The 60,948-nt window shown below is 51.3% G+C and overlaps 2 protein-coding genes across 13 annotated transcripts; one reads left to right on the top strand and one right to left on the bottom strand.

The window, feature by feature from the left end:
* The first annotated feature begins 2,229 nt into the window (after positions 1–2,229).
* Positions 2,230–52,534, top strand: Fgd3 (FYVE, RhoGEF and PH domain containing 3). 12 transcript variants are annotated; one of them, XM_048800504.1, is made up of 19 exons: positions 2,230–2,250; positions 14,658–14,799; positions 17,020–17,152; positions 17,566–18,166; positions 25,182–25,271; positions 25,978–26,114; positions 27,632–27,788; positions 32,020–32,158; positions 32,782–32,840; positions 34,525–34,671; positions 36,015–36,107; positions 37,663–37,742; positions 38,739–38,769; positions 39,243–39,350; positions 40,356–40,418; positions 46,605–46,727; positions 49,369–49,509; positions 50,811–50,951; positions 51,578–52,534. In XM_048800504.1, exons 4-19 carry the CDS (start codon positions 17,729–17,731, stop codon positions 51,830–51,832), a joined length of 2,202 nt encoding a protein of 733 aa, XP_048656461.1. In that variant the 5' UTR covers positions 2,230–2,250; positions 14,658–14,799; positions 17,020–17,152; positions 17,566–17,728; the 3' UTR covers positions 51,833–52,534. The 12 variants fall into 12 exon arrangements, with proteins under 12 accessions (XP_048656461.1, XP_048656465.1, XP_015361776.1 ...); XM_015506290.2 differs by lacking the exon at positions 2,230–2,250 and adding an exon at positions 8,973–9,318 and having other exon boundaries at positions 51,581–52,534; XM_015506288.2 differs by lacking the exon at positions 2,230–2,250 and adding an exon at positions 8,974–9,318.
* On the bottom strand, positions 22,112–23,254 carry LOC107159651 (10 kDa heat shock protein, mitochondrial-like). The gene is made up of 2 exons (XM_048800497.1): positions 23,250–23,254; positions 22,112–22,530 (listed from the first exon to the last, which is right to left on the bottom strand). The coding sequence occupies exons 1-2, from the start codon at positions 23,252–23,254 to the stop codon at positions 22,230–22,232; spliced, it is 306 nt and encodes a 101-aa protein (XP_048656454.1). The 3' UTR covers positions 22,112–22,229.
* Positions 52,535–60,948: the final 8,414 nt, after the last annotated feature.

Below are 60,948 nucleotides of genomic sequence, written 5' to 3'. Positions count from 1 at the left end.
TTTTTGGCAGCCACATAATACTTGGCACCCCAGCTCTTCAGGAGCAGAAGGCTTTTGAGGAGACAAAGGCATTTATCCTGGACCACAAGCCAATGCTTTTATTTGCAGGGATTTCCCGGGTACAGCAAAGGCCAGATGGGGACATCTAAAGCTAGCCAGAGCTGTCTCTAGGGGAAGGGATGAGAAGAAAGCATTTTCAGGGTGCCAAGCCCCTCCCCTAGGCGTGGCCTCCTCTCCTAACACTGTGTGTGGAGTTGCCTACTGTGTGAGCCCTTTAGTGACTGAGACAACAGCCTGGGTGGGGTTGGCACTATAATATCAACGTGCAGGCCACCTGGCCCCACTGCCTGTCCTTCCCCAACACAAAACTCAAGAACAAGTCAGAAATGTGGACCTGCGGCAGGGACCCCAACTCGACAGACCCATGTTCTGGGTGTGTAAAGAACATGGGATCCAGAGGGGCGGAGGTCCCCACGCCGTGGGCGGTGTATGATATCCCGGGCTTGCAGAAAATGTTCCATCTTTAAAATAGCTGTGTGTGTGTGTGTAAAAGTGAGTCATTTTTCAAAGTCATTATCCAGAACAGCAGCTAGGGCTGTACCCATTGGAGAAGGGAGAAAGCACTTAATCACTAGTTTTCACCCTCCTCGCTCCCTTTAGGGGCTGAAGGGGTGGAGGGTGGGGAAACCCCACAAGAGAACCAACCAGGAGCCTAAGAGGACTGGGTGGGAAGTCTTCCTGGCCATAGGAGTAGTTATTAATAGGGAAAGTTTGTAATAGGCTGCAGGGTGAAAAAAATACGTAAAACAACATGCAGGTTAGATTCTAGTTAAAAAACAAAAAGCACATGTGAATGATGGTCGTAAGCTGGGCTCTGCCTCAGAACCATGGGCATTAGCATCCCGTGGAATCCTCCAGTAGTTGTAGGAGGCCCCACCAGAAGACCTCCACTCCACAGTGGAGGATAAGAACGTTGCTTGCTCAGGCTGGGCGCTGAGGCTTGGACCTGGTTTCTCCTGCTTTTAGGGACATCCTTTTCCTTTAAAATGTTTTCTCTTCATTGAATTTATTTTTAATTGCATAAGTACTTTTGCAAGGTCTCTCTCTCTCTCTCTCTCTCTCTCTCTCTCTCTCTCTCTCTCTCACACACACACACACACACACACACACACATACACTTTGTAGAAGTAAAGACTTCTGAATTGCTGATGTCCTCCATGCCCTATCAGCAATCCTGTGGAGGGTACCACAGTAGATCTTTGGACATTTCTCTGATGACTTCTGAATGTTCAGTGAGGTGGTGGTGCGAGGATGAAGGGATCACACCTGGGAAGTTCTGGGATTGGAGACAGACAGCCAGACTGCTCTGGTCACCTAGAGCTGCCACTTTATGACCTCTTTTGATCAGCTGGCAAGCACTGTGGGGGTGGCTTCCTACAAGGACAACTTGCCTTCTCCACTTAAAACAAGTGCACGCCATGGCGGGGACCATCAGGGCTCCTCACACACACTCCACACCCTCCACACGCATCACACACACATACGCACTCGTATACAGCTTCCATACAAAAATCTTCTAGACAGAAGCGCATTTCCCACGACAGCCAACCTGGCCCGGGGTAAAGTGTCCACACTCTATGAAAGGGCTTCCCTGCAAAGCAGGAGTATTTACAGATACCTGCAGCCCCAGGACCCTCTGAAGAGTCTGCCAGAGGTGGAGGTAGTGGTGGGGCGGTGGTGTCAAGATAAATAAGTAGCCTTCCCTCCAGGATCCTCCCTGAGCCCAAAAGCCACGAGGACCCTCCCTGTTCCTCCAGACCCCTGGCGCCTGCTCACCGCCAGGCCAGCGCCTGCCTGCTGGTTACCATGGGGACCAGTCTGTGGCATCCCAGGCTTAGTGCCCGCCCCTTCTCACTAACTCTCCACGTGCAGGCTTTGTCAGGGCGCAGTGTGTGTCTGCAGCTGTGGCCAGCAGAAGACAAGGGGGCTGCCAGGGAGGCAGGACCACCCCGCAAGCCTCCAGCCGGCTTCAGTTCTGGGCTGATCAGCACCTGGAAGCTCCCTTCAACCCTTGGCGTCCCTGAAAGACGCCCCTGCATCCTACCCCCTGGTGACCCACTCAGGACTCCTCCGGAAGCTGTCCCTGGGCAGGAGCTCTGGCCAGCCTCCAAGGTTCCCCTGCTCAGGCCCGTGGGGAGCCACCCGCTCTGCTTGTTTTTTAAAAAAGATTTTCATCCCCAAGGGAAGGTGGTGAGTCTGTTAGATTTCGGGTGGCTTTGGGATACTGTGGGGGTCATTTTGTCTGCTGCTGATTTTCCAGTGGGTGGAACTGGTGGGACCCTTCCTCAGGACAGGGACAGCTGCTTGGTGTGTGATTTGAAGAGGGGGTTTTAAGCAGCCTGTTGCCTTCTGAGCACGCTCGAGTGAGGCTGGGCTGTTAGGAGACCACCATGACTGTCTTTGCTGTGGTCTGGGGTCCCTGGCTCCGGGACAGAATTATCTGTGCATTTATTGAATGATATGTACTAGGTGGGCTGCTGCGATGCGATTTGATTTATTTCTGGATTTCCCCACCCTCACTCCACTCTTCCTATTTTTTTTCCCCCCAAATGAATGGGAAGGGAAATTAGTGTGCTTAAAAAATATATACCATTGTCTGTGAGGTTTCCATGGCAACAGTACCCCAGGTCAGATGCCAGGCTTATCTTTTCTTTTTGTTAGTATTACTATTGCTTCTTGACATCTCCCTAAGTGTCACTTCTTATAAGGGAGAATATAAACCAGGGTGAAAAGGGCTCTTTTATATTGCCGTGTGAAAGTTCAAGGTTCATTAAGGAAACTGGCTCTTGGGAAGATCGGGTTGAGAACTTTATAGAAAGGCTGTGTGGCAGTGGCCTGTTTATAGTTTTGTGCCTCAATTTCTGGGCTCTTTTGCTGTAGTTTTCTATGTCATTTTCCAGAATGATCGGGCATAGAGGCATCATCACCTAAAATCAGTTCAAAGCAAAAAGAATGATGTGTGTGCTTTTCTGTGTCCAAGTGTATATAAACGGATAGGATTGAATTTTGTGAAGTGTGACGATGACAGCGAGCCCCAGTCCAGTGTGGTTGTCACAGACTTTATCTTGTGCAGAAAAGTTAGGTGTTTCTCAACAGCAGTGAATCCTGAATGCTCCCTAGCCTGTGGCTTTTCCCTCTCTGGCTCCTGTGCTGGGGCAAGGGGCATCCTCTGAAGGCCAGCTGGCTTTGGGGCCTGAGGGACAGGATTCCCACCTTGCTCACCCAGGGCTGGCAGCTTGCTCCCACTCCATCTGCTCTGGGATCATGCTGTGTCCCAAGGGCACCTCCTCATCCTCAGGCCTCATGACTCACAGAGACACTGGTCCATAGGTAAGGTCTGAACTGGGATCAAAGGCCTGTTTCCTTATGTACAAAAATAAGGGCTCCTCCTTCCGGGACCTTCATGAGGCTTGTGGATGACCGTAGGCTCCTTTGAGGCTGTTGGGAGCCTGGATCTGTCTAGGTGCTGCTCAGGAAACTGGATCTCGCATGATCTAGGGGGCCAGAGTAGAACGTGTCCACCTGACACTGTGGGGCACATGCCACTGGGGGGCTGGTGCCTGGACAATGGGTGGAAATCTGTCCCACCCTGCTGTACAACTATAGACAAGTGCCTCAGGTTTTCCAGCTGTGAGTGGGGTCATGTGTTACCCACCGGCAGCTTTCTATGGGGTAGAGGAACCAAGAGTGTATTTGTGCCAGGTGTGGCTTGCAGCAGAAGCCTGTCATCTACAGCTGTGTCTGACAAGCATTCCCCCCACACGGGAGGGAGACCATGCACGTCTGTTTGTGAGCATAGGGCCATCTCAGTCCTGCAGCTTCAGGTCAGCGCTGGTATTCATGGTTCTCCAGGACATTCTGGGGGGGGGCACCAAGGGAGGTGTTTGGGGATGCTCAGGGATGGGATGGGTTTGAGTGGGGGCTTGGCTCAGTGTTCCCGTTTACCTGGGCCTCAAGGGGTGCATCTGAGGCCCAACATATGGCTGCATGGCCCATGGTCCCATGAGAGAGAAGGTACTTATGTGCAGAGATATGCCTAGGAAGATCAAAAGGGCTAACACTACCCTAGCCTTACCAGCTCCCATCCCTGGGGTACCTGTTACTATCCCGTGTGTGCCATGGAGAATGTAGTCACTTGTTTTACCGTGGCCTTTTGAGTAGTCGAGTAGTTCCCACTGTCCCTGTGCTGGAAGAATCCCGTGTCTCCTGCAGGGTCTCAGTCAACCAACTAGCCAACTGCTGATCAGTGAACCAACTAACAAACCAACTCCCTCCCTCCCTTCCTCCCTCAAGACAGTGCTGCTATAGGAATCCTGAGGTGTCCCTCGTTCTGTCCTTTTTAGTTATCGTCTCCCCTCAAATCAAACCTCCTGGGTCAAAAGAAAACCCTCTACACACACACACGTGCTATTGAATTCTGAATAGGCTTTGATTAGTCAGGAGCTGAGACTGAGGATTGAATAGTAGAGGGAGGATCCAAGTGATAGTGAAAATACCACTTGGCAGAATTTGATGCCTCAATTGGACAACAAGAGCATAGGAAGGGCCCCTGCATCTCTCTGGGCTCTGGAACATTCCTGGTTGATGCCATGCAGCTGTCCCATAACAATGCCGGAATTATCCTCTATTCAGGGCCTTGATTGAGTGGGGGTGTGGCCACCCCTTTAATGCCTTAGTTTTTATGTATCACTCTCTATTTACGCATGGATCATTTTTTCTTACGGCGTTAAAAAAAAAAAAGTACCAGGCACAGCTTTTGCATAAGGGTAGACACATCAGAGCTTTTTGTTAAAGATAAGAAAAAATTGCTTCCACTTCAAGCTCAAATATTACAGCTGACTGCCAGAGCCGCCCTGTGATTACGCCCCCTGTCTGGGGAGTTCTCAAAATGTCACTTTGTCTCAGCGTTGAAGATGGATTACCTCTTGGGTTCAATGCTAAAGGATCCTTTGGCTAAGAGGATTAAACTGTCAAATATTTTTTAATGCTCTTCCCTCTCCCACTCCTCCTCTTCCTCTTTTTCTCCTTCTTCTTTTCCTCCATCTTCTTTTTTTAGAAAAAGAGGAGAAATGAGTTACTCCTTTCTCTCTGCATTTTACAAGCGTTTCTCCAGAGAGCCCCTTAGTGGCCTGGTGTTGAAAGATACTTGCTCTGTGTTGGGGCAAAAGGATCCATCCAACGCCACTGAGCTTGACTGAATTTGCACACAGGTCTCAGGGGTCCAAGATCTGGGCTTGTCCTCCCCTCAACTGCCTGATCAGGGAAGGCCCATGAAGGTAAAGGTGATGTAAAGTTTCAGGAAATATTGTCTCTCTTTGAGTCAAATGAAATTTCAGTTTAATGCAATCCCGAAAACTTTTTGCAAAAAAAAATCTCTTTTTGGAAAGCAAAATTACACTCAGCATCCTTTCTTTTTTGGTTTCTTGACCGCATTTTTCCTTAGAGAGATTTAGGACAGCTAAGTAGAAATTAAAATTTCCGTACATAAACAGACATGGAGACAGCTGGCTTTCATTGTGTGAAGAGCTCTGGGCTGGGAGTCTTGGATGAGCCATGAGAGTTTTCATTCTCTTATTTTTCAACAGATTGGCATTTCTCTTGATGACAAATATCATAAATGTTCTTTGTTGAAATTTATGTGTTATATGAAAATATAACCTCCCCAGAGGCTCACCACCCAAAGACAGCCACATAAGCGGTCCACACTGTCTCTGGAAGATTCTGCTTCCCTTGGTCTATATAAGTCCAGTGTTCAGTAGGGTTTGTCTTGGGGTGCCGACCAAGGTGTCTCCCTATCCAGATGGGTTGGAAGTAACCACTGTGCTTCTCACTCTACTCCTGCCCTGCTAATCTGATATTTCTTTTGTCTTTTTGAAAAAATGAGAATAACTTGGACACTTTGTCCAACTCTTGGAGTCTGAAGGTGTCCAGGAAGGATGTGGGATCTGTGGCTCTCAGTTCCCCAAAATAGGAGGGTGATTGGAAAAGCAGTCAGACTCTGAGCACCATGCCCCTGTTGCTGGAGTGACCGTGACCCTAACAAATAAGAAAAAGGACCTTGCTCAGGAGGAGTGGCAGACTCAAGGGCCTCTAAAAGCCTCCTTCTATGGAACTGTCTTTGGAGCCTGCGGTATGTTCTTCTGTATCTAGTAGCTGCTCCCAAAGGGTTGTTGACTGACTGAGTGAAGGCATCTGACTTGCCTTCACAGCAGCTGCAGACTGCCTCCTGACGAGTGGACACTCCCAGGGAACATTCCCTAGGAGAGAGGATCCTGCTCCTCCTCGCAGTCTCTGCCCTCCTGCTCTCACTAACCTGACCTGTAGTTCCATCCAGGTCCCTCAGGGTCCCCACCTTTACAGCTGCTTGACCTTCACAGATGGGTGTTGGCCAGGACCCCGTCTGTCCCCAAGTCATTGCTGGCTTTCCTGGTAGGGAGGGTTTAGGGGGTCCTTGGAAAGAACAGGGCCTAGGAGAGCCCCCTTCCTCACTGGAGCTGTCTCCCCCATGCAGTGAACTGTTTGGGGGAGGATGAGTGCGTCTCTGAGGTTGAGGGAGCACATGACACTCCTCTGAAGAGTCTCCACCTCCACAGAGTTATTCAGGGTTCTGGAAACTGCACAGCATGAACAGATCTTCACTGTGGCCCTCGGGAGTTTTCCATGGTCACTAGGATCCATTCAGGGTTAAGGACTCAGTTGAACCATTGGGACATGAATGAGAATGATGAGAGAAATCAGAATATGTGCGCTGTTCTTCTTGGTGGGTGCTTCTCTTCTATGAGCTGGATCTTCCCTCTTCCAACCCCAGGTCACCCACCCTTTGCTCTTCCTGATGAAAATATTGTGTAGCTTAACTACTGCTGTCTTACAAATTACTCAAAATATATTGGTTTAAAACAGTAGTAATTGATTATTAACTCTCTTTAGTTTGGTGGGCCAGAAATTTGAGTGCAGCTTGGTTCTGGCTCTGGGTCTCATGAGGCTGCCGTCCAGTGGTAGCTGGGGCTGTGGTCTCATCTGAAGGCCTGACTGGGGTTGAAGGTCCATGTCCAAAGTGATTCACTCATTCATGGCAAGTTGGTGCTGGCTCTTGGCTGGGGCCTCAGCTCTTCCCATGTGAGCCTCTCCTCGGGGCTGCTTGGGATCCTCTTGGCATGGTAGCTGGCCTCCATCCCATCCCCACCCCGACAGAAGCTGCAGTGTTATGTATTACCTGGTCTTGGAAGTCACCTTTGTTACTTCTGCAGGTCCTATTGGACACTAGTGTCCATGAGTCAGTCCTGTTCACAGTGGAAAGGGCTACACAGGGTGTAGCTATCAGGATGTGGCAACTGCTGGTCCATCCACAATGATTTTTTTTTAAGATGATGCCACCCCCAGATAGAGGCTCCATTTCCTCCCCTTACCCCTATTTAGGAACAAGAGGACACTTGGCCTCAGTTCTGCTTTTAAGCCATGGATTCCCCAACACCCCATATTCCCTTTTTTGTCCTTCACCTTGTGGGTTTTCACACATGGCCTGCCACTCTGTTACAGTGTTCATCCTGACTTCCTTAAGTCACTTCTGTACTCTTGGTGAGCCCTGACATTGGTCTCTGGTCCTGATAAGATCCCACCACCAGCCTCCTGGCTTGGGATATATCAGCAGAGGGCAGCTGTACTGAGCAGTGGTGGCAGACTCTATCCTTCCTGTCTTGGTTGGAAGTGTCTGGATGGTCCAGGGCTGCATCCTGGTGTGTGGGGGTTGTCCCCTTGAGGCATGGAAGCTAAGACTTCAGGGCCTGGACACTGGGAAATTCAGCAATGGTGACTCAGATGACAACTGCTGAGATTCCTTGAGCACCTGTCAAAGAATGCCGTGGGCCAGGTTGTCATTCCTCACAACAGTTCCGACACATATGTCCTGTGTTTTGCCCATATTATGAAGAAAGAAATGAGGCTCTGATGTACAAAAGGCCATACCACCTGTGAGCCAGGGCTTGAGCCTTTGAGATTCTCCAGCCACCTGTGCCTATTGCTGCTGGTCACAGCAGCTCTGTATCCTCAGATGGGGGCCCAGAAGAGTCAGACAAAACCTGGGGACAAGCTCTGCATTACCTCCATCTCCAGGGTGGACACACAAGACCATCACTGCAGATTTGTGGAGGGGAATGAATGCATGCTCCATCATGCGTCTCTAGAGCATTCTTCCAATTCTTTGGGGTTAAGAGGAAGATGACCTGAGAGAGTGAAATGGGTGGCATCTCCCAGCATCCTCATCCCAACAAAAATACTGGTGAACATTTGGAGGAGTTGAGTTGTGAGTATGAGACCCCATTTCCAGCCACAGTGGACATCATTGGGGAACTCACGAAGCACCCCTCTATTTCACACTCTGTTGAAATGTTCCAGGAAGTCACTATGGATTGCAGACATCACCCCTTTCACAGGTCCCTTTATGCCTTCTGTGGTTGTAGCTTGGTTTTATTTGTCACAACCCACATGACATTTCCCTGGTACAAGGCGCTGCCACAGGTGCACTGAGGATGGTTGCTCATGTGACGCCCCTCCCAATACCCCTGCAAGGGCCTATGTGATCACCCCCATCTGACAATAAGGAGACTAAGACCCAGGGAAATTGCTTAAAAAAAAAAGAATTTAGAGCTGCATGAATAGGGCATTAGTAGAACCGAGTCAGACTTTGCAGTCTAAGCCTTTCAGCACCCCTGTTTTATTTTCGATTGACTTTCTCCCTAAGACAACAAGGGAGCCTCTTGGGGTCTAGTTAGGGGCTCTGTCTAGGTCCCCTGGTAGCACCTTGAAACAAGCTGTCTGAAGCAGGGCTTCCCTATTTTCCAATCTTCTGTGGCCATTTCATTTTTTCCACCCATAAAGCTCTGGAAGGCTCTGCCAGGGCTTCTGGGCCAACCCTGCTGGGCTCCTCCTCCCCAGAGACGTCTGTGGCTGCAAAGGCAGAGGCAGGAGAGTGGTGGTGGTCCTTACCCAGAACACTTAGGGCCCCTCACAGCAGCCTGTTACATTTTAACCAGTGGGTGGGTGCAGCTGTGGCTGAGGATTGCGCCCCCACCACCCAGCAAAGAGGGCTCTCCAGAACCACCAAGCCCAGCTCTTCTCATGCTGCGTAATGATACGGAAATGCAAATACGCCATCATTTTGTGACCCTGTGTTGTGAAAATTAGAAAGAGGAAGTCGTGCTTTGCTACTGCATGAAGTTCAGCCCGAGAGGAAGAGACGCTTGCCTGGGAGAATAGCGAGTGGTGAGTGGGGATTGGCTCCGGGGATCTTTGCTGAGCCCTAAGACTGTCTGGTTTTGTGAGGCAGACTTTGGGGTGGTGGAGGCATTTGGAGCAAAGCAAGAGCCATTCGAGGGAGGCGGATGTTTTCAAGGCAGGAAGCTACTCAGTGTTGCTGAGTGGTGCCTCAGGCAGTGGGACCACAGCCTAGGTGCCTCTTGTGTCACCCCAGGCCTGGGGGCAAAGCCCGGGAAGGCAGCCCCAGAAGCAGGCCTTCCTATTCAATGTGGCTCCAGAAGCTTCCTCTGAAGTTCATAGTTTAGACATTAACAGACATGGCTCTTCTAGGAGGCTCTACCAGGAAGGAGGACTGAGTCCACCAAGGCCTCCTTGGGACCCCTAGCTGGGCCTGGGCAGCCTGGGGCAGTGGGGATGCCACCTTAGAGGCAGGCAGCTCAAGGGCAGGGCCATAGCAGCAGCAGCAGCAGCAGCAGCAGCAGCAGCAGCAGTAGCCCAACTTGCTGGCACAGTAGTTGTTCACATTGTGCAGAGACGACAACAATGCCTAAGGAAGGGTCCGGGGCAACTTCCGGGATCGGGATCACTGGCCTCTGGGATCTATGGAGCTTGCAGAGCGGGGTCCTTATTATTGGAGAGACCATATCATTTCCATTTTTCTTGAGGTTGGTAAGTGCTGTGGGGGAATGAGCGTCTGGGAGCCAGGCCCAGGGCAATGTCAGGGATAAGAAACTCCCTATCGCACTGTGACTTGGGGCAAATCCCACTCTGCTTCGATTTCCTTGTCTCTTAAATGGAATCTGAATTCCACTGGTTCATTGAGGTTCAAGATGGGAGCATTCAGATTGGCCCTTCCCAGCGCCCAGAGGGGCTGTGGGAAGCCTTTTTAACAAAAGAGGAAATGGAGACCCAGCACTCTGACGGCTTGCCCCCAGGCCCCCTAGTCTCTGAGTTGACTGTCTGGGTCCCCACACAAATTTTCAGAGAGGACAACACATTCAGCAGCCTGGGGGCTGGGTGGGGCTGGCCGCAGTGTGGAGGGGAGGAAGTGGTTTGTCCCAGATGGGCTGTTACTAGGGCTGAGGCCCAGGTTCCGGTCTTCAAGGGGACTGTCGCCTCTGCACAGAGACCAGCACCTCTCAAGGTGAAGGGCCTCTCAGAGCCACACTGGACTGTGACCTTTGCACACAGAGGCCTGGAGCATGTTGTTCTTTGAGGTTAGAGCCGAAGTAGCCTTGTTCTGAGAAGCCTCCTCGCAGTGGGAGGGTGTAAGGTTGTGTCTGGCTTTTCTGCCCTGTGCTCTAAAGAATGGCTCATGGGCTAGAATAATAACCTCAGGAATCTCTGAACCTGTGCTTGGAGCTCCCATAGCACCCTCCCCACCTGCCCCAGGTGGGCCTATCACGATCCCCATTTACAGAAGGGGAAACTGAGGCTCCATAGTAAAAGGAGCGGCCGAAGGAGTCCAGGACAGCACTGGGCAGATGTGAAACCCAGAGGAGACAGGGTTTGTGGAGTGTTCTGCAGCTACAAGGAGGCTCAGGGATGAGTGTGTGTCAAAAACAACGAACAAGGACAAAAGAAAGCACAGAGCCGGCCACTGCAGAGACAGCCTGTCCCTGCCTGTCCCTGCACAGGGTGACTGGCAGTGAGCAGGGGCCATGCCAGCCCAGGAAGGAGACAAGAGATGAGGGGCCCTTCATTCACTGCCATCAACTTCCTCGGGACACTGGATCCTCCGTTCTGCAGATATTTATGGGTCCTGGTAGGTGACGAGGGAGTCAGTGTCCAGTGGAGGAAATGGGCCACTGCCAGCCAGGGATGTGTCTTTGCTGGTAGCGAAGAATAGGGTGGGGAAAGACCCTGTGTGAAATAGGGACAGCCACATGACAGTCTGGGGACAAGCCTACTGCAGTCTGGTGACATGACCCTGTGCACACGGCACCTCCAGCTCTGCAGAGGAGGATGCTTGGCCTAACTGTGCCCTGCTCTTCCTTGGGTTCCCTGACTCAGGTGCTAGGACAGTATCCTCTATAACCATCAACCAACTGTCTGTGTGGCTTCCAGGCCCCCACAAATGGATCCTCCTTGCATCCTACAATCTTTAAAAAAAAAATCAGAATGGAGCTCATCTTACCAACTGGGTCGCCTCGTGGCTGGCTGTCAAGAGCCGTCCTGGCCCCACCAGTCTCTGCCCCTCCCCCTCCCTCTTTGCCCCCCTCCAACACCTCAACTACAGCCTCACATCCCCTGGCTTGATCTTCCTGCCTTCCCTGCTGTCTGCAATGCTCTTCCCCCCGCCTGTCCAGTGAGGGACAACTGGACTCTCAGATCTGTGAAGGGGGATAACCTGATCACTTACATCCTGTGAAGTTGGGGGGGTCTGGTCAATTAGACCCCATATTCTGTCTGATGATGGACCTTTTAAATCTATGCAGGTTCTGTTGTGGAGGGTGGGGGGTTCCACATTTAGTTCTTACAAGTCAAACCTGGGACTTGGTGAGGGGAATTGGCCATCTGGACCTCCCTGTCTCAGCTGTGGCCTGACTGGTCACTGTGTGTTTAGACAAGATGATGTGATGGCTGGCCTAGCCAGGACTGCTCTGAGGTGGAATGGGGCCTTTTGTGATCTCAACTTGGATTTTGTTATTTTGAAATGTGGACTCAGTCAAAACATATTTTTGTTTAAGGGAAAGAACATTTTAGAGGGGATATAAAAACTCCTTGCTCTGCCAGTTCAAATTAATGCATGTATTTATTCCCCCCAAATATGGAGTCCTGTGTACCAGGCCTAGGGCTGCATGAAGGAGATAAGGCTCTTCCTACGTCACTTACATCCCGAGAGGGAGGAGGATGACGAGGGGGAATCGGTGGGGGAAAGAGATGCTCTGAGGGAGAGCAGGACAGGTAGGGTGGGGGGGTGTCATCTCTAGGGAGGGCCTGTCGGGGCAGAGAGCTGGATAAAACAGGGCGTGAGGGGTGCTGGTCCTTGACGTGGTACGATGCATGGGATGGGGCTTCTGGAAGAAAGCTGGTTCCAGGGAGGTGGGTGGAAGGAGAGGTCAAACGGGACACATATGTTGAGAATTTTGGTTTAGCTTGGAGGCTGCCAAGAAGTTCTTGTTTTTTTGTCTTGTTTCATTTACTTTTTTTTTTTTAGATAACAAGGATTAAACCCAGGGATGCTTTACCAGGGATGCTTTACCACTGAGCTACATCCCCAGCCCTTTTTATTTTTTTATTTTGAAACAGGGTCTCATAAGTTGCTTAGGGCCTCTCTAAGTTGCTGAGGCTGGTTTTGAACTTAAGATCCTCATGCCTCAGCCTCCTGAGTTGCTGGGATTATTCATTTACTTTTTTAAAATGGGAATTATCAAGCATTATCACAAGTAGAATGATGTCAGGAGCCCAGGGTGCTCATTGGGAGAAGCTGCCTGAATGTATGGAAAGAATGGAATTCAGAATTTCTCCTCCCTCACGAGGGGGACTAAAGATCTTGGGGGCTGCAGGGTAAATTGTTTGTTCCAATATTTATTATGAAAATTTTCAAATATATAGCCAAATATATTCCCTCAAATAATTTTTCAGGGAACAGCTGTGTGTCCATCCTGAGATTCTACTTGCTTTACCATATATCTAGCTACTCGCACAGGGAAGGAATCTTATTCTATTTTAAAGGTTGAATCTTAATTTTTCTCATTTTTTTTAATGTATGACAATGAACAGTAATATTTCATTCATGGCTGTAATGTTGGTATTTATGTTCCTTCTCAATGAAAGAAATCAAAATAGAGACTAAATATAGGAAATAAATATAAAGTATAAATAAATAAAGTAGAAAATTTAAAGAGAAAATAAAAATAGAAAGCAAACAAAAAGTACTAGGTAAACATATAAGTAAAAATGGTACTGCTTTTGGTTTCCTGGACACAGCAACCCTGTGGTATGCTAGAACTGTTTGCTACATTTCCATGTGTCGACCTCCATGCATTCCTGGGCTTACTATCCCTGAGTTTCTGCTCTTCCAACCTCAGACTAAAATCATTATTTCTGGGCCAGTGGCATGATTTTACCAAGTTCTGCTGCAGTTGAGTAGAACTTTCGGCCTCTGCTTGTGACAGAGGCCTGGAGATGCTTTAGGAGACTAAGGCTGGGGGACACTGAGTTTGAACCTGGTTGTCTGGGCAGTAAAGGGTAGAAACAGGGTCATGCTAGATGCAAAGTCTTGGGGCCAATAATGGTTATGTTGCCTTCAAGATGAAACAATGTATTGAGGTTGGCCATGCCACATTCAGCGTGGGGGGATGAGGGGCTGTCATGTCCCCAGGGAGAGCCCAGAAGATGGGCCTGGGGTCAGAGCAGGGTAAAGTCCAGGCAGGACCATCTATGAGGCTGGGGTTGCCTGGAGCCTTTGGTGAGCTTGACTGACCCTCCTGAATGGGCAGGGCTCTCTATTCCTCCCCTTTCTTCTCCCTCTGGGTTTGTCACCCAATGAGGTGTCCTTGGTCCCAGGAACACGAACTCCCCCCAAAATCAGAAAGCACAGCACACAGCCCAGTGTGGGGCCAGCTCCAGCGGTGTCCCCTGTGGCTATAGGAGCCAATGGGTACCCGCAGAGCTCCTCCCTTCCCACATAAGCTCAGATTAGTCGAATAATACTAATAATAATTATACTACTACTACTACTAATAATAATAATAATAATAATAATAATTTGTCCTTTGTGTCTGGCTTATTTCAGTCAGAATAATGACCTCAAGACTCATCCATGTTGTCGCATATGTCCCAGCCTCCTTCCTTAAGTCTGAATACCATACCATTGTATGGATAGTCTGCATTTTGCTTATCCATTTGTGTTAGTCAGCTTTTCATTGCTGTAACAAATACCTGAGATAAATCAACTTACAAGGAGGAAAGGTTTTTGGGGGCTCACGGTTTCCAAGGTTTCAGTCCATGGTCACTTGGCCTTATTGCTTTGGGTCAATGGTGGCACAGTACATTAGTGGAGGAGGCCTATTCATTTCAAGGCAGCCAGAAATTAAAAAGAGAGACTAGAAAAGGCTGGGATCCCAATATCCCCTTCCAGGACAGAATCCCAGTGAGCCAACTCCTACCCTGCCTCCAGAAGCTTCTACCACCTCCCAGTAGCACCACAGTCTGATGACCAAGCCTTTAGCACATGGACACTTGAGAGAGATTTAAAATCCAAACTAGAGCAGACTCACCCAGTTTTAAACAGTACAAGTCACTTTTAGAGGTGGAAATGTGACCTGGATTTGTGAGTATCTGACCGAGGCATCTGAACAGAGGCAGATACACCTTTGTCTCCTTTTCTCTCCATCCAGCTTGCCCTGGTACCTCTTTCCTGTTCTGACTCCCACCCCAATTCCAAGGCATGAGGCACCCCGCTGTGTTCTCAGCAGTGAAGACAGAGAACCCCAGTTTCATCAGTGACTACCCAAGCACTTCCCAGGCTGAGACCCCGAGGTGAGTACTCAGTGCTTCTGGGCACCTCCAGGCCTTGAGGTGGTGTTGATTTGGCTGGCCCTCAGTCATCTTACCTGGTGTGGTCAGGGCACCCTGTGCCTTGCTCACTGCTGATATGGTCTTGCTGGGGTTTAGATGTAAAGCCACCAAACCAAGTCAGCAAAAGCTGAGCAGGATCACAGTGACTTGCAGTGACCACTCTGTCACCATCATTCGAATACAGACATAACCCATGTCTTTATGTTCCTGTCTGCCGTCTCCAACATCTGTGTCTGCTATGGTCAGTTCCAATTGATGGAGTTTTGTTTTGTTTGTTTTTTCCCTTATTATGGGTTGTATAGTCTCTTTGTGTGTCTAGTAATGATTGATTGGATTCTAGACATTGTGACTTCTTTTGCTGGGAGCTGGGTTTTGTTTTGTTTTTAAATTATTTGAGTATTTTTGAGCTCTCTTCAGGGATGCAGCTAACTTGTTAACAGTTTGGCCTTCCTGTTAAGATTTGTTAGGTGGGATCAGAGCAATGGTCACCGTAGGGTTAACCCCCACTCTTAGGGCATGTCCCTCCTGAGTTCTGGCCCTAATGCCCTGGAAGAAGAATATCTGAGTGTGAGTGTATGTGAGTCTGTGTGTCAACCTTGGCCTTTCAAGACTGGCTGGTAGGAAGAGGGATTGCTTTGCCCTGTGGGAGCTTCAGGGAATGTTCCCTCTGATCTTCTCAGGCCATTCTTTCTCTAGCCTCTCTTGTTTCCTCACATCGACATGTGAACAGTCCTTGAAGGACCCCCTTCACATCTCCAGGTTCTTTCTCTGTGTGGCTCTCTCCTCTCTAGGGCTCTGTTCTGTAAGCCCCAGTCATCTTGGTCTCCCAGACTCCCAGCTCTGTCTTCTCAACTTGGAGAATTCCCGTCCCCACTCCTCGGCCCAGCATGGTCTGCAGACAGTGAGTGGGAGCAGCAGGGAGGCTTGTCCCATTTGATCCCTCCTCTCAGGGTTCACGGGGCTTTGCTGACTGGCTTACAGAGTCTTGTTCATATCCTGCTGTTTCAGGTGAGAATAAATCTGGTTTCTGTTGTTCCACCTTGACCAGAAGCATAATTCCTCTGAGTTGGGGTTGAACCAGACTCTGCCCTGCCAGACAGCTGCCTCTTGGACACCAGGGCTGAGCACAGCCCACATTCCATCTGTGTACTTTTATCTCAGTGTCATGTCTGACTTCTGGAAACTTGAGTTTATCTCCCATGCTATGAGAAGAATGCAGCAAAACACGTATTTTCTGTTGGGAAATCTTAATATTTCTGTCCATTAAGCTAGCTAAGAATGTGGCAGTAGCCAATGATAAATGTCCACCTGAAGTCACTTAAAGAAAGGTCCACTCAGCGGTAGTCTTACCACAGGAAAGTAAATTTTCAGGAGCTTGTGTGGGTGGGGAGGAGCTTTGCAGGCACTCATTGGCTCCTAAAGTCACAGGGGACGCCCGCAGGAGCTGGTCCCACAGTGGGCTGTGTGCTGTGCTCTCTGGGTGGTGAGGCCACCAGGTGCCAGCTCAGGGAAGACAGCCTGTACTCGGAGGAACCAGTTTCTGCACTGATCACCATTTATTGTGCTTACCAGTGAGGGAGGAAGCACATAAAGAAGCTTCTGGAAGAAGAATATCTGAGTGTGAGTGTATATGAGTCTGTGTGTCAATGTGGGCATGTGAGAGAGCTAACGTGTGTGCGCCTTACTGTGTGAATGTGTTTGTGATCCAGGTAGCTACGGTGTGCGTGTCAATGGGAGTATAGGAGCTACTTTGTGAGTGTGTGTGTGTGTGTGTGTGTGTGAGTGTACAGGGGAATGTCCCGGAGGGTGTCCAGGTAAGGTAGGGGTGTGGGCTGGGGAGGGGCCAGGTGGTGCCCTTGGCTCTCCTCATTCTGGGCACTTCCTGCATATTTAAGGTGATCTGTCCTTCCTGGTTGCAGGGCACTGCCCACGCATGGGGTGTGGCCGCTGGTGCCACCCTGTCCTTCTCTGCAATGCATGTGGCCATAGAGGTCAAGGATGGGCTTTGCCATGTCCTGCGTCCATCTCGAAGACACTTGTGCCCTGCCTGGGGGTCTGCTGCTCTGGGAGGGGCCTGAGCTGCCCTTCTCCACCCCCTGCTGGTAGAACTGGGTCTTGGGGCTGCTCCACGTGCCAGCTGGAGGAGACGGTTTCCATTCTCCTCTGCTGCTTTTCCAATAGGTCCCAAATGGCTCCAGTTCAAACCTGCTAGGCAGGAGATTTCCATCAAATCGTCCAGCCTCTGCCGGCCAACCCCAGAACCCAACAGGAAGCAGACACCCGCCTGTCAAACCTCAGTGGCATTAGCTAAGAGGTAAGTGACCATCACCCGAGGCAAAGGCCTGAGCCCATATCCTGGGGCAAGACCCACCTTCCCACCTCTCACCTGGCCCTCCCCCTGGGAGGCAGTGGGAGGTCAGGGCTGGGCAGGTTGCTCCTCACTGTGCAGCAGGTGATGGTAATGGCCAGGGAGAGGAGGTGAAGGTGCTGGGGACCCCAGCCTCATCTCCTGGGAGTATCATCAGCTCCCAAAATACTATGGACACAAAAGTGCGTTATGAATGGAAGCCGCTGTGCTTGTGCTCTGGCCGTGGTTGTTTTGAACTTACTGAGCATTGGATGGCCTCATCCCACAGGAACTCCACAGCTACACTGGAGAATGACTTTGTTTTTTAATGTAGAAGAACATGATTTTAAAATAACATATTTTCCCTGTGCCGTTCTCAGACAGCTTATCCAGACAGGACCCCGCTGAAGTCCACCAGGGTGTCGACATTGCGAATGCAGCCCTACCTGACTTTGTCTTGGGGCTGCTTTCAGGGGCTCCCCTGAGCTGGGTTCATTTCTCCCTGGCAGCTTCCCACAGAGCCCACTGAGTTCTGCTTCAAGGATGGAATCAGGTGAGGGATCCTCAATGTCCCCAGAAGCTGTCACCAATGCTGGGCCTGGCAGCTCCTCCCTGGGGAAGCTTCGGGAGCTTCCTATTGGAATTGGCACCCACCAAGGGGATCCTGACAGCCCGGCTGCAGCAGGAGACGGCACTCCAGACACCTGCCCCCTGGGGGAGCCCAGAAGCATCATGAAGATCCCCAACCGGGACAGTGGGATTGACAGCCCGTCCTCCAGTATAACCTGTGAGAGCTTCCCCTGTGAGGAGGGCACTGAGGTCCCCCCAGGTCCTACGATGCTGGGGCTGCACTCTGAGACTGGTGTGGACAGCCAGGCGTTGCAGGACAGCCCCCAGGAGGAGGCTGACAGTGACGTGGGTGAGGAGCCTGACCCCGAGAAGAGCCCTGCTAGAGCTGAGGAGGACACCGGCCTGGCCCAGGTAGGCCTCTCTTCCTCCATCTCAGGTACGGTCTGTTGGGGCCCTCCTTGGGGAGGGTTTGAGATCTGTGGTCTATGACATCTGTGCCTTGTTTTCAAATAAGAAGCACACGTGCCAGGGGAGGTTCCTGGGGTGGGGTCTGCTGGGAAAAGCCAGGCCAGCCCCACCTGAAACCTTGGGCAGCGACCTTACGCTTGAGCCTCTACTCCCATGCTGCATGGTGGGGCATCCCCCACCCTAGGAAGGGGTGATGGTCAGTCTTACTGGTGGTGCCACTCACAGATGCGAGCCTCAAGGAAGGCAGGAGGAGCGCCACCCATTTTCTAAAAGGGGAAACCGAGGCACGGGGAGCATAGTGTTTCCCCAGGGTCACCCACAGGGCATGGCTGAGGCTGAGTGCCCTGTGCTCCTAGAGATGCGGGCAAGCTGCCAAATGACCAGGTCCAGGAGGCATTTGGCCGGGTGGGGCCTGCTGGCTCTGGTAGCAGTTTTGCTGCTAACTGTGTGGGCTTGGCAGGTGAAAGGCAGCTAGCTGGCCTAGGCCACTGTGAGCCAGCTCTGCAGAGGGAAGGCCGGGCCCTGTGTTCATACGGGTGTTACTATTCAGGTGGGGATGTGGCTCAGTGGTTGAGTGCCCCTGAGTTCAATCCCAAGATCAGGAGACAGCTGCCAGTGAAAACATAGTTTGGTGACCATAGTTTCCAGCAGAAAGGGGCACAGTGTGCCACAGGGGCCACATGGGCAGCCTGAGGGCCAGTTAGAGACAGAGCGCGAGGAAGAACTGTGGGCAGCAGCCTTGCCGTGGTGAGCAGGTGCAGGATTCCTAGCTTGGAGAACTTCAGCAGGCTTTGGGGCAGAAGGCTCTCCCTGGTTCTCTGGTCTCTGGCCCTGGAGTGATGAGCACCGGTGGGTAGTAGCCCAGAGTGAGATCCTCCCAAAGGAGGTGATGGTGTGGACTGGAGTTGGTTGGTTTGCATTTGTAAGGTGTGGTAGAAGGTGAGTTCTTTAGCATCTCTAGGAATTGACCAGTGTAGGAGTGGGGACAGGGGTCAGTCCCTGCAGGATCAGAAAGACTTAGAATACAGAAAAGAAGGGGTGCAGCTAATACAGGTCATACCACCTAAGACTCTCAAAGTGTGCTCCAGCCCAGCCTGGGCCAATTGACTCAGCCTCCTGGGGGCTGGGAAAACTGCAGACCCCCAGGCCTGCCCACTGGGTCTGGGGAAGGCCCAGGTCTCAGTATTCATAATAGAAAGACTCCAGGTGGCTTGGGAGCTGAGGCAGGAGGATCACAAGTTGGAGGCTAGCCTCAGCAACTTAGTGAGGCCCTAAGTAACTTAGTGAGAATCTGTCTCAACATAAGAATAAATAATAAAAAGGGCTAGGGGTGTGGCGCAGTGGTTATTCACCCCTGGTTTCAATCCCCAGTACCAGAAAAAAAGGAAAGTCTCCAGTGCTTCCATTACCCATAAGAATAACTGTTCACTGGGCACGGTGGCACATACCTGTACTTCCAGTGGCTTAGGAGGCTGAGGCAAGAGGATCAGGAGTTCAAAGCCAGCCTCAGCAACAGCGAGGCGCTAAGCAACTCAGTGAGACCCTGTCTCTAAATAAAATATAATATAGGACTGGGGGTGTGGCTCAGTGGTTGAGTGCCCCTGAGTTCAATCTCCAGTACTAAAAAAAAAAAAAAAAGAATAACCATTCACCATGCACCAGGTCCTTGGGGCTAGTATTGGTCCAGGAGCCCAGGATCCTGGGCCTTGTCCCTTGTTTTAGTCAACGTTCATCACTACAAATACCTGAGAAAATCAACTTACAAGGAGAAAAGCTTTATTTTGGCTGCTCATAATTTTAGAGGCTTCAGTCCATGATGGTTGTCCTGTTGGTGGCCCATCTTGGCAAGATCACACCGTGAAGCAAAGCCATGCAACTCATATTTATATTTTTAGGGAGTGAGAGAGACCAAGAGGACGGGACTGGGGTCCCCCAATCCCTTTGCAGGCCATTTCCCCACTGAGCTAAAGACTTCCCATTCCCCAAAGTTTCTACCTCCTCCCAGTAGCACCAGGCCAGGGACCAAATATTTAACACACCAGCCTTTGAGGGACATTCCAGCTCCCAACTGCAGCACTGCCCCACTTAACTTGGGTCCAGTTAGGAGACCTGGTGTGGGACAGGGGGTGACACAGGGGGTGACACATCAAGCTAGTGTACCAGGCTGTGCACTATGAGGAGTTAGCTAGAACCCGAGAGTCACAAGGGAAAGGCATTAGGAAAAGTTTAGGAACACATGCAACAACACTCTTCTTGGCCCCGAGGTTGCTCAGATCTCAGTGGACATGTGAGGTTGCCTGGTCAGGTGTGAAGCTGCCATTCCCACAGGGACTGGAGGAGGGCTGGGGACCACTAGGGGATCAGAGTGGCTGGGCTGGCACTCCTGGATTCATGGAGGTTGAGCCAATTCCCAGACAGGAATTTCTCCGGGGCAGAATCTCCACCCATTTACTAAAAGGGGATGTTCTTCTAGGGTTAGCAAAATACTTGAGGCTCAATTAGACTTAAGCCTTTAACACTTTGAGTTTCGGTGCTCCCTAAGTGTAGGGTGAGGCGTTGAGAATGATAATTTTTTAAACATTTTGTAGAATTCACCAGTAACGCCACCTGGCCTTGGACTTTACTTTTTTGGGAAATTTTTGATTTAATGTCCTTACTCATTATTGATCTCAGATTTTCTATTTCTTCATGATTCAGTCTTTATAAGTTATGTGTTTCTAAACATTTATTTCTTCTAGATGGTGCAATTTGGGAGTGTATGATTGTTATGGTATTCTCAGGATCTTTTTACTACCGTGGTATCAATTATAGGGTTCCCTCTTTCACTTCTGATTTTAGTTATCTCTCTATAAAAAGTTAATCTTTAGTTCAAGTTTTCTTAATTTTGCTAACCTTTTAAAAAAAACAACTCGGTTTTGTCTATTTTTTTCTATTGTTTTTCCATTCTGTTTCATTTATCACTGTTCTGATCTATACTATTTCCTTCCTTTAGCTAGCTTTGAGTTTAGCTTGCTATTCTTTTTCTAGTTTCTTGAAGTGTAAAGTTAGGTGGCTGCTTCAGGATCTTTTTTTTTAATATTTATATTTTTAGGTGTCGTTGGACACAATGCCTTTATTTTATTTATTTAATTTTATGTGGTGCTGAGGATCAAACCCAGGGCCTCACATGTGTCAAATGAGTTCCCTACCCCTGAGCCACAACCCAGCCCTGCTTCAGGATCTTTCTTGAACATTTGTACCTATTTACAGCTAAAATAGTTCCCTCTCAACGGTCAGTTCATAGGTATGTTGGCATTTCATTTAATTTCAGTGCATTTTTAAAATTTATCTTGTGACTTCTTCTTTTAACTATTGGTTGTTTAAAAGTGTTAGTTAATTTGTACATATCTGTGGATTTTCACTATGCTATTGTTTTCTAGTTCTACATTATTATATTCATCCATGTATTTGCCTGTATTAGAGAACCTTGTATCATCGTGTGCTGTTTATCATCCTTTCATTTCAACTTGAAGGAATCCTTTCATCACTTTTTGTAGAGCAGGTTGAGTGCTAAAGAACTCCCTTAGCTTTTGTTTTTCTTTACCTGAGAAAGTCTTAATTTCTTTTCTATTTTTTAAAGGCAGTTTTGCCTGATGCTATATTCTTTTCTTTTTTCTGCTACTGGGGATTGAACCCAGGGGGCACTTAACCACTGAGCCACATCCCCAGCCCTTTTTTGTATTATTATTTATTATTTTTTTTTTAAGAGGCAAGGTTGCTTAGTGCCTCAATAAGTGGCTGAGGCTGGCTTTGATCTCGCAATCCTCCTGATTTAGCCTCTAAAGCCACTGGGTCACAGGCGTGCACCACCATGCCCTGCTCTGATACTATATATTTTTTTAAATTATTATTAGATTATCATTAGTTTATTATAAAAGAGACACGGAAATTATTTATATGATGAAAGATTTCAGAACTTCAGTGGACAGGGCAGCTTCATAGGATGCCATTTCAACAGTGATTTGTTTCAGTCTACATACTTTCCAAGAATGTCACCATCTCTAAATAAGAAGTAATCCTTGTCATCTAGAACTACTCTGGTGCCTCTGTACTCTGGGAGAAGAACTTTATCTCCAACTTTCACGCCAACTGGCTGAATCTCTCTACCCTTTCCTTTAGAGCCTGATCCCACAGCTACTACTGTTGCTTGCAATACTTTTCCTTGAGATTTTTCTGGAAGCATAATGCCTCCTTTGGTTACAGTTTCGGCTGCACCCCTTTCGACCAATACTCTGTCAAAAAGTGGAAGAAACTTTCTTGTGCCGCTGCTGCAGAGACCCTGATGCTATATTCTTAATTGACAGGTTTTTGTACTTTTAGCACTTTTTTTTTTTTTTGGTATTGAGGATTGAACCCAGGGGTGCTTAACCACTGAGCAACACCCCCCAGCTCTTTTTATTTTTTTTATTTTGAGACAGGATCTCACCAAGTTGCTTAGGCCTTGCTAAATTGCTGAGGCTGGCTTTGGACTTTTGATCCTTCTGCCTCCACCTCCCAAGTCGCTGGGATTGCAGGTGTGCACCAACATGTTTGGCTCTTTCAATGTTTTTTTTTTTTTTTAATATTTATTTAGTTGTAGTTGAACATAGAATATCTTTATTTATTTTTATGTGGTGCTGAGTATAAACCCAGTGCCTCACACATTTGAGGCAAGCACTTTACTACTGAGCTACAGCCCCAGCCCTCTGTCAATGTTTTGAATTTATCATCCCACTCCCTTCTGGCCTGCGAATTTTCCTGGGGAATCCTCTGATAATCTCATGAAAGCCCCTATATATGAAATAATTGCTTTTTTCCTTGCTGTCTTTGATTTTGAATGTTTTGATTATAACATGTTTCTTTTTAAATTTTTTGAGGGGGGGCTGTTGTAGATGGACACAATACCTTCATTTGATATTTATTTGTACGTGGTGCTGAGGATTAAACCCAGTGTCTCACACGTGCCAGGCAAGCACTCTACCACTGAGCTACAACCCCAGCCCCTTACAACATGGTTCCATGAGGTTCTCTCTTGATTTATTTTAGTTGAAGTTCTTTGAGCTTCTTGAATTTTTTTTTTTTCCAAATTTGGGGACTTTCAGCCATTATTTCTTCAAAATATTCTCTGCTCTTTTCTCTTTCTTATCCTTTGTAGTTCCCACATGGATATGTTGGTCCATCTGATGGACATTAAGTCCTTTCTTTTTTCTTCTACAGTTTTTAATCCCTTTGTTATATTTTCATTTTGCTCATGCATCACTTCCTGGTTTTATTTAGTTACTTCTGTGTCCTTTTAGTTCATTAAGAACTTTTATAAAAATATATATATCGATTTGTTTTTCTCAAGAAGCTCATAAATTTGTGGTTTTTAAGGGTTGGTTTGAGGTTTTTATTTTATTCCTCTGATTAGGCCATATTTCCCTGTTTCTTTGTATGCTTGTAATTTGGAGGGGTGTGTGTGTGTGTGTGCTGAAATCTGGGCATTTAAAAAAACAATTACCTCTCCCAATCTTTATGAAGGAGAAGTCCTTCACTAATCAGTCCAGTTAGAGGTCCTAGAACCTCTCAGACCGTCTCCAACCTCTTGTTGCCTTAGCATCTGCCTGCAGAACTGAGGCTCTCACAAACTGTTAGGCTTAGTTTTCAGTGACTTTCAAAGTCTTGTGCTGAACTCATTAGTTCTTCACTCAGATAAGACAGAGTCCAGTCCCTGGGGCGGCCGTCAGACACACCAGAACCATGGGCACATGTTTAATTCTTTGGTTCTTGTCCTGCAGAAGGCCCTCTGGTATGGTAGGTTGCCTCCCAGTTGTTCCCTGCTGTGCCACATAGGGAGAGGAGCACTAAAGGGCACTGCTGTGGACTGAATGTGCCCCCCAAATCTACATGTTAAAACTTCATCACTACAGTGATAGAACCAAGAAGTGGGGCCTTCGGGAAGTGAATAAATCACGAGGACAGAGCTTTTGTGGATAGAATCAAGGCTCTTACAAAAGGGAGGGAGGAAGGCAGGGGCTGTAGCTCAGTGCAGAGCGCTTGCCGAGCACACCTGAGGCCCTGGGTCCAATTTTCAGCACGGTAAAAATTAAGAAGTAATAAAATAAAAGGAAGTTTGTGGGTCCATTCTCTTCTGCTCTTCTGATATTTGAGGACACAGCATTCACCCCCCTTTTGACCTTTCATCCCTCTGTCACGTGGGGGCAAGCCTTCAAAGTCATCATTTTGGAAACAGAGACTGTGACCTCATCTGACACCAAACCTCATTATTGATCGTGATCTTGGACTTCTAGCCTGCATAACTGTGAGAAATAGATTTCTGTTTTTTATAAGTTACCGTTCTCAGATATTTTGCTATTGCAGTACAAATAGACGAAGACAGGCATGCCAAATGCCACCAATTTTCCTACACTTTCCCCTGGAATCCCTTCTTGATTTTACAATTGTGAGTGCTATGGCTTTTCAACTGGCCTTTGTATTTCTCCTAGAGGTTTGGTAGTCTTTTACATTATTGTCAAGTCTGTGTTTCTGTGGAGGAAGGAGGGTCTGCAACTTCTCAGACTGCCATCTGATATTGCTCTGCAATTACTTTTTATTTTTTTTTTTAACTTTACAGTGCTGGGGATTGAACCTAGGGCCTCACACATGCTGGGTAGACACTATACCATGGAGCTACATCCCCAACGCGGCAATATAGATTTTTCTGTGGCCACTACAGCTTTTTTGTAGTCAAAGCTCCAGGCATGGAGAGTCATCTCTGGAGTACAGTTGTTTGGGGGGGACTGGTTTGGGGAGGATTGTGCTTTTCTGGAAGCCCTCCCTGGAAATAGCATCTATGAGAACTGACGCCGCATCCCAGTCCTAGAGGCCTCCTTTGGTCCTCTTGTCCCCTGGTCATCCTGGCACACTGCAGGTAACCCAGCTGCTTTCCTTCCCCTTGCAGTGTTCTGACCCACAGAAGCTGTTCAACATCGCCCAGGAGCTCCTGCACACTGAAGAGACCTACGTTAGGCGGCTGCACCTGCTGGACCAGGTAGCCCACAACTGAGGGGCCCGGCTTTGTCCACTTGCAGAATTCCTATGGGCAGTTTCAGAGACAAACTCTTCATCCTTACATTGATTGAACATTGCATTTGGAGTAAAAAATGCTAAAACTTTGAAAAATTTAAGTCCGGTCTAGAAACCAACATTTTTCTTTCCATGCCTGTGGCTGTGGGGTAAAGGTTCTGCCCAACCACCTTTGGAACTCTTCTTGGTGGTTGCATGATCTGAGTATGTAAATGGCTGCTGGGCATTTTTCTGCATAAATAAGTTGGGGTGGGAGTGCCACACATCAGAGTTCACGAGGTAACATGGGGCCCCTGAACACAGGAAATAAAGTGCCCGTGGAAACCAAGATTTGACAGGGTGCATTGCTTCTGCTTGAATCTCAGAAGCCAGAGAAGGAAATCTTGACTTTTCATTTCTTGTGAGAAGGGGAACAGGAAGATGTCTTGCTCCTTCCCCAGGGACTGCCCACTGCCTCGCTCACAACTCTCAGCTATAAATAAGCTTGTGTCAAGACCATGAGTATTTATTGAACCAGTTTAATGACAAAAAGAAGACAACAACTCTGGCATTCATTAAGAAAAACAGGGTGGGGACACTGCCCAGGGCCCCCCGCTGTGACAGATGCCTCTCACGGTAACTGCCCACCATGGTCCGTGCTCCCTGGTTGATATGGGCTTCTTCATGCCCAGGTTTTCTGCACCGCGCTGACGAAAGTGGGGATCCCTTCGGAAGTCACTACTGGCATCTTCTCTAACATCTCCTCCATCTACCGCTTCCATGGCCAGTTCCTGCTGCCCGAGCTGCAGCGGCGGATCACAGAGGAGTGGTGAGTACCAGCCATGGCCCCCTGGCTCCTTGTGCAAGAACCAGGCAGCACCTGGGGGGGCCTGTCTCGCAGTGGCCTCGGTGCCTCCCTTCTTGGCCTGGTCCTAGGTCCGAATCCCAGCCCCACTCTTCCTTGCTGGTGACCTTGATGGGCCACATAGGGTCTCCAAGCCTTAAATTTTGAGGAAACTGATGATACAAAAATGAGGGGATTTTAATAGTCACAGGGATCCATGGAATTGAAATGAGACTCGATATCCAGAAACACAAGATGGTGAACAAATAGTGCTAGTTGGTTTTATTTTCCTTTCTAGCATGCACTGCACCTTGGCTTTAAAAAGGAATGAGATTTCCTCCCCATCAACAGTAGATTATGGATCTTCCTCCTCTGCTGATCCTGCCCCTCTATTGCTTTTGCCCGTTCTTAGCCAAGGGACAGCTTGGTTACAAGACACGATTAGTGACACATCACAGACGAGGCCCCCCAACCCATCATTTCTCCTTGTTATGTGCACCCCCACCCCAAATTCTGGGAAACCTAAAGCTTGGCTTAGGGCCCCTGCTGTCCACCTCCTTCACAAGCCTGGCTTCCTCTTGGTGTCCCCAGAGCCCAGGACCAGGGGACTTGGCTGGGGATTCTTTCACCTGTAGCCCAGGGGGGCGCTGAGTTACTTTGTGAATATTCAGGACAGAGTCCAGCTGCAGAGCAGGTTACACTGTGTCCCCAAGGTCAGGATTGGGTGGGGCCTTGATGACAAAGTCCTTGTGTGTTAGAGACAGATTCTCCTTTCATGCCACAGAGATTCAACCATAAGGGCCTAACAGGCGCCTCCTCAGCTCCCTTTCTGGTGCAAGGGACCCACCACTTCCCCACCCTCCCCTCCCTGAATTGCTGAGCCTTTCAATCAAACCCACATGCATCCTTTCAAAGGAGCACCACAGCTAGGCCTTTGTGCCTAAGGCTTCTTTCTTTCTTTGTAAGTATTTACTTAGAATAAATCCCCAACAGAGAGCTCCAAAATCAAAGGCTATTAATATACTTTTTTACTTCTTATGACTTATTCGCAAAGCCCCATCCAGAAGAGAAGGAAGTTCGTATGATGGTGAAGTGCTGCTCCCTGGTGACTTTGTCAGCATTGGACAGACCCATCGTTTCTAACCTTTGCTCACTTAAAAGGTGTAAAGTTGATCCTCTTATAAACTGTGACCTGTCACCCAAGGGTGCTCCTGTGTTTGGGCTCTGATTCTCAGCCTGAGCTGTCGAAGTGCTTTATAGACATCTTCCCCTCAAATATCCAGTAACATGTTATATTCTACCCTCCAAATAGTGGAGGGGAGGAAGCAGGCTCAGAGCAGGTGACCAATGTGCCCACCGTCACACAACACAGGGACTCAGGTTGTTGCCCTTGCCTGCCCCGTATCCCTCTGTGCAGTTCATGGGTGAAGTTCATGTCCATTAACCTCGGGAGGCCCCTCCCACCCAGGCTGCTTCTCTGATGACCCTACTCCTCTACCAAGGGACACAAACCCTCGGCTTGGGGACATCCTGCAGAAGCTAGCCCCGTTCCTGAAGATGTATGGCGAGTATGTCAAGAACTTTGACCGGGCGGTGGGGCTGGTGAGCACATGGACCCAGCGCTCGCTGCCGTTTAAGGACGTTATCCACAGCATCCAGGTAGGTGGCCGCAGGGTGTGGGCACAGATGTCCTCAAGGCTCGTGCTTCTGGGTGCATTTGGAGCAAAGAGAAAATCAGTAAAATTATGGGATGGGTCCTGGTGCTCTACAGACGCTTCGCTCTGACTCCCAGGGACAAATCATCATTCCCATTTCACAGATGGATAAATCATGGCTTAGCAGCACAGATTATTATTTGATAAAACCTGGATTCAGAGATCTGTCTCTGACTCCAAGTGTCCCTCGATGTGTAGGGCAGGCATTTAGCAGGTGTCCTATTATCTTTTTCTTTGTCAGCAGTAGCCTGTTTATAGCACCCTTGTCTCCTGCAGTGTTGGTCTTTTTCTTACTGATTCACAAGGTTTTTGTATATTAAGAACTTCAACTTTTATCTGTCACCTTGACATGATTTACTTTTGCCCATGGATCTTTGATTTATTAGCTTTACAGTGAGGATGGCCATACAGAATTTTTGGTTTTTAAGTACCTATATTCACCACAGGTACAAAAGGTAGCTTTTTAAAAAGATAGACCAATATAGTGTCCAGATGGATTGTGGTGTGTGGGAAGAACCCAGGTTCATAGCCAGCTGCTCATCTCAACACCACTAGTGACCCTGAGTGTGCATGCGCACACACATACACGCACACCACACGCCTCACTGTAGCTTGAAGGGTTCCTGGGCCCTGAATGCTCACCACTGGGTATTTGGAGTGGCCCCTAATACCTTTTCCCTAGGCCATCTGTCATGAGGTCACCATGGTCTCCTAGTGCCCCTGACTCAGTAGCAGAGTCAGGCCCCAGAAAAGACCACCATGTCCTCTCCCTGAGCCCCTCCCCTTTGACCCCTCTCCTTGTACTTCTTGGATGGCTCCTCCCTGGCTCTCACCCTGGCCATCCCCACAAAATTGCCATATCCAGCCTCAAACAGCTGCATTTTTGCTGACACAGCAGCTCCCTCAGGACACTCTCATCACTGCCCAGCTCACATTGTCCACAGGTGCAGCCAGGCCTCTGGGGCAGACAGGGCCCATCCTGAGTGGGGTTTCTCAGAGGGTAGAGTATTCAGCTGGTGGAGGAGATCAGGACAAAAGTCCACTTTCCAGGACACAAGTTGCAACATGCTTTTGTTCCCAGGAAGCATGTTCCCCTTAAAGTCAATGTATCATCAATTATTCAAGGGGTGAAGGAACCCTGGGGTCTCCTCCGCTCCTCCCTGGCCCAAGCTGCACATGGCCTGCATGTCCTTCCTTGTCCTCATGCTTAAGTTTGCCATTTTCTTTTTTTCTCTTTCCCCTCCTCCGCCTCCTTCCCTTCTTTCTACATTGTCATCATCATCATCTTAACACCATAATTGAGAAAGCTGACCTCCATCTAAATTTGCATTGGCCCGTCGATATCTGACTTTGTTATTTTGAGGAAGAACAGAAAAAAATATCGGGGTTCGTTTGGTTTGTTCCCCAGGTTGTCTGTCAGCTGTGTCTCCCCTCTGGGTCTCAGAATGCAGAGAGGGGAGGGATACTCTGGGAGCGTGCTTTCTTTTTTTTTAAAGTTTTGTAGTTGGACACAATACCTTTATTTATTTATTTTTATGTGGTGCTAAGGATTGAACCCAGGGCCCCGCTCGTGCTAGGCAAGCGCTCTACCACTGAGCCACAATCTCAGCCCTGGAAGCGTGCTTTCTTCCTGGGAGATGTGACACTACTCATGCAGCCATGTACCTTGACATGTGTGTGCTACAGAGTTCAATAAGCAGCTCCTTCCTGAGATGAAGACAGACACTCAGCCTGGCATAGGCTGCTGTCCCCCATCTACGTTAGGCAGACATCGTCCCAAGCAACATCTGCCTGGGGACACTTGCTAGCTGTCATGGCCCACAGTCACATGTTCCCACACCTGGGCAGATCTCTGGTGCTGAACCAGGCAGGCTGTGGGAAGGCTCCACCCCTTGGAATCAGCAGGGTCCAGCAATTCTCTACAGATGACATTGCCCCCACCCCCCACCCCCCGCCTCAGGGACCTAAACCATGTAGACATTGTTGTTCCTGGCATCTGGTGGGTGGAAGCCGGGGATGCTCTGACGTGCACAGGACAGCCCACAAAGTCTCCCACCCAAATGCCCAGAGGCCAAGGCTGAGAAGCCCTGGAGTGCTCAAAACAGGACAGCATCACAGTCAAGTTTCCTATGGCCTCTGGAGATTTCCCTCTGTGCAATCCAAGGCATATTTAAAATAAAACATTTGTTTTTAAATAATTTTAAATATTTACAAAAAAGTTGCAAAAATGACAAGCTGTTACAAACTGGTAGCATTTTGTCCTGTCCATCATCCTCTCTTTTTTTTGAGTCTTTGAAGACAGAGTTATAGACACTGTTAGCCTTTTCCCTTAAATGTGAATGAGAAAATGTTCTCTTGCATGACCCCAGCACAATGATTAAACCAGGAATTTTGCACTGGTGTCACACTGCTCTGTAAGCCACACTCAGATGTCACAGTTGACCCAGTGAGGTTCTTTTACCCACCCACCCTCCCTCCATCCCTTCCTTCCTTCCTTCCTTTCTTCCTTCCTTCCTTCCTTCTACAGAGTGTTCATTATCAGATTTCTCTGCTTTCTTCAAGAACAGGCCTCTGTCCTCATCTTCTTGAGGAGACCAGGCCAGGTATTTGCAGAATGTCTCTGAGTTTGGGTTTGTGAGCTGTTTGCCCAGGATTTGACCCATGCTGTTCCTTTTTGAATTTCACTGGAGCAAGGCTGTCTCACTGTGTCCTTCCTGGCCACACACCATTCCCATTTGTCCCACTTCTAGGGATGCTCATTTGATTAAGGTTCATGTCTCTCCATCATGAAGTTAGATTTTTTCCCTCCCTATTATTAAGTTTCTCCTAGGAAGACACTTTGATGTTACGCAAGTACTTTATTCAGCATCCTTTGGTGATTCTGTCTCACACAATTGTTTTTATGAAGGTTGTTAAACCAGGGTGTTCCTAGCCCTGTTGTATCCAAGGCATTTTTTAGCTTATCTGAGCTGAAAATTGTGTCATTCTGGGCCCTGAGGCAGGTGAGGGTCTTGAGTTGCTGGCAAGGGGATGGGGAAGCAGGTGGACAGTGTGACAGAGGCAGCAGGTCCTCTTAGCCAAGGTGCACAGCCCCGTGAGCACGGTTGGGAGAGGAGCAAATGAGATGGCTTGGGCAGGAATCCCCAAGTGGGGCAGAGATGATGGGGACAGCATTGAGCCCTTCGTGTCTGGGGCTTCTGTGCTGCATAGGTGTCCAGATCTCCCAGGTGGCGGTAGTGAGGAGGTGCTGGGGGGCTGGAGGAGGGGGAGTGTGGTTCATATGCAGGGCCAGGGAGGTATGCAGGGAGCATGAGCCCTGCTGGGCAGGGGCCGGGCCACCAGGGACTTAGCACTCCACCTACCCACCAGGTGGTTTGCTCACTCCTGTGGGGCTTTTTGTTGTTGTTATTGTTGTTGTTTTAGGGTACCAGGGATTGAACCCAAGGTTACTTAACCACTGAGCCACATCCCCACTCCTTTTATTTTTTGAGACTGGGTCTCACTAACTTGCTTACAGCCTTACTAAGTTGCTGAGGCTGCAATCCTCCTGTCTCAGCCTCCCGAGTCTCTGGGATTACAGGTGTGCACCACTGTGCCTGGCCACTCTTGTGTTTGTAATGAAAAAGTCTGTAGCACTCTGAGCAGCTCTAGGTGTGAGGAGAGATGCTGGCCTGATTCCCTGTAGGGAGAGTAAGGAACAGCTTTCTCCATCTTCCAGCAATGGGGAGAGGAGGTCAGCTCAGACCCACGCATAAACATGGTGTGGAAAAATCACTCTAGCCAGCAGGGGGCAGTCTTGTCCTGATGTCCATTTTTCCATTAAGGGTGTGAGCTCTGGGCCTGCAGCCATCCCAGTCAGGGTTCTGGTCCTCTCTGAGCCTTAGCTTCCCCAATATAAAGCGTGGTCGGTGGGGCTGGGGTTGTAGCTCAGTGGTTGAGCATGTGTGAGGCACTGGGTTCGATCCTTAGCACTACATTAAAAAATAAAAATAAAAAAAATAAAGATATTGTGTCCATCTACAACTAAAAAAAAAAATGTGGTCTGTGCCAGTCGTGTCTTCAAGGGCAGACCGCTCCAGGCAGCCTCCTGGGTCTGTGGTGGCCAGCAGCAGGAGCAGGGCCAGTGTGGACGTGCATGTCCTCAGGGTGCCCCGCACTGCCCTGTGTCCCCACAGAAGCAGGATGTGTGTGGGAACCTGACGCTGCAGCACCACATGCTGGAGCCCGTGCAGAGGGTCCCCCGCTACGAGCTGCTGCTCAAGGACTACCTGAAGAGGCTCCCCAGGGATGCCCCGGACTGGAAGGATGCGGAGAGTGAGTGGAGGCGGGCCTGGGATGGGACAGGGACAGCTGCAGAAACCCCTGGGGTGGGGGAGAGGGAGAGAGGCAGAGAGACAGAGACAGAGGGGGAGGGAGGGAGAGACAGAGATAGAAACAGGATGGGGAGAGAGACACACAGAGAAGGGGAGATAGGGGAGAGAGACAGAATCACAGAGACACACAGAGAGAATCCCTCGAGGAAGTGACTTAGTAAATCTCCTCCACCAGACTTATGAGGGGGACTTATCTATTATGTGCTGCCAAACACTGGCGCCATCCAGAGTGTAGGCCCCCACAGGACCTGGTGGGACTGGTGAGGGCCGCTCCTGGTCCCCTAGCAGTGACCGTTGTGGCTGGTGGCAGACAGGACAGGAGTCCATGCAGGAGAGTGGGGTCCCACTTGATGTGGCCCCAGCAGGCTGCCAGCAAATGAGGTGTATTTGCAGGGCCATGGCCCCACCCTGTGCCTGGGCCGGGTGTCTGGAGCAGCCTGGGCACTTCAGAAGGGCTGTGGGAACCTCCCCATGGAGCAGCCGCCCACGGCCCCAGAGTCAGCCTGTCCTGAAAGTGTGCAGAGCCACTCTGTGCCCAGGATGACTTGGTTCCTCCTCCTGCAGGGTCCCTGGAGCTCATCTCCACAGCCGCCAACCACTCCAATGCTGCCATTCGGAAGATGGTGAGTGAGGGTCTGGCGGGGGGGGGGGCAGTAAATGGCAGAGCAGTGCAGGAGCCAGGGCCCGGGGGGCTGTTTTAGAGAGCACATTTACCCTGTCCCCAGGTGCCTCCCCACAGGGCACCTCATCCCTGCTCCAGGTTGGCCTCTTCAGGGAGCACCTTTGACCCTAGGTGGTCAGGGGCCCTGTCTCGTGCTGGACAGGCCTGTTCCTTACTAGATCTGTGATCTTCAGTCAGTTATTTAGTGCTTGCCCCTTACCTTCCCCATCTGTGAAATGGGGACACTGATGGCACTTTTCTCACTGGCCACAGGAGGATTGGGAGAGTCACTGCTCATTCTGTGTTTAAAACACGACTTGGCCAAATAAGTGTCAGCTGTCATCATTGTCATCATTAAATTACTCGTTCATTTCCTGATAGTGTATTTTAGTCTCTTTCACAGGCTGTCTCTGTACATGCCCAGCTCTCCAGTGGTACCAGATATATACCCAGCCCCCCAAATATGCACCAAGTGTGTGCCCAACCCCCAGCACCTACCAGGTACATACAAAGCTTCCCTAAGACACACCAAGTGCACACCTAGTTTCCCTAGTACACACTATATGCACATCCAGCCCACTCTATTACATGCCAACTGTATACCCCAGCCTCCCTAATACACATCAGGTGCACACCCAGTTTCCAAAATACATGCCAGGTGTATGTCTTGCCTCTGTAGTACATACCAGGTAGGTGCTTAGCCCCCACTTAGAACAAGCCAGGTAGGTATGCCCAGCCAGCTCTAGTACAGGCCCCAGGCATGCCATGCCCAACTTCCCTTGAATTTGCTATGTATAAGATTTGCCTCCAATACATGCCAGGTGTAAGCTCATCCCTCCTGGTACATGCCAGGTATAAGCCCTGCCCTCTACTAAGGGTACACACCCAACTTCTCGGTATATATACCAGGTACCTGCGCATCCCTATTTCCTGCAAGGTCCTCAGCCCTGCCCTGCTGTTCCTTTAGAATCCCCCACATCCTTCCTATGTTGTTTGGTCCACTTGCATTTACCTGCATCCATGCCAGAGACAGAAGGGTGAGCCAAACCCACCTGAGCCTAGGTGTGCAGGCCAAGATCATTCAAGTCCAACAACAGGAGCGGCTGAGGCATGGCAGCCCCAGACCCAGACCGTGTTGCTACTGTCAAGTGCCGTCAAGCTCAGCCCTACCTTCTGCTGCACTGACCTCCAGCTCAGAGCTGAGACCATGAGCTACTGACCCTGTCCCATCACACCTCAGGGTTCTGCCTGGCCATGTACCACCCAACCAGTGCTTAGGAAAGGTGATATGTGGATTGCGGCCACTAAACTGACCTCTTCATGTAATTGTCTGTAAACTGAAGATAATCATGGTGCCCACTTCACACAGTTAATGTCAGAATTAAATGAGTTAAACACATAGCAAAGGAGGTAGCTGTTATTTATTATTATTATTATTATTTATTATTATTATTGCTTGCGTGATGAACATCTATTCGTCCTTTAATACCCAACTCAAATGTCCCCATGTCTCCCTCCCATGCCATTGTCAGCAGGCCCATTACCCTATTGGGTTCTGGGTTGAAGTTGCAGTGAAGACTCTGTTCCTCTGGGTCCCCAGCAGCCCCTGTAGGCTTATGCCTGCCTGAATTCTGTGTCTCTTGCAGGAGAAAATGCACAAACTCCTGGAGGTGTACGAGCAACTGGGTGGAGAGGAAGACATCGTCAACCCGGCCAACGAGCTGATCAAGGAGGGCCACATTCAGAAGCTGTCGGCCAAGAATGGCACGGCCCAGGACCGCCACCTCTTCTTGGTGAGTCCAGCTGCCACCCCAGCCATAGAGCCCTTCACCTGCCCCTTCAAGTCCTGAAAAGAACTGACAGGGCTCAAGGACATGGCTCTCCTGTGTCCTCTCCTGTCAGGACTGAGGACATCATCTTTTGCCAGTGGCTCTTCCCTGTTTGCTGCAAAGATCTCCTATTTTTATCTCTTGTATCCATCCCTGTCCTCTGTGGGGATTGGGCCGTCTCCAGCAACCAGGAGAACGCAAACTGGAGCCTCACGTTGTGATTCCAACTATCCCAGAACCAAACTCTGATTTAGAGGGAAGGGGAAAGACAGGAAGGAATTACAGCGAGAGATCCACTCCAGGCCCCTGATAATTTCCTCTAGCTTCTATTCTTCTTGAATAAGCAGTTAGATCTTTGCAAGTTCCTTTCTCTAAGTAAGTTTTAGAAATTCACATTCAGCAAAACTCAACTTTGCTGTGCAGTTCTGACTTTGCACAAATTCAGTTGATGTAACCATAATCAAGTTACCGAAGAATAGGAGCACTGTCCCCCAATTCCCTTGTCCTGCCCCTGTGGAGTTTAGTGTTCCTGCAGCCCCTGGCTGCCATCAACCTGTTCTTGGTTTCTATAGCTTCACTTTTCCAGAACAGCACATAAGTGCTCTGAGACAAATCTGGTTTCATTCATTCAACAAGCGCATTGCTGGGTTTCATTCATGTTTGTGTATCAGTGGCTTATTCAAAAGTTTTGCTTTCTTATTACACAATTAGCTCATGTGCCTGGTGGACAAATGAAAACTAGGAATGGGACAATAATAAATCTATTGTCCACAATCATCTCCTTGCTCAAAGATAGATGTAACCATAGCTAAAATGATTGCACACATCTTTTTTTTTTTTTTAATAGGGTTTTACTAAGTTGCCCAGGCTGGCCTCAAAATCACGCTTCTCTCACCTCAGCCTCTTGAATAACTGGGATTACCACCTTGCCTGTCTCAATTTATTAACTTTTTATTTATTTAATCTCCTTTGTGGTACTGAGAATCAAACCCAGGGCTTCACACATTAGGCAAGTCCTCTGCCACTGAGCTACACCCCAGCCCCTCTCTGCATCTTTTAAAAAATATGCTTTACTTTTTGACCTTAAAGAAAAGGGCTGGAGTTGTGGCTCAGCGGTAGAGCGCTCACCTAGCATGTGAGAGGCCCTGGGTTCGATCCTCAGCACCACATTAAAAACAAATAAACAAAATAAAGGTATTGTGTCCAACTACAACTAAAAAAAAAAATATTAAAAAAAAGAAAGAAAAAGGAAAAACTTAGAAGGACAAAGTGTCCTGTGGCCACTCACCGTGTTGTCCCTCTTTCAGTTCAACAGCATGGTCCTCTACTGTGTGCCCAAACTGCGACTCATGGGCCAGAAGTTCAGTGTCAGGGAAAAAATGGACATCTCTGGTCTCCAGGTGGGTGAGCCCTTGTCTCTCAAGCCTGCCCTCCCCCACACTGGGGGTGGGGCACAAATAGGGGTGGGGACGCAGGCTCTGGCCACCAACCCTATATGTAACCAAGGGGTGGCTGGGACATCATCTTGGCCCTGGTATCTTGGGCTGGGTGGGCAGGGTTCCTCACTCTCTGGTTTGGCCCATCTGCCTGGTCCCTGCTGGCCCCATGTTGAATGATGGGCTGACACAGGAGGTGATTGGAATCTCAAGTGCACAGCCTCAATAGCCGCCGGGGTTGTCGCCTAAGGCCAGACCTCAGGGCCTCATTGAGAGGCCAAAAGGTGATGCTCAGGTTATAGGAACAAATCTGAGTGGATCGTGGGTCTGCTTCCCTGGCCTGGACCCTGGGCCCTGAGCTCTCTCCTTTCCTGAACCCTCTTGGAGCCAGCAGAGGGCTCACAGGTGCCTGTGTGTCCTTGCTATACCCTGGCTCTGTAAGCCTGTTCCATGTCTCATGGTGGCAGGTGGAATGGATTCTGGCCCCTGTGGGGAAGGCTTTGAATTAGCCAGTGCTCCAAAAATATTGGCTACATGAGAGTGTTTAATCATTTCCAAAGTAAAGTTCCTGGGTGAGGGAAGAAAAGTAAAGTTTTTTCTTAAATGACACCAAAAAATAAAACCCCTTCTTTCCTTGAAATTCTCTGAATCTAGGTTAAGAAACCCAATTATTACAAGTGGCTAACCAGAGAGGGGGAAAATACCTTTTTCCCTAGTTAGAAGCAACCATTTTCCCAGTGTTTCTCTATAAGAAATCAGTCCTGATAATGAATTTGATGTGTTAATGCAGTACTCAGCCTGTGGCTGGGAGAGTCCAGAGGTTCTGAGCAGGATCCAGAGTCTGTATTCCTTAAAGCCTCCAGCTGGCAGGTGGAGGGAGGAGGTGGATTCTGACGGGATTGAGGACCACAGGGACCACCAGTTCTGTTGTGTCACTGTGCTCTGTGGTCTAGTGCTGAGGATGGAATCTGAGACTCTAGAAGGAAACATCACTATTTCATCCGCTCTCTCTGGGCTCATGCTCTTCCATTTTCGTCTTTACACTGAGGATGCACCTGCCCACATGGACTCAGATATCTGTAAGGGGGTTCGGGCCTGCCTAGCTCTTCTCATATGATCCTCAACCCTCCTAAGGAGTGTACCTGCTGCAGGGAGGTGGGGCCTGGAAGTGCTGGTGGGAAAGGCTGGGCTGGGACTGGCTGGGGGCCCCACCTCTAGAGGAGGCTGATGGGCAGATAGGTTGGGTCAGGCATGTGATCAGCCATGTTCCAAGCACAGGGCCCCAGCCCTCTTTGGGCAGGGCAGACAATCCAGTATCCCCCATGGGTCAGCTCCTGCAGCAGCTGTCAGCAGCCACCATGACCTGTCACCTCTGACATCTCCCTAGGGAAAAATTTCAAAGATCATTTTGCATGTGAAAAAAAAAAATTTGCATGTGGCTGGTGCTGAGGAAGAGCTGGAATGACGGGCTTGAGTTTGTTTATGTTTTGTTCTTTGTTCTTTTCTCTTGTTCCTGCAGGTGCAGGATATCGTCAAGCCAAACGCAGCACATACATTCATCATCACAGGAAGGAAAAGGTCCCTGGAGCTTCAGGCCCGGTATGGCTCTGGCCTCCCTAGTGTCTGCTGCGCTCTGAACTTCTTTGACCTCATTGTCGCAAACGGTGTATTTTCCTAAATGCAATGACCTTTCAATATATTTTTATTTTTTTTTTCTTTTATTCACAATTCAACGTTTTACTACACCAAGGGGAGATCAATAAAAATTAGGCCTCTGCCCAGTTCCTGTTCCCCAGGTCCAGCAGACATTCTTAACCCTTGCTTAAGGATGCTTCTGGAAGTTTCTACACTCACCTACTTTTCAAAATTTTTATATCAGGATGATTTTTTTCAGTACTGGGAATTGAACCCAGGGCCTTGCACATGCTAGGCGAGTGCTCCGTCACACAGCCCCATGTACTCTTTCAAAAATCACCTCTCCACATGGGATAACCACAGATGCTATTCCCAGATAGCCTGGACCGCATCTTCCATTTTTCACTAAATTTTCATGGTTGTCCCCTATCCTCACACCATTTTCTAAAGCAACATTATTCTCCCTCATTATCATTAACAGGTTCCCATGGATAGGTCCCTGGACCTCCCTGGGTCTCACCCTGGCAATTGGTGACAGTGTCCTCATGCTTAGGTTTTTGTGTGTATGTGTCATTGTATCCATCTGATACATTTCTGACAACGTTGCTGGTTAAAGTGCAGTGTGTCTGTTGTGAATTTCAGAGGCTGTTGTCCCATTGCCAGGCTTGTGTTGTGAGTGTGTGGCACATCCAGCCTCCCACACCTCACCCCTGACTTGAGAGCCTATAACCATCTGCCAAGGCCCAGGGAGGGGTTGACTGGCCTTGCTGCAGCTGCCCTGAATGGCAAGCCTGGTCCTACCTGGCCACGATTGCTTCGGGCCCTGAGAGCCAAACTTCCACGCCTCAAGCCTCAGTTAGGAGAATGAGTGGCTGGTGTGTGCGCAGGGCGGAGAGAGACTGGCGGTCTACAGTCAGTCTCCAAGACCAGGTTAGTAAAATACTATTCTCGTTTTTATAGGACAGAAGAAGAGAAGAAAGAATGGATTCAGGTAAAGCTTCTAAATTTTTGAAATAACCAGATCCCCAAGTTATTGAGCAATGTGACCATTTCCTGCTGGAACAGAGAAGGTGGCTCTGTGACCATCTCCCCCACCGCCCATTGCTTCTCCCAGTGTTCCGCCCCTTGAAGTTAGGTAGTGACTGGCATGTCTTCATAAGCACCTTCAGATGCCACAAGACTTTCAATCCATTTGCCATTTTGAATTCCTCCCCCATAAATAAGTAGCCACAAATGGGCCCAGAGGGGCTGCAGGTAAGAGTCCTCCTTCAGAGGAGGTCTCTGTGGTCCCAATGGCTCCAAGGGAGAGCTATTCATTGAGGGAAAATAAAATGGTCCCAGGTGTGGGCAGTGTTCCGTGAACACCCAGACCCCATCCTTGAGGACAGAGGCAGGCAAGTGGCCCCCACAGTGTGCAAGTCCTCCTCAAGCTCTGATAGCCCTATGACTCTGTCCTGGGTCCAGGTCATTCAGGCCACCATTGAGAAGCACAAGCAGAAGAGCGAGACCTTCAGGGCGTTCAGCAGTGCCTGCAGCCTGGACGAGGACTCGGGCCTCTGCCCAGATTCCCCGGTGAGTCAGCAGCCTGTGCCAGGAGGGTGGGGATGGCTGGCTGCCAAGGAGAAAGGGGCAGGCATCCAGGAAGGGAGCTCAGACATGTGTTCACCTGCCCGCCCTTGACGGAGTGCCCCCTGCAGCCTGCTGGGCTCCACAGTCTGGGGGTCCGTGCCTGTGTGGAAGAAGTACCTTATTGTGTTTTGCCATCTGCATGCCAGCCCTGTGCGTGGAGGGGTCTTGTCTTCATGCCCATGGAACCTGAGTTTCACAGAAGCTCAGGGACACACCTAGATCACTGTCATCTCATCGCCATCATCACTGAGCCCCCGTGGCCTTCCTATATGCCACTGTGACCAACCCAGGATGTCCAATGGCTGCAGACATCTTTCTGCAGTTGTAAATTCTCCCCGAATTCTGCCCTCATGCTCCGGGAAATGTCAGCTCAGAGCCCTGTGGAGAGAGTATTGAGGGCAGCTCTTCTGATTCCCTGGGGAGCTGCCCTGGGGGACAGGGGTAGACTCCATATGGATTTGGGTCGGTGCAGGAGGCCTGCTGCAGGGTCTCCACTGAGTAGCCAGGAGGAAAAGACAGGGCTGAGGCCAAGGCAGAGCCTGGCCATCCCTCCTATCTGGGAGAGAAAGTTGAACAAGGAGGTTGATCTCAGCCTGCTGTGAGGAAGGCCTGGAAGTGTCTGTTCCTGGGTAGTGTGCTGGGTGGGGGCTAGGGGCATAGCAAGGACCCCTGGGAAGAGGAAACGTGATGCCCTGGGTCCAGGCTCTGTGGAGGTGCATCCAGGATGGACCAGCTTGCCAAGCCTTGCTTAGCAGCCCCATCTGTGGGAATAGCTCCACCCCGAACTCAGATCACAGACTTTATTAGACTTTGCTGATTCTTTCTCTTGCACCTCCTACCCCAATGCACAGAGGTGCTGAGTTTGAGGAAGTGACCCCCTGCTGCACAGAACATGCAGCCATGTGGCCTTGCAGCCACCTTACATTCAGCCTCTGAATTCCTTTCTAGATGGTGAGCACAAGCTCCATGGAGCCTGCACTGGTGACCGATGGCAGTGGGGGTGCCATAGGGGTAAGTGACCCACACCCAGCAGTCAACAGGAGAAGGAGGTGTCAGGGGTCAAGCAAAGCTCAGGGGTCAGCCTGCCCCTCCCCCCAGTGTGTTCAGGGCCAGGGTGTGCAATTGGAAGCTATGTCTGAGACCAGGCTCTGGTGACTTGGATCCTGGAGGTGGTCACTGCTGGGGCTCTTGGTAGAGGCCACGAGGGAGTCTGTTGGTGGTGGTCACATGGCTGTGTGACTGTGCAGGGAATTCTCTGAGCTCTACATGAACATTTGTGCTTGTTCCGTGTAAAATTTAGGCCTTAACAAAACATGTAATCATACTGAACCCAGGTCCAGAAGATCATCCACGGAAAAACCCATGTCAAAGAGACGAGTGTTGGGGAGAAAGAAAGGCTTTATTCAGCCGCCAAAGAATGGAGAAGTGGGAACTTTGCTCACAAAATAGCTTTTCCATTTCAGGAACTTGAGGAGTTGGAGATACAGACTAGGAGGAGTAACAGGGCAGAGGGCTAGGCTATTAAGGGAAGGACTGTTTTCGTCTAAATATCCTGGAGGAACTCTGGTGCCACCTCTTTTTACACCTTTCATGGTTTGGTGTTTCCAGTCATGGTGGCTGGCAAGTGCCGTTAGCCTTGAAGGAGGGAGGGGGGGAGAGACAGACAGACAGACAGACCAGGCAAGTCTACCCTACATTGTAGTTTGGGACAAAACACTTTTCAAATGACCAGCATGTCCACATCAAGAGCTGAGTATAAAAATCTGACCCAAAGGTTAAAATGGAACAAAGGGGAGAGGCATAACATGAAGGCCCATGCCAAGTGTTCTCATCTTGTCCAGTCTCCCACAGAACACGTGCCAGGCCTGGGTGAGGAGTCAGAGTTTTCAGCATAGGCTGCTTTTCAGTCCCTAGAAAATAACCTGGGCGGCCATAATCACAATAGTCCACGTGTCAGAGCTGTTACCTACAAAAAAACCTACTGGGAGACTGATAATGATCGCCCAGCTGTGTGACCTCCAGAATTAGTGATTTTAAGTCAACTAAGAGCAAGCGAAGCTAGCAGGTTTCTTTAGGTTCCCCCCCCCCGGTAATGTAGCAGCAAGGTACCAGGTCCTTAGGAGGACCCCAGTAAAGCATCCTGGCCTCAGACCCTCACCCTAAGCTGGTGCTCTCACCTCTCTCCTCCTGTATTCTCATCTCCCTTAAGTCAGAGCAGCCCCCAAGGGTGACACTCAGGGCCAGGCCATATGCTGCCAGCCAGGGACTCCCCTGAGACCTTGGAGAGGCCCCTCTCCCTCCATTTAATGTGGGAGATTAAAGAAGCACAATGAAGTCCCCCAGTGACTTCCTGCTCCAGTGAGCACCAGCACCTGGAGCCATGTCATTAACTGGGGCCCGACACTCACTAACACTGATGCCACAGGTAGCCCAGGAGCACCCTGGGTGGCTGCTGTGACCAGAGTGCTGGTAAGGCCATTCCTAGGCACCTTGCTGGGTCCTGCTGTACTCCGGGCTCAGGTTGGCTATCCCCAGCCCCAGCCTAGACATGGGCTCCTCCCCTCCCTGGGAGTCTTCCAGACACCACCACAGAGTACAGCCCTACATTCTCTGCACACCTGCCTCACTCCTCGTACTTCCTCTCCGTCTCCCTGTCTATCCTCCTGTGTCTCATGTCTGTCTCTGTCTCTGTCACACACCCCAGACGTCTCACTGCTCAGGGACAGGTGTGGGCCTACCTGGATGAGGCCTAGGCCAGCTGAGGACTCAGCCTGCCCATTCATGGCCAGCCCTTGAGGTCTCTGGTATCCCAGTCCTGTGGCTACTCTGGAGTTGTGTCATGGCCAGTCCCACTGTGGGGGAGGAAACAGGTTCAGGGCAGTGAAATGTGTTGGCCCTGAAGCAGATGTCAAGGAATCCCCGTGGGGACAGGGCCACCTGGTGGTGAAGAGCAGGGAAAGGCTGGGAGGAGAGGCACATACCTCTTTGGTAGGGTGACATCACTTAGCACTTCACGGAGCAGTGTGCAGCCCTGGCCAGGTAGGCCTGCCTGGGTGGCCTGGCTGGTGTCATCCCTGGGACCTGAGCTTCACCAGGTCTCATGGGTGTCTGGATGGGCGTCAGACAACCCTGTGGAAGTTCCTGAGGCTTCAGGGAAGGCTGGGGCCTTTCAGGGGTGGGACGAGGAGGCGAAGGGGGAAGCTCAAGACAAGCAGGCAAGAGGAGAGACCCCTTCCTCAGTGGCACTGCTGCCTGCCCACACAGCAGGCATCCTGGGGGTCAATTCTGTTGAAACTGAAAGTCAGAAAGTCAGAGGGTGGTACAGGAAATCAGCAGGGAAACAAATGTCTAAGCTCCCAGCTGGCTGCCTGGCTCAGCTCTTGTCTGGTTGTACCTGTTTCCTGCCCTGCTCCCTGAGATGCCCTGGACTCCCTTGCTCTGCCAGGCCCCGAGCCTTTGCCCCTTTGTCTGCTCTGCCCACACTTATTGTGTGAATCAGCTCATGGGCAACTTTTCATATTGCTCAACGGTGTGAGTGAGGCTGGTGGTACCCAGACCCATGTGGTTCCTGGTCCCTTTCCTGGATTTATTTATAGGGATTTACAGTGGGTACTTGTGAGTGTGTGGCTGCACCCACAGACTGTGCTGCCAGAAGGGTGCATGCTCACAGTCAGCAGGGGACTCCACAGCTCACACAACTGTGTGAGAACACTCCCAAGCAGCCCACATCTTCATGATGATGCCCTGGACTGGATCCAGTCTTCAGCCTGGGATGGGCCTCAGGAGGCATCACTGGTCACTAAGGCATATGAAAGCCACTTGTTTAGTGCTAGGGGTTGAATCCAGGGACACTTTACAACTGAATAACATCCATAGCCCCCACTTTTTTTTTTTTTTTCAGACAGGTTCTTGCTGAGCTGCCAAGGCTAGTCTCGAACCTGCAATCTTCCTGCCTTGGCCTCTGGAGTAGCTAGGATTGTGGGCACCCTGGGAAGCCACCAGTTTCTTATTTGTGCTGCTTTCCCTGGGGCTGAGCCCCCACGCCATGGAGATGGGACCCTCAATGCCCTAGAGATGGAGAAAAAGCAGAAGTGGGTGGGGTTGTGGTCAAGGAAGCCCTGGGTGAGGAGGACTGGGTTGTTTGTAGGAATAGCCACGCTTAGGGCTGGCCCAAGGGGCATGGGGCAGGTGGAACAGTCCATGGCAAGGGCTAATTGGGGGGTCAGTGCCCAGATCAGAAGTGTTCTAGCTGGAAGGAACCAAAAAGGTCATGTTTTAAAATGGTTTACCCTGTAGAAAGACACAGACTCAGAATTGGCCAAGGAGTGAGGCTCAGGCAAGTGTTACCTCCTCCAGCCTCAGTTTCCCCTGGAAGGAGAGAGGGAAGCTGTTGGGTGCCTAATACAATAGGCGCTTCAATGCCTGCCCACCTCCTTACCTCAACCCATGCCTGGCATCTCCCTGGGTAAGACTGTGGTCACTATGGTACTCGTGGCCAAATGACTGCTTGGTCTACCCCACTTGCCTTCTCCTGCCCAGAGAAGGCTCAGCCTTCTGCAGGTTCTGTAGCATTCACCCCATGACAGCCAGGTTCTTGGGGTCACAACTGCAGTTCTGGTCTCCTTATCTTTGTCCCTTCACCTGCACAAACCTGGGGCCTGCCCCACCTCCAACAATAGGCCTACAGCTGAGGCGTCCCCTGCCCCCAGTAGGTATCACTGTGTGTTTCCCATGGGTGTCTCCACCCCCACCGCATCCGCAGCAGAGCTGAGCTGAGCTGAGCTTTGGGTGAGACCTGGGATGGCTCAGGGTGCGTCTGTCGACCTGCACTGAGCAAACAGGGTGGGACATATATACGCACAGTGGGCATTTACAAGGTTCTCAAAAGAAAAATTTAATTCTGACACCAAAGAGTGATCTTTGCTCCAGAATTCCAAATTTAAAAGCTTTTTCTTAGCATATGTAGAAAGGAAAATGAATCTACCCATGGTACAGTGGTTTCATTTCCTGGGCTGAGATGTCTTTAGAGGTACTATCCCTCTAAGACCCTCTTTCCAAAGAGAAGCCAAACCCCAACCAGGAAGTTTTGTAAGGGGCCCCGCAGAACTCAAAGCCTTCCTCATTCTGCAAAAGTCCCCTTGTGTCCACAGAAAAGTCAGAGTGCAAAAGGTCCCAGGGTGCCAGACCTACTGTGGGTGGTGACACAAAGACCCAAGGCACCAGCAAGGACCCCACCCTGGCCACCCTTGTGCCAAGGACTCCCTCACAATGCGGGACTTGCTTTTCCTGGAGGAGGCCCACCCTGTGCTCCAGGAAAGAGCCATCCCAAGAAGAGTAGAGGGGCCCGGCCTGGCTTCTGCTGACCGCCTCCTGTAGGAAAGACCCTGTGCCGTGCCCTTGGCTTGTGTCCACCTGGATTTCCCATGCTGTGTCATTCCGCTGTCTGATGTAACCGATGTGACTCCATCAGGGCCACTGATTGGGGTCTGAGTCTGTCTTGCGGAGCTCTCCCCCCCAGTTCCCTGATGTGCAGCTAACTCCAATGAAGAAGAACTGCTTAGGGAACAGCCCTGTTGGCCCTTGGTGGAGACCAACTTCTGGGTCGACACTGGCATATTTTGGGTGGTTCGGGCGGAATTACTTAACCAGTTATCGGGGCCAACATCCTGGAAAGACTTGGGTCCAGCCTTCAGACATTCTGACACCTGTGCAGAGAATCTGAGCCTTTTCCTTGGGTCAAACTGCCTGGTAACCTCATCCAAGAGGGGAGTGTGGCTGGCCAGTAGACCCATCCCTGGCCACACAGGTGGCTTCCTCCCCCTCTGGTCACTGCAATCTACAAATCAAACCAGATCTCTGTGTTGAGAAACTAGTGTGGTCAGGGGCAGAGCCTCATCAGGGATGGGCCATGGGCCTTATTATGTAGGAGCCAGGAAGTGCTAGGGCCCCCGTCCTAGGGCTTGGCTTAGCTCTGCGGGCTGACCATAGCAGACTTGCCTGATGAAGGAGGCTGTCAGAACCCAGGGCACTGTCCCCAGCCCTGAGTAGGCCTCCTTGCCCCAGGAATTTTCTTCTGAACTTTGGCTGGGGCTGGGCCTCCACTGATCCTGGGGGCTGAGCTGTTGGCCACACGCCCCAGCACGTCACAGCTTTCCCTCCATCCCCCGATTCCCTGATGGCCCCACAGCTTCCTGGGTTCTCAGCTGCCTACCGGGTGCCATGGAAGGGTCCGCTACCCTAGGTCCCTGAGAGTCACAAGTCCGAGCTGTCTGGCCACCTGACTGCCAACCACTCCTTCCACCTGGCCCTTTGATTTCTCACCTGAGAAAGAGGAATGTGGGCACCCTGAAGGTGGGCAGGGGACAGAGGCTGCAGAGCCATGGCAGACCCCGGAGATGGCCCCCTTCCTCTGTGCTGTCCTTTTCCTTCTCACTGTCCGTTCCCTGCCCTGGGCCTCAGTTACTCGCTGCACCTTACAAATGGGGAAACTGAAGCTCAGAGAGGAGAAGTGACTCATCCCGGGCCTCTTGGCTGATGAGGGCCAGGGCAGGAGCCTGGGGACTGTCACTGGTCATAGTCAGACAGGGAGACTGAGGCTCAGCTGCAGCCTCGGTAAGGCTGCTCCTGTCCTCCATGCCACCAACCTCTCTGGGAAGTTCAGGTCGCATTGCAGGAGACAGAACAGGGAATCCAGCCCCTGAGCAGGGCCTGGGCTTGCCCGGTTTCCTCTTGTGTGCTCCCACACGCTCCCACACCGATACACAAGCACATATGGGTGTTTTAGGCACGTGGCAGAGGGAGGACCTGCCTGAGTGCCCAATTCAGAGCTGGATGAAAGATGGACTCAGAATCTCCAATAGCTGCAGGGTCGGAGATGGGGACACCCCGGTCCCTGGTGCCACATGCCATCTGTGCAGACTGCCATCCCAGTAGGCACCATTTCCCTCCAGCCTGGGCTCCGCTGATATTTTTTCTCAGACACACCAGATAGTCACTGGCCGAGTTGTTCCAAACATAAAGTTCTTGATCCACTTGGACTATTGCTTGATGGGATACGATGCACTGGGGTGGACCCTGGGGGTCAGCGCAGGAAGGGGGATCTGGCCTCCTTGACTCTTTAGCTCATTCCACTCCTCAGTGGGGCAGCGTGCTGCAGTACATTCATGGAAGCTGATGGCACCGTGTGCGTCTTTGTAGCTCGAGTCCAGAAAGCTCTCCTCGAAGGCCAAGCGCGACAAGGAGAAGCAGAGCTGTAAGAGCTGCGGTGAGACCTTCAACTCCATCACCAAGAGGAGGCATCACTGCAAGCTGTGCGGGGCAGTGAGTGGGGGCGAGAGGGAGGGAGGGGCTCCGACACCGAGCAGGGGTCCCTTGCCAGGTGCTCACAAGTCCTCAAGGGCAGGAGCTGAGCCCTGCCAGCCAGCGGCAGATGCGGCGCATGCGTGCTGCTGGTGAGTTCTCAGAACCACATGGCAGCCCCATAAGGACACCTCCAGATCCCGCCTCTTGGACGCAGATGTCCTTGAGCATGAGATTGTCCCTCTGCAGTAGAAGCTTAATCCCCTTTCTCCCGTCAGCTCCAGTGACTGACAAACATTCTTTGCAACTAAAAAGACGTTGGAGTTGGAACCACAGCGCCCCTAGCTGGGCGACCTTGAGCACAAAGGGATGGTAGTGTCCTTGCACGAGGAGCAGAGGAGGGACTGGAGGGGAGGGGTGTGGCCACGGTGGAGCGCTCTCCTGCTGACCTTCGCCCCAGTGCCCAGGGCCCCTGTGAAGAGGGACATCTCTGACAGACCCCCACAAACACCCACACCATCTCCATCCCTCTTCACTCACCTCCAGATCCCTTGCTCCTGAGAGTGGACTCTCGGAGCATGTAAGTGTCCCTGAGGAGCAGGTGCCCTGGAGCGCACCTGTAATCCCAGTGACTCCAGAGGCTGAGGCAGGAGGTTTACAAGTTCAAGGCCAGCCTGGGTAACTTATTGAGACCCTGTCTCAAAGTAAAAAAAATAACAGGGGCTGAGGTTGTAGCTCAATGATAGAGGACCCCTGGGTTCCATCCTCAGTACCAGGGGTAGGGGAGGGAGGAAGAAACCAATGATTCAAGTATTTTTAGGTTAAGGTATTAAAATTACATCTGTTAGCAAGTGGATCTCACCACAGATGACATGGAGATGTTTTTTTCAAAGGGTGGCAACAGTCTGTTCCTTGCAGGTGTTCCTTGTCACGCCTTTATGTAAAACCTTGCCATGCTGGCCAGGGTCTAGAAGAGGAAGGAATAAATGGATGAGTCCTTGGATGGGTGGGTGGGTGGGTGGCTACATGGATGGATGGATGATGGATAGATGGGTGGTGGGATGGATGGAAGGGTGAATGGCTGAGTAGTTGGGGAGAAGAGTGTGGGGAGTACAGGATGGCCCATAGGCTGTGGCTCAGGCCCAAGCTATGCCTGGGTCAGGGAAGCCAGCAAGGTCAGGTGGAAGATGGAGCTTCTGGAAGGTTTGTACTGTGGGTTCCTGTGCTGGCGTCTTGGTGGGAAGCAGATGGGAGACAGCTGGAGTCTCTCGTGAGGAAGGAATGGAAGAGGATGTGAGAGGTGCTTATCCAGAGCCTGGGCTGCCGTGGAAGGGAGGGAGGAGCCCAGGTCAGCTGACTGAGGTGGAGTGGGGAGGGGCCTGGCATCTGACAGTGCGCAGGACAGGGTGGGAGGGCTCAGCTGGCTGTGCCCAGGGAGGGAGCCGTGGGAGCCCCAGTCTAGATGGGGGTCAGGAAAGCAGGGGAGATGGCCCAGAGAGGAGTGAGCATCTCAGGAGGGGTGGCTCCATGCTGCAAGGGCTCACAGGTGCTGAGACCAGCATCATCCTTGACCACAGGGAGGCCAAGTTTGGTGTGACCCAGGCAATGTCAAGTCAGGGCATGGAAATGCCCAGGGTTGAAAAGAGAAGGGGGTGCTGAAGTGGGGGGGTGCAGAGAGCTGGGTCAGGAGGAGAGGCTTGTGTTCTGGGGAGATGACCCAGTACAGGGAGGAAGACTGAGGCAGAAGAGACAATGGGACAAGGCCCAGAGAAATGGAGGAGTCTGCCAGTGGGGATGGGGTCCAGGGTAGTGAGAGCTCTGGAAGAGTCCCAAAGGGGCACCGGTTGGCTTATTTCCATGTTCTTCCGTATTCCATTTTATGCATGGATTTCCCTGTTCATGCATCATGGACACTTGGGTCACCTTCATCTTTGAGGGATTGTGGACAGTGCTGCTAGGAGCTCTGCACCTGTTTCTTCCAGTTCCTGTTTTTGGTTCTTTTGGTGTATGTCCAGAGGGGTTTTGCTGGTTCCTGTGGTAATTCTATGTTTAATTTTTTGAGCAGGAACCACACTGTACCATAGCAGCTGTGCCATTCTACATCCCCCTGATAGTAAAAAGTTTCCAATTTCTCCATCTCACCGACACTTGTTATGTGTGTGTGTGTGGGGGGGGGCATCGGGATCTGAACCCAGGGGTGCTCTGTCACTGTTACATCCCCTGACCTTTTTATTTTGAGACATAGTCTTGCCAAGGCTGGCCTCAAACTTCGAACCTTCTGCCTCAGCCTCTCGAGTCGCTGGAATAACAGGTGTTCATCACAATGCCTGGCTATTTTTTTTTTTTTTTAAATAATAGCCATCCTGAAGGGTGTGAGGTAGTTTCTCCTTATGTTTTGATTTGTATTTTCCTGATGACCAGTGATTTGGGGTCTTCTCATGTGCTTGGTGGCTCAGCCCATTCTTTTTGCATATAGATCCTTGAACTCTGGGTCATCCAGGTAAGGAGGACAGGACATGGGGGCACCAGTCTTGCTCTGCCCTTAGAGGGGGTTCCTGGCCCCCTCCTCATTCTAGGCCAAGCCGTTACTCCTCCCACGTTGTTGAGTCTCTCCTTCTCCTCTGCCTGGGTTGCGGGGTCACAGGTGCTCTGTGTCTTGCAGGTCATCTGTGGGAAGTGCTCCGAATTCAAGGCTGAGAACAGCAGACAGAGCCGGGTCTGCAGAGGGTGTTTCCTGGCAGAGCGGGTAGCCCCTGCAAGTCCCAGTGCTGAGGCTCCTTCTGATTCCAAGCAGAGCACAGAGGTGGGTGGCCCTGGTTCCTCAGATTGGAAATGATGGGGAAGGGGTCTCAGTGGACTTCACAGGTCCTGGAACCGGGGAGAGCTAGTTGGAGTGATTGCCAATTGAAAGCAAAATATCATACAAAGTAAGTGCACATTGGGCTTCTCAGGGCGGCTCAGGGCGGAGGCTTGGGAATCATTCTTACCCAGGGGTTAGATGGGAACCTGTGTCAGCTCCACTCCCTGTGGCCCTGATTAGTATGGAGCTGCCCCCAAGTCCAGCACTGAGGTCTACCCGATGGCCTGCCTCCCTGCTAGTCCTTAGGACAGGCAGGTCCTGGAGGCACGTGGGAAGTCCCAGCTCCCCACCCTACTTCCCCTGAATATGGCCACTTTTCTAACACAGTCCCTACTTTCTGAAGTCCTAGGAAATCTGAGAAAGGGAAAACATGCTTTTCCAGAAAAATGTATTGCCCTCTCTCTCCACTTGACACACTATGATGTTCTCAGCGCCAGCTTCAAGAAGTTGGGTCTCCTGGGAACTGTTTATAACATTGGTTTTCCTCCTAAGGCTTCAGTTGGGTGGCCAGATAGGCTGGGGTCAATGTGTTGTCGAAGCTCCTGACCATCCTGGCTCGTAGCTGTCAGGGGTCCCTTCTCTGGGTTTTTGCTCTAAGAGGTCACAGATGTAAGGATATTAGGACCAGGGCAGAATGGAGGTCCAGTAGGATGCTCCGTGCCCTGCCCACCTGGGCCCACCTTGTTCTGCATTGTCAATACTGACACGTATTCTAGGAGACCTGTGGAGGGTGAGCTCAGGCCTCAAAGGGCCACCAGGTCTTAGGAGACCAGATCTAGCAAATGGTGTTGGAACCACGTGTAGATGTCTCAGGGGCTCCTCTAGAGCACATCACCAGGACCTGTGTGTGAGGCAGGTAAGGGAGTTGTATGTGTGTGTGGCATGGGAATTGTGTGTGTACGCTTGTGTGGTGGGTGTGCTTATATGTGGCGTGTGGTGTATGAAGAACTGAAACAGGCAGGGTCCTTTGCATGGTGACCTACACTTGGTACTTACTATTAGGCTTTTCTCCTGAGGTTTTGACCCAGTGGCCTCACTCCCGATGTTCTACAAACTCCTCATGACTTTGTGGCACCTGAGCCCCTTGGACTGCCTGGAGTGACCCCTGGAACCAAGTGAGGCCGGACCCAGCCTCCCTCCAGGTCTCAGCCGCATCTCTGTGGCCAGCTCCTTCTGAGCATCTCTGGCCCCTCAAGGGAGAGACCTCTACAGTTCAGTGACCTCACCTGTCTCTGTGTTCCTAGAAACCACCCGCTGTGGATCCCCAGCCCAGCCTCATCTGCGGCCCCCTGTGGCTGTCAGACAATGGCACATCCTGGACTGAGGTATGGGCCACCATCCCCGCATCGGACCCCCGGGTGCTGGACCTGCGTGGCAGCAGCGAGGTATGTGTTCCCTGCCCCAGGTCATTGCCTCTCCTCACAGCCCAGAATCGCAGGCCTGTAGCACTCACAGCAAGTCTGGGTCACTCTCCTGGGGCTGACCTATTCTGTGGTCTTAGGCCTCAGTTTTCCCAGCTGCCCAGAATAACCCTCCTCCCCACCCTGAGGAGACAGAACCCCGTGATGCCAGGACCCCAGAGCCAACCAGGGGATGGGGGGGCAGGCAGGGTGCACAGAGGGCTGGCCCCTCCCTCCCACACACACTTGTTTGTTCACCTGTTCATTCGCCCTGGCTGGACGCAGCTGGGAGTACAGAACGTGGCAGGTGCAGCTCCAAAGCCCACATGCCCCCTCGTTCATCAGGAACTCTTGCTCAGTCCCTCTCAGTCCCAGTTACTGACTGCCCCTGTCACAGGGGCTCCCTGGGACTTGGGCATCAGAGGGAAGCCATGGGGCCTGGGGCTCTGGTGAGGTGGGCAAGGCCCCCTGCCAGCGTCCTCCCAGGGGCAGCCTGTCCTGCTGTCGAGGAAAATGCGGGCATGTCCACAGGTCCATCCGGCTCAGAGTTGGCCTGGCACTGGGCATGGCAGTCTAGGGGCCTGCTCAGGTGGTGACCCTCTCTCTTGCTGCAGGATGGCCGGCTGCCGCACGCCATCCCTCTGTCTGGCTGCACGGTGGGCACTCCAGACCCCGAGGAGGGGCTGCCAGCGGGACACCTGTGGAAGCTGCAGCAGGGTCAGCAGCACTGGTACTTCAGGGCCCCCTCCAGGGAGCTGCGGCAGAGCTGGCTGGGAGCCCTGCGTGCTGCTGCCCACGGGGACACCACCCAGGAGAGCCCTGGTGCCCCGCAGCCCCAGGCCCCGACTGGCACAGCTTCTTCCTGAGCAAAGCTTTGCTCTCTGTGACAATGACCCGTGGAGCCTCTGTTCTCCTGGAGGCAACGTCTGACCACGTGGAGAAGTCAAGCACTGCGGGGGCGGGGCTGTGGGAAGTCCGACGGCTCAGACCCTGGAGGCTCTCTCTGCTTTGATGAGGAGAAACTCAGGCCCGGAGAAGACCACCCGCTTGCCCAGAGTCACCCAGCACGTCTCAGGAAAGAGCCCAAGCCTGGCTCCAGCCCAGCAGTGTGACGGGAGCAGGGAACGTGGGCTACTGCCACAGGCAACGTCCTCTGAGTCGGTCCTGTGGTCGCTTTGGCTCGTGAGAGAGAGGAGGCTGTGTGGGTGCTGCCCAGCGAGGACCACTTCCCACCGGGTCTGCCGTTGCTCCTGGAGTGGGCAGTGCTGCCTGGGGTCTGCCCTGGCCCCTGTGGAACTGGACTGGGACTTGCTTCTCGGGGCTCTACCTTCCTTCTCTGCCCTCTCTGAGGCTCTGCCTCACAGCTTGCTGCCCTGTCTGAGCTACCGACGGAGGGACCAAGGGGTGGACCTGCCCTGTCCCACAGGACTCACAGTTCCTGAACAATCACACTCAGAAACACTGCTGGGAGGCTGGCCCTGGCCCTGTGTGGTGGGCGTGGGAGACTGTGGCTGTCCCCTTCGCGGGTGGATGCCGGGCTTGTCTGTGTAAATAAACACTGGCTCTCAGCACGTGGGCACAGCCTCAGGGCCCCCCCCCCCAGGAAGGTGATGACGCAAGGGTGACAGAATTGCATGGGCTACTCCCTGGCCCAGCAATTCTACATCTCTGGTCCAACCAAGGGTGTTGGGGTCTTGTGTACAAGACGTGGGGGACATGACAAAGGTCATGAGGGTGGGGGTACTGTGCATCAGAGCCCTGGGGACCAGTGGGAGGTGGGGGAGTTAGAGACTGATAACGGGGGTCTAACAGCCACACAGCACTATGTGGGGACACCTGGGCAGACGTGGGGTGCCCACCTGGGAGGCTGAGAGGGTGGGTGTGAGCCAGAAATGGGTGATTGTCACAGGTAGATGGGGACACAGGTAAGGTGGGGCCCGGGCATAGTGAGCTGGGGTGGGGCAGAGGCAAGGTGGGGGAACAGAGTGGGGGAACCGGCTCCTGCAGGAGACTCCTGGGCTGTGTGGGGAGGCCCCAGGACACTGTGCGTGGAGTCCCTGCTACACCTGGCCGTGTGCCTGGTGCTCGCTGTGCTGATGGGATGTTCTGGTCTTGCTTCACCCTGAGGAAGCTGAGGCTCGAGGAAGCAAAGCAGCTCCATGCGCCCACCTAGGAGCTGGGGCCTGGTCCTTCTGACTGTCTCTCAAGCAAATGCATCAAGTGCCCCACCCAGCTTGGGCCTGGGCAGGGCTTCAGGTGCAGGAGGCACAAGGGCCCCACGTGGTGGCTGGAGCAGCCCTGATGTCACTTTCCTACTCTCAGCCTCTTCGAGGCTCACACCCTCGCTTGGGCCTAACACGGCTCCACCTGCTCCCATAGCTGCGTTCATTCCTGCCATCTCATCACCACCCCAGGATGTTCCCACTTGAGGGGGGGAAACAGTCACGGACAGATGAAGCCTGTGAGACTCACGGAGCCATCAGCTGGAATTGGCCCCCTGGACACAGTGACTCCAATAGGGAATGCCGTCTGTGGGGGTCCAGAGACTGCTGTGGGGTTCCCAGGGTGGGGCCCGTAACCCCAACCTCTGTCTCCAGCTGCAGCAGCCCAGTGGGGATGGGAAGGGAGACAGGGCTCCAGGACCTCACAGTGGCTGTGTGGGTGAACCGAGGCCAGTGCTGGACAATGTGGGGAGCCTCCCCCAGTGTGGGCCTGAGAGACAGAGGGAGCTTCCAGTGTTTTCTAGAGGTGAAAGAAATCCGGGGAAAAAAAGAAAAGAGAAACAAACAAACAAAAAAAAGGAAACCCGGGTATTCTTTCTTGTGAAATATCCTGATAAATGTTAGCCGTTGCTGCAGTCTGAAATCACCATGTTCCCAGCCACCCCTGGGTGGCAGAGGGTACAGCTCAGTCCACAGAAGGTAAAACTGCCAGGAATCAGGGGCAAGGTGCCGAAGGGCACTCAGCTCTATGTCACCGTGGGCCTGAGGCAGGGCCTGCTCTCAAGCTCTGTCACTCACCGCGCAGACCTGCCGGGTGCCAGTGGGGCCTGGTCTGGAGGCCGCAGGCTGCTCTTCCTATTTTTGCCAGATTAGGAGACCAAGGCTCCAACAGGGGCAGTGAGGGGCCTCTGCCTGCAGAACCATGAGCCACTCCACTGTGGGTCTGTCCCCAGAATCCCCTCAGCTGGACACCCTGGCAAGAGGGCTGCTAGGAGCATCTGCCTCAAGCCTCCGTACCCACAAGTCTGGGCGACCTGGGCCTCAGTCACCTGCTCTGCCCCCATAGCCCAGGCCCAGGCACACACCACTGCTCACCTGTGGAACAGTGACAATTAGCCAACCATGGGCAGGTGCTGGCTCTCCGCCTCTTCCCTGTCCTTCCTCCTCCTCCTCCTCCCCAAGGCCAACCCCTCCCTCACAGGCACAAGAGGCCACCCCTGGCCTGGGAAGAAGGGCCCCAAGTTGAGCTGGGGGAGGTGGCTCCCGGGGTCTCAGAAACAGGATCCGTGGTGTCCTGTGCCCATCCCAGCCCACTGCCTGCACGGCCTTCAGGTTGGCAGCTCCTGGTGCCAGTCCAGGGACAGAGCTTAGAGGACAGGACTCCTGAGCAGAAAGGTTTCCCCAGGTCCAAACACAGGAGAAAAAAAGAGAAAAACAGAAGAGAGGAGTGGACAGGCCCACAGCAGAGATGTTGGAGCTCAGCTTCTGCTGTAGGTAGCAGAGGCGGCTGACGGCCTCATCTGGCACACCAAGCCCAGAGTCAGGTGCTGGCTGCATCTGCAGCGTCCCGGGGAAGAAGATGCAGCCCACAGTAAGGCCTGATGCAGCTAGGTGCCCAATACGTACTGCCTGAGAAGAGAATCATGATTCAGAGGGTGTCTTGGCAGTAGTGAAACAGGACCAGGGAGAGGAGTATACTCACCTGGGGTCACACAGTGAGTTAAGGGCTGGCCAGGATTCATTCACTCACTGTCCATATCATGTTGCTTATGTGCCAGGCACTGCTACCACACCTTCTGAGTGCCAGCCCTATGAGAGAAGCAAGTGTACTTCGGATGTCACTTGGGTTCTTGGAACAAGGGGAATTGAATGCCACCTGTACCCCTGGCCCTGCCACACTTGTAGCCTGGTTTCCTCCGGCTGCCCCACCTTCAGAGCCCACAGCTTCCTTCCACCTTGTACCTGCTCTGCTCTGGGCCCGGGCTCTGCCTGCAGGTCCTCCTTCCTGGAGGGCCTCCCCAGAGGTAATCTTCCTGCCTCAGCCTCCTGAGTAGCTGAGGTTACAGGCCTGGGCCACTGTGCCTGGCTCCACTTCTTGTTTGGCTCCTTATTCTCTTGTTTAGCCTGCTTCTCCAGGGAGAGCAGAACCTCTGAGAGGGCAGGATGCGGCCCCTCCAGCAGAGCCTGGCACAGAGTAGGAGCAGACAGCCTTGGGAAGGCCCGTGGTCCTCCCACTGTGTCGCACGGCCTCTGGACACTTTGGGTCTGGAATCCTCATCTACTGATGGGGAAATGGAGGGTGCATGAGGTCCAGCACTCTCCTGCTTCACTTCTGGGTCCCATCAACACCAGCGACACCTCCCTCTCAGATGCCTGATTCCACCCTAGAGACAGGCACACTGAGACCCAGACAGGCCACCACTCTCCCAGGACAAGGCAGAGGGGGATTTGGACCCAGGTGGATTAGACACCACCTGGGCTTGTCTCCCACCCTCCCATGGAGGCAGCAGGTCAATTTGAAGCCCCAGATCTTCATATAACCCTGGACACCGCCCCCCACCAGCCACCTGTGGAATCCTCAGGGTCTCTGCCTTAAGTAGGGACCTCTCCTACCTCCTGGAACCCAAGCCCCTCTGAGCAGCCTGTCCTGACCTGGCTCTGGGCATCTGGGGAGGAGGATGGGCTCACCTCTGTCTCTGCAGATGAGTCCCCTCTAGGTCCTACAGGGAGAGCCATGAGCCCAGCTGTCAACCATGATGGCTGCATCATGACCCCGTGGCCTGATCCTTTCTGATACCTGCCCGAAGTGGGCAGGGCAAGCTGTCTATGCAGGTGGAATCTGGCACAGGGTTGTGGGGCTCAGGCCCACCCACCCTTCTTGGCATCTCCCCCTCTCCCTGGGTTGAGGCAGCCATGGTCCCTAAGGGTGCCAAGTGGCCCCTGCAGCCGCCGGTTGCCCCTGCCCACCACACCTCTCACATGGTCACGGATCCTACATCCATTCATGAAGGAGAAAACTAAGAGGAGATGCGACCCAGCAGAGGCCACAGGCTCCTCCTCAGAGACCAGGCTCCTCCCCAACTCCAGGGATGCTGGATGAGGCTGGGCTTGGAGTCTGGGGGACCAAGGATGGAGGCCGCTGGGTCAGGGCAGGCCTGGGGAGGCAGCTGGCTCCCACCTACATTCTGAGCATTCCATCCCAGGCCTCCAGCCTCGCTGGCCCCAGGGCCTGCTCCACCCTGCCTGCTGCCCCTGTGAGTTTCTGGGCTCTGTGCCTGCTGCCAGCCGGGAGCTCCGGCTGAGGCTCTACCGTCCTCAGGAAGGCTGCATCTTAGCCACAGCAGCGAGAGCACGGGGTTCCACGGGAGCCTCAGTGGCCTCAAGCCTGTCAGGTTTCCCTTGAACCCTGAGGGCTCTCAGGCCCCTCCCTGCTGGGCCAGGAAGCCCACACCCCATGCTGCCCTAGGGTCTCCAAGGCACCCCTCTCACCCGTCTCTCTGCTGCCTTGCTCCTTGGTGCCTTATCTCCTCTTCACCAATGGAAGCCCTATGCTGGCCCCAGGATGGACTCAGACCTCTCTGACCAACCAGAACCATACGAGGCTACTACGCCTGGGGTCAGGGACAGCAGTGACACTCACCTCCGAGGAGAACTGGAACTTGGGAATGGGTTGTTTGAGCTCAGAATTTCTGGAAAGTCAAGGATATACCAGGAAGTGGACTCCACCTTTTATATCCTGTGACATGGGCAGACCAATGAGCATCCCAGTTCCCTCAGCCACAGGGGTTGGGTCAGGATGGTCGTGTGAACCAAGATGGAGGTATGTGAGTCCGTTTTTTTGGTCACTGTGATAAAGCAACTGAGAAAAACAATGTAAAGGTGGAAAGATTTATTTGGGCCCATGGTTTCAGAGGTTCCAGTCCAAGGTTGGCAAGCTCCATGGCTCTGGGTTTGAGGTGAGGAAGAGCGTCAAGATAGGAAGGGTGTGGTGGAGCAGAGCTGTCACCTCAAGGCGGCCAGTAAGAGATGGGGGGGAGGGGGAGGAGAAAAGGGGAGGGGGAGGGGGAGGAGAAGGAGGAGTAGAGAGGAGGGAAGGGAGGAAAGGGCAGGAACAAGGTATAGTTTCCAAAGAGCACACCCCCAGGACCTACTCCTTCAACTAGGTCCCATCTCTTTCAGTTTCCGCCACCTCCCATTAGTCCACCCCAACTGCGAGTCCACTGATGAGGTCAGAGCCTCATGATCCAACCACCGCCCCAAAGCTCCACCGCTGAACACTGCTGCTCTGGGGACCCAGACTTCAGGACAGGGGACATTCCAGATAAAAACCATAACAGAAGGTCACATGACCTCATGGAAGGAGTGGGCTATTCCTGAGCTCAGGAAATCTTGGATCCAGAAGGAAGTGTCTCCCAGTGAGGCCCAAACAGAGGCAGAGATTTCATCTAAAACAGTGACGTGAACAGGTAGATTTCACATAATGATTGATCTCCCGCTAACTGCTGCCCTCCCCCATCTAGCAGCCACTACAGATCAGCCTATTCCCTCCAGAAGGTTCTGCGTTGGCCATATTTCTCCCACCCATAATACAGGCTCACAGCATCTCTGAGAAGGGCAAAATCCTTCCTCCTTCCTTCCAGGGACAGGCCTGCCCTCCAGGAAGCTCAAGTCTTTTACACCCCATCCCCCAAAACCTCAAGCTCTGCCCACTATAAATGCTACATGCATCCCAGAAAGGGGGCATGGCTTTCCATTTCTGTATCCAAAAAGAAATAAATCATCTACCCCCAAAATAACTCCTGTCCCCAAAGGGCATGTTGATGCTCCAATCGCCCATCCATTTCTAAGAAAGATAATTTGGGGGCTCATTCAAAGCACTCCATTTCCAAGAGTCAGGAAGTGGTCAGTGGGCTGCATGAGGCCCTAAACCTTGGTCTCTGTAGGATTTAGCTATCTTCTCTTGTAGCCCCTCAGAGGAAGGGACTAGGGTTCTCACCCTGCCTCAAGAGGAGGACCCCACTGCTCAGCACAGGGAGGCCGTGTCTTAGGTGGACTCTCCTAGTAGCAAACTCAGCTCCCTGCATTAGAATGCGAGGAATTTAATTGGGAATTGATCCAATATGGGAGTGGAGAGCCAGGCAGAGAAGGGATGGAAGCTGATACAAGGTAGAATAAATTGACTAGTGTCCCTCAATTCCATACCTTCCTGGAACTTCATTATGTGACTTTATTTGAAAATAAGGTCTTTGCAGATGTAATCAGTTTAATCAAGATGAAGTCTCGGTTGGGGTTTGTGGAATGAGGTATTTCAGTTGGGTTTGGTGTGATTAAGTATAGCATAGCCAGGCATGGTGGCACATGCCTGTAATCCCAGTGGCTCAGGAGGCTGAGGCAGGAGGATCGCGAGTTCAAAATCAGCCTCAGCAACAGTGAGGTGCTAAGCAACTCAGCAAGACCCTGCCTCTAAATACAAAATAGGGCTGAGGATTGGTTCGCTGGTCAAGTGCCCCTGAGTTCAATCCCCAGTAACCACTACCACAAAAAGTATAGCATAGTCAGGGACACACAGACCAGAAAGGCAAATTGACCAGTACTCACAGAGCCCAGAGAGCAGAGGGCAGCATGTCTTACAAGGCCCCTTGGGAAAAAAGGGTGCATTTGGGACATGCATGCTCAACCAGGGCCAAGGAGCAGGAGAACAGGGCCTGTGGACCTAAGCCTCTGCTGGGGCCTGGCCGGTTACGGAGGTGGGTTTCCTGAGACAGGGCTGGAGGGGTCAATTGGAAGGGTAGGGGCTTCACTACCCTTGAAGTGCTGGGTTACACTGTCAAGTTCACCAGAGTTAAAGCCGACGAGGTCGAGCAGTTCAGGATATGGGGCCTTATCTATCTAAAAGAGGAATTGGGTGGAGACCATCTCAAAATATGTAGGTCATGTGTGACGAGGAGGGGACAGTGAAGAAGAAGGAGGCTAAGGCAGAATTCATGTGAATGACAGTCACAACAGCCACGTTGGATTAGGAAGAGCCCGAATCCATTGGTGGGGTGTGCTGGTCAGAAGAGGGCAGGACACGCAGAGGCACATACAGGGAGGAAGCCAGAGAGATGTGATTCAGCCAGGAGCCAAGGAATACCACGGACGTCTGGAAGCAGCCAGAAACTGGGAAGAGGCAAGGAAGGACCCTCCCCTGAGGCTCTGAGAGGAAGAGCCACCTTGAAGGGTGCCTCCCTTGCTGACTTGTAGCCTCCTTGAACAGAGAGGATTTCTATAATGTTAAGCCATCGAGTCCGTGGTAATTTTTACAGCAATCCTTGAAAATGTGGAAATGGCTTTGGTCTTGGGTAACACAGGCTGGAGAGGTTCATTCAAGGGGTGCCATGGTTTGAATGTTATTTTTTTTAATTTATTTTTTTTTTCTAAACAGATACAACTTTTTTATACCTTTATTTTATTTATTCATTTTTATGTGCTGAGGATCGAACCCAGTGCCTCACACGTTCTAGGCAAGCGCTCTACCACTGAGCCACAACCCCAGCCCTTAATTTGTTCTTTTTAGTTATATATGACAGCAGACTGTATTTGGACATATTATGTATACGTGGAGTATAACTTCCCATTCTTGTGGTTGTACATGATGTGGAGTTTCACTGGTCGTGTATTCACACATGAGCATAGGAAAATCGGAAGATGTCTGATTCATTCTACTGTCTTCGGATTCCCATCCCCTTTCCCTTCCCTTCATTCCCCTTTGTCTAATCCAAAGCACTTCTATCCTTACCCCCAACTTATTGTGAATTAGCATCCGCATATCAGAGAGAACATTCGGCCTTTGGTTTGGGGGGATTGGCTTATTTCACTCAGCATGATAGTCTCCAGTTCCATTTTGGATGTTATTTATCTCCCTAAAAGGTTCATATGTTAGACGTTTGACTCTCAATGTGGTGGTAGGAGGCGGGAAGTTTAAGAGGTAAAGCCTAGTGGGAAGTTCTAGGTGATTGGGGGCATACCCAAAGCTGAGCTGATGCCAGGGTCATGCCCTTGAACCTCCAGAACAGTGAGCTAAATAAACCTCTTTTCTTCACCAAGTTCGCCTGCTTCAAGTATTTGGTGATAGTAGTAGAAAATGATAGGAAAAAAACCCAGTACTATAGTTTGAATATGTCCCTACAAAAGCATTTATTGGAAATTCAATCACCTTTGTAACAGTGTGAAGAGATGGGAATTTAAGAGGGGATTAGGCCGTAAGGGTTCTACCCTCATTAATAAATTAATGCTGTTTTCATGGAGTGGGGTCCTTATAAAAGGATAACTTAAGCCTCTCTCTGACTCTCTGCCCTCTGCCATATTACATTATGGGAAGAGGGCCTTTGTCAACGCCAACACCTTGATAGTAGACTTTCTGGCCTCCAGAACCATGATTTTTATTGTTCATGAAACACCCCATCTGTGTTATTTTGCTATAGCTGAATTGGATTGACTTCAAGGGATTGTTGGTGGAAATATGAACATTTATTTAAGGTTCTCCTTGTGAGGGTTTAGAAAGAAATGAGGAGAACCATAGGAAGAGCTCTCATTGCCTTACAGAATGAATTAATCATCATTAACAGAATATTAGTCGAAATATGAACATTCAGGTGCTTCTCTTGAGGGCTCAGGAGGAACACATTTGGGGGCACTGGCAGAAAAGTGAGCTTTGTTATGGAGTGGCAGAAAACTTGGCTGTTGGGTGGAAAATGGAACTTGTGAGCAATGAACTTGGA

The sequence above is a fragment of the Marmota marmota genome, unplaced genomic scaffold, assembly GCF_001458135.2.
Source record: "Marmota marmota marmota unplaced genomic scaffold, marMar, whole genome shotgun sequence".
In the NCBI taxonomy this organism is placed as follows: Eukaryota; Metazoa; Chordata; class Mammalia; order Rodentia; family Sciuridae; genus Marmota; species Marmota marmota.
The sequence above is the reverse complement of the archived record's forward strand: the minus strand, read 5'-3'. Positions and strand labels throughout refer to the sequence as shown.

Coding starts and splice junctions, on each gene's coding strand:
- Fgd3 (XM_048800504.1), top strand. CDS start 17,729: ATGGAATCAGGTGAGGGATCCTCAATGTCCCCAGAAGCTGTCACCAAT. Junction 32,841..34,524: donor ATGCTGCCATTCGGAAGATG/GTGAGTGAGGGT, acceptor TGTCTCTTGCAG/GAGAAAATGCACAAACTCCT. Junction 50,952..51,577: donor ACCTGCGTGGCAGCAGCGAG/GTATGTGTTCCC, acceptor TCTCTCTTGCTG/CAGGATGGCCGGCTGCCGCA.